The 72,089-nt window shown below is 42.0% G+C and overlaps 1 protein-coding gene, 1 long non-coding RNA gene and 1 pseudogene across 4 annotated transcripts in view; 1 reads left to right on the plus strand and 2 right to left on the minus strand.

Annotated features, from left to right (window-relative positions):
- The window catches only part of LOC146757013 (uncharacterized), a 10,862-nt gene extending 10,553 nt beyond the window's left edge, over nucleotides 1-309 (plus strand). For both annotated transcript variants that reach the window (XR_014936996.1, XR_014936998.1), the window contains exon 2: nucleotides 47-309. This is a non-coding gene — a long non-coding RNA (uncharacterized LOC146757013). The remainder of the gene's footprint in view (nucleotides 1-46) is intronic.
- Nucleotides 310-5,356: 5,047 nt separating this feature from the next.
- On the minus strand, nucleotides 5,357-47,420 carry LOC146757016 (uncharacterized; annotated as a pseudogene). The gene is made up of 28 exons (XR_014936941.1): nucleotides 46,799-47,420; nucleotides 45,736-45,850; nucleotides 45,304-45,477; nucleotides 45,086-45,192; nucleotides 44,523-44,660; nucleotides 43,630-43,778; nucleotides 40,650-40,820; nucleotides 29,175-29,203; nucleotides 29,010-29,073; nucleotides 28,886-28,921; nucleotides 25,984-26,069; nucleotides 23,726-24,734; nucleotides 23,310-23,313; nucleotides 22,746-22,963; nucleotides 21,030-21,213; nucleotides 19,300-19,446; nucleotides 17,759-18,715; nucleotides 17,367-17,519; nucleotides 15,922-16,097; nucleotides 15,660-15,726; nucleotides 14,047-14,181; nucleotides 13,015-13,127; nucleotides 12,466-12,607; nucleotides 11,389-11,682; nucleotides 10,469-10,701; nucleotides 9,835-10,081; nucleotides 7,861-7,906; nucleotides 5,357-6,348 (listed from the first exon to the last, which is right to left on the minus strand). The product of XR_014936941.1 is annotated as an uncharacterized LOC146757016 (transcript).
- Nucleotides 34,273-37,323, minus strand: LOC146757017 (uncharacterized). The gene is made up of 4 exons (XM_085523378.1): nucleotides 36,917-37,323; nucleotides 36,367-36,551; nucleotides 35,442-35,589; nucleotides 34,273-34,556 (listed from the first exon to the last, which is right to left on the minus strand). The coding sequence occupies exons 1-4, from the start codon at nucleotides 36,993-36,995 to the stop codon at nucleotides 34,399-34,401; spliced, it is 570 nt and encodes a 189-aa protein (XP_085379504.1). The 5' UTR covers nucleotides 36,996-37,323; the 3' UTR covers nucleotides 34,273-34,398.
- Nucleotides 47,421-72,089: the final 24,669 nt, after the last annotated feature.

The following is a 72,089-nucleotide window of genomic DNA, read 5'->3' on the forward strand; positions in this document are numbered from 1 at the left end:
TTGCATCAGAGGATTTTAACAATTGGTAACTTGTTTTTTATTACAGTGCTGTCATTGGTGAGATCGATGAAGAGACAGATTCAGCTCTTGACTTAGGGAATATTCGAGCAGAACCCTTAGGTTCAGTTGTGCATTGAAAAGAAGAGAATGCACAAGGACTTTGTAAATCTTTGGTTGTACAGACCTATTTAACAGTGTTCAACAGTTTTTACAAATTGTGCGTAACTTGTCTAGTCACCAGTTGTTTTTTTTTTATTATGAATATGTTGTAGTTTCGCTTGTAAATTAAAGTTTCTACATTTTACTAAGTATGTTTTTGTTGGATTTACTTTCGACATTTCATGCTGTGTAATTTCACTATGAATAATGGGAAACTCGAGCAATATCAGGACAGGGGGCTCTGGTATAGAGTTCAAAGAAGGTAATGCATCTCTATTCACAGGCTGACAAAGATGTAGGTGCTAGAGCATTCTTGGAGAAGCTGAGAAAGGTGATTTCAGACTCTTTCAGAAAAGACTGCTGACAAAAACTGGCAGCACAAAGCCCTATTAGGTTGATAGGCTGTGCATTGTTGAACTCTTCTTCAACAAGGTAGGCAAAGGATGGTCTGCTCACGGGTCTGGTTAGAATTTCAGACTGCAATTCAGTGCTGCCAGGAGGGAGACTACTCAGAAGCAAAGTTCTGTGTGACAGCTTAAACTGTCAGCTGTGAAGTTTGGTTACCTACACATGTAGACATCAGCAAAGTTAAGATTATTTTTTACTTTTGGATTGCATTCAAATTTTCTGTTTCAACAGCAGATTTTATTTCAGTTTTGATGCCATTGGTTTTGGTCTGGATTTGACCAAAGACTGTGCTGGTTACACTGGTGAAGAAATCGGAGAGAGAAGAACTGGTAACAAAGGGGTTCTTTAAATCAAACAGAAGGCCCACTACCCTTCTAAAAACTACAAAGGTGAAATCATAGCCTAATAAAGTTACACTCTACAGTGGATTGTTAGGTCTTAATTAGAGCTTAATTTTGAGAGAAGTTTCATTCTCAGATGTTGGAAGAAGTCTGGGAGAGGAAAAAGGGAACCACAAGCCGTTATTGTTTTGGACAGGGCTGTGCCAGTTGCTGTGTGCCATTTGGCTGGCTGCTAAGATTCCTGTGGTTTCCCACTCTGTACGGATGTAGAAAAGAAAGTGTTTCCTAGGAGATAAGTGGTAATTTCTGCAAAAGAAGTCCTTTCTCTCACTGAAGGAAAGAAAAAAGTACTCAACAAAGAAGAACAATTCTCAGGCTTGAAGGTACTCTCAGTACGGACTGCTGGTCTTAAGACTGACAGATGGTTCCTCAGTACATGGAGAGTCCTACTGAAATACATATAAGGTGTCAGTTCACAGTGTTCTTGAAAAGCGGCTTTTCCTGCCAAGAGCCAAAATCAAGAGTATGATAAATAACAAGAAACTGAGTAAAATTCAATGTGTCCTTGCAAATTAGCAAACTGATTTTACAAAAATGAGCAGGGAAGAGAAAGATGATGTTGAGGACAAAAGGAAGTAACACTGAATTGGAGGTAATCGTCATAATCCACTACGTTTCCTGTGTTGCCTGATGTTGGTCGCTTCCTCCTTTTGTTTATTTAAAAGACATCTTGGAGTTAAGGGACAAATCTTGGCTAACACTGGAAAAGGATGTCTCCAGTGAAAGGACTGAGCTGGCTTATAAAAAGATGTGTTGAATTCATTTGGTGTGCTTGAAGCAAAACAAAAGCCACCTTTGTAGTCAAAGAGCAAGTTCCTTAATTGCAATTCGTGTGCAGAGCCTCCGTGTCCACACGTCTGCAAAATTCTTCAAACATTAGTTGGTCAACCCATAGGTTGAAGGAATGTGATTCTGTTTTGAGGACTTAGTCTGATAAGGGAGGCTTTCTGTCCAGCTCATCCCTTGCTATCAGCTACAGCCTGTTATCCTTAGGCCTTGGACTTGGTGAGTATCAAACATGCTGAGCTAGATCTGGAGACTCATCAGGTAGTGTGATGTATCTAGTACGATTCCATCAGTATACTACCTTCCCAACAAACATACCAGTTCTGTATGTGTGAATAGATGCTTTTCCACCTATTAGCTTCCGATGGGTGAAGCTGTGCTCCACTGAGAATTTTACTCTGCAGGTAAAATGATCCTAAATACCTGGCTGGTGTTCTCAATGCCTTGCTGAGAGGTGATTTAGTTGATTCCATGGCTGACAGTTCATGGCTTGGTATTTTGTCATGTTCCTTTAGGAACTGAATGACCTTGAAGGCACTTCTCAACACAATGAAAGCCTCTCAGAAGAGACTCAAACTCCAAATGGGAGTAATGCCACTGTAACTACATGGTTTATGCTTGCAAGGTTTATTTGGTCTATAGTATTTGTGAACACATCTGCCTCTTTCGCATCCTTCAGGCTGTGGGTTTAAGGAGTGACAGTGACAACCAAAGGAAGTGTGAGCCATGGAGCCAGACATAGCAGCTCTGCCTTCATGTCTGGCAGCACTGTATGCAACTTGGCTAATTTTTAGTAATTGTATTTTCATTCCTACCTTCCAGCTGTGTGTTCTGCTTAGTGATTAGAACCATGAAAGTCCATGAGTTTTCTTTGAGTGGAAGAGGGTTCTTCAGTCTCAATTGCTGTCCAGTCAATGAGGGGAAACTTGTACCAGGTTTAGTTTAACTACATGTGGCAGAACGTAATGAGTCAGGTGTTTGCCTTGAAAATCCCACACTTGCCTCTAATACTCTTTTAAGGATTTATTTATTTATTTATTTATTTACAGTAATTTTTACAGCAATTACAGAAACTGTGACATTTCTTCCAGTAGTAGAATCTTCCCTGAAGAAAATAAAAGCTCTGCTGATGAAGGTAGAAATCAAAGGTGAAAACAATAGCAGTCAGACTCCTGCCAAGAGCCACTTGCCTGCACTGTGATCCTGACCTTATCCAGGCAGTAATATCTTCCTTCCTGGACCTTGCAGCACATTCCAGGAACTCGGGGACTTGTGCTGAACAATGTGTTGCTGCTGTTAGTCTGACATCAGTAACGCTGGCCCTGAATGGGTGCCAAGAAATGTCACTCCACAAGGAACTCCTCCACTTGCACTGTTATATAAACGGTGTTGGTTTCTCCTGGGGACACGAGGGCAGGAGGAGGGCAGTCCCTGTACGATTTTTGTTCTCTGAAACATCAGTAGTGGTTGTTCCCCACACCTCATTGTCATCATTGTGTCATGGTTTTGTAATTTTGTAATTTTGCTATCAGTATTCCACATCATAACATCATGTAAAGTATGGATACTTCTATTGAATGTGCAGTCCACAGAAGAAGACTACATATCCCAGAGAACAACAGGGGTAACGATAAGTCACGGGACCAGGACGCTGTATAATCTCGTTCCCAGGCTGGAGTGCCCTCCTCCTTCTCTCGGACTTCTCGGAGAGTGGGAAGCGTTCCAGCCGTGTCGCATAGAGTTCACAGTAGGCTTCTCTGTTTTCGGGGACTCTCTCTCTCTCTGTTTGTTCGATTTGTTAGCCTCAATTATATTATATTGTGTTATCTTGTATTTCGATATCATATCCGCAGGCACCGAACCCCAAGGGGCCGCACGCACTCCGCCTCACTGCTCCGGTGGCCCAACTCTAACTCGGTCCGGTCCCGGGCTTGGCGCAGCTGCTAGTCCGATGGCAATGGAAATTATAATAATTGATCACAGTCCGTTACAGATTTCTTTGTTCTTTCTCCACACCCACTGCTGCATTTGACTAGTCTTTAAAAAATCTGTCATGGGTTACTTAGATTTACCTATGCCCGTGACAGGGGAAGCCACCCCGTGGGCCCCCCCCGGGGCCCAGAAAGGAGGGGGAAAAAGGGGGATGGGATAAAAACAGCGGCAATCTAAGGAGGAAAAACTTATTTTACTAAATATGATATCGAAATACAAGACTCCTCACAAATTGAGGATTTCCCCTGCAGTTTCCTTAAATGACAGCATTCCCTGTCCCTTCTCTATCACAAGGAACTATCCACTCCCTGCACTGAATCTAGTTTAAAGCGCTGGTAATCAATCCAACCAGCTTGCTCCCCAGCATGCTTTTGCCCCACCTGCTCTGTCACATTCTGTCTGATGTCCACATACCTGGTCTCTCAAAGGCCTGCCCAAGATCACAGTAACCAAAACCTTGATCTGACACCATTACCTGAGCCAGTAATTTACCTGGCCCATTCTCCCCCTTCATTTCTCAGCCCCCAGTCAGCAGTACAGAGAAGACTACTTGTGTTCCTGATCCCTTTAACATCTTCCCAAGGGATGCAAAGTCCCTTTTAATGTTCTGTAATTTCCTTTTTGCAGCCTCCTGGGACCCTACTTGAATGAGACCTTGAGTGGGTAGTAGCCTTCTATTTTATCAGAGGCAGTAGAGTCTTCTTAACATCTGTGACATGTGCCCCCAGATAACAGCAAACTGCTCTGGAGAGGTTATTTTTGGTGGCAAATTCGGGGCCTCAGTGCCTCCCAGCAAGGAGTCCCAATTACCAAGGCTCGTCAGCTGTTTTTGGTGGCACTAGTTTTAATAGGACTCCTTGGTTGGCCCTGCCCTGCATGCTTGTTGTATGCAGTGGAAGCAGGGACAGGTAGCTGGGAAGGGGCCAGGGATGCCGTCTGGACATGCATGGGATCAGGAAGGCTGAGGCACAGATGGAACTGAACTTGGCGAGGGATGTAAAAATAACCAGAAGGGAGCCTACAGGTGCACTGGGCAGAAGTGACAGTGAGGAGGGAGAACTGGCTTTAACCAACATGGAGAAGCGCAAGGTACTCTATGAGTGCTTTGCTGTCTGGATTCTGCTGGAGATATTCTTCCACCTGGCTCCTGGCTTGTACCAGCTGGAGAGAGCACAAAGGGCCACCAGAAGTTATCTCATAAAGGAATGGCCAACCTGCAGAAAAGGCTCCAAAGATCCCCCTCCCAAGCATGGCCAGGTTTACAACAGAGACTTTACCCTCGGCTTCCTGTTAATGAATCACCACCGAAGACCTGAAAGTGGTTCAGCACACCCATTAAAATCACAACCCTCCACACTTGTTTCAAGCATATACCCCTTAATTTCTATGATGACAAACCTTATGACATATAGTAGCTGTTTGCCCCACTGCTTCAAGTACCCAGGAGGAAAAGAACACAAATGCATGCTGGCCACTTGTCTGATCTCAGGGCAGACTGAAAGCACCAGAAGGAGAGATGGAAGTGAGCAGAGGAGGACTGTAGCAAGTCATAGAGGCAAGGAATGAGGTGGAAAGCAAGTCAAGAAGGCCAACAGAATAAAACAAAGATGTACCAGATATGAAAGTTTATTAAATACCAAGTTGGAACATAAATATCTGGAATTAAATATAGCATATTAGTGTCATAAAATACATTCATATAAAAAGGTGCAGTACCAATTGGACAGAAGGTTGAAACATTAATTTTCCTTCTTCCCACTATGAACCGCTTCAGGTTCATCATGTGTTCATCTACCAACTGTGAATGTCTTAAGATGAGTCAAATTCTAATGCAAAATCCAACAAGGATATCAAGTCAGAAATATCAAAAAGGTCACATTAAAGCTTTCTTGGCACTGCTACACACGCACAGTATTTTTAAACCCTAGGTGCGTGAAAGTGACAGCAATGTAAAGTGCATTCTTCTCCAGCTTAATCACTGCTAAAACTTCCACTTAACCAGCAGAAATATTCACAGCATCAGGACGGAAACAGCTGGCAGGAATCCAATCAAAATCTCCTATGCGTTAAAATAACACTGGAGACTCTACCACAAACAGTGGAAGGGTTAAATAGAACCAAAGGAATGCTTCTGGTAAAACCTTTAACAAAAAACATGGAGCAAAATAATGTGTCAAAAACATTTTGACAGTTCCGTCAAGTTCAAGAACCAACCTTACTCAGTCTGACAGTAATTAAAAATAGATATGGTTCTTATCCTGAGTGCAAAATAAACTGACTACCCCTCGGTGACCAACAGGTAAGTGCAGAGTGTCAACCTATTTAATATATTTAAAATTTATATTCAAACCGCAGTAAAGATGTTTCCACACTAAGCTGCAGGATGGGAAGTCACAGACCTCCTATGTAAACAAATGATCTCCAGTACTTTTCCCTTTACATTTTAAATAAAAATATATTTAGATCAGGTAATTTTGGTTTAAAACATCCCGGTACTCCTGTACCGCTCTGCAAAGGGGATCCTGGTCAACATTGAGATTTTTTGAAGATCCATAAGTAGATTTCATTGGAGAAGCTCTAGCAGTTTCAAGCTCAGCGGTGGCTGGAAAGAAAAGAAACAAGATTGACGATGTTACTTTTACAGTAGATTGAGTCAAATCAGTCACTGTAAAAACATTACTGATAACTGATCAGGCTACGCTCTACAGAGATATTTAAAAACTTCCAAGGAAAACACAAATCAAAAAGGACAGGCATAAAGGAAGAAACATTTTTTCACATTCAATGATCAGCCAATACAATTTTTAAAGCTAGTTAAAGAAATTCCAGGTTTTAGAAACACAGAATGGTTTGGGCTGGAAGGGACCTTTTAAGATCACCCAGTTCCAATCTCCCTTCTATAGGCAGGGACAGCTCCCTCTAGACCAGGTTCCTCAGAGCCCCATCCGGACTGGCTCTGAATGCCTGCAAGATGGGGGCTATGCACAACATCTCTAAGCAACCTGTTCCAGAGTCTCACCACCCTTACATTAGGAAGTAAAGAGTTTCTTCCTAATATCTAGTCTAAATCTACCTACTTTCAAGTTTACAGCCATTTCTCCGCATCCTGTTATTACATGCCCATATATATATATGAAAGTTTCAGCCTTAACTTTAACTGCCAGGGATGTCTTAACTTTCCCTGGCTAAACCCTCTTTCGTTCATGGAAACACATCTTCGATGGAAGCAGAAAAGGATTTTCAGTACTTCCATCCATCAGCCTTTTCCAGACAAGATCCCCAGACCAAGCAAATACTACGGCTCCTACTACACATGTAATTATGTTTGAATATGCAAATGGGCACATGGCAATGGGTTTCTGTCTATTCAGGGAAATTGGAAGAGCTGTGAAGCAACAGCTGGATTCTCAAGGGCTCCCTGCTTCAAAATAACTCTAGGAACAGCAGCAGTGACTCTGGCAGAATGCTAATTGTGAAACAGTATGAATTCTTCTCAAAGACCTGGCCTTTTATTATAGAACAGGCTTTACACTGCATATTAAAAGCAATCAGTTCATGCTGTGTTTGCCTATATATTGCTGAATGATTTTTACCTAAAGAAAGGCTATCTTTTCCACTGATTCTTCTTTATCCAAAGACAAGTATGACAACATGTCAGGTACAAAAAAAAGCAATGAAAAAGAGCGAGCAAAAATTAAGAACACCAGAAAATGTATATGGTATATTTGAAGTGCTGAATGCAATGAACGTATGCAGAAAGAGAAGTAGTGACAGAAGTCCATAAAAATCTTATTTCTGGGCTTTTTTTTTTTTTTTTTTACATTTGATGTTTGTGCCTGAGGATGAAAGGTGACTTGAACTTAAGCCAAGTGTATCTGTGCAGGGGAGATGGTTTGCTCTCCATGCTTTTTCTCAAAAGTAGCTGCAGAACATTCTGAAGAGTATATTGGTTAGCAGGAAGTTTTCCATTAAAACTCTCTAAGTTAGAGTTAAAAACAGCCCCACACTGTGCTTCAAACAGCACAAATCTTGACAACTTTTGAAAATAATTACATAGAAGTTACGAACAGTCATCACCTTCCTTAAAAACACTGATATCAGAGTAGCATATTACCTTGCTGAAGTTCCTTATTGATTTTTTCCTCCAAATCCTTCTGTACCTAGAATTATAAATAACACATGCATTATAAATAACACTGCACATTTTATTAAGTAACAGAAACCAGCTTGGATCGCTAGAAAGGAGCATTTGCCCCTCGCTCTCCCAGGAGATGTTTATTTACTGTCATTTACTCTGAATGCAAAGTTTTCATAAGGAGAAATTAGACCTTTTAAAGGGCCACAGTCCAAACACCGTATGCGATCATTTACATTTGAAGATATTTGCGACTCCTGTGTTATTTTCCATCAGGTCTTTAACGCATAGAAGTAATTGTCAAAACAGACAGCATATAGCTTCCAGACTCATGTAATTAGCAAATACAGTTAAGTGCTTGGAGCATGTGGCTTACGTGGAGAGGCTGAGAGCATCAGGACTGTTAAGCCTGGAGAACAGAAGGCTTGTGGTCTCACCTACAGGTGTAATTATCTGACTGTGGGATGCAGCATAAAGAGGACAGAGCAAGAAATTTCTCGGTGGTGCCAAGTAAAAGAACAAGAGGAACAGGCAGAAGTCAAAAGAGTGGAAATTTATAAGACTGCTAAAAATCAGGAGTGCAGACAGGAAATAAAATCAGAAAGGAAACAGAAACTGAGAGACGGAATGGGAAGTAGGTGTTCCCTTTCTTATGCTACCAGTAGGAAAACTGGTTTCATGAATCCATGCACTCACGCTGGTTGCAGCTAGCAGAAGTCACTATTATTTCCTGAACCCACTTTTCAGAGCTGCATTTCTTTCTCTTGTTTGTAATCAGTGCAATTTGTTTCTTCAAACAGTTGCATGGACAAAGTAATTGATACCAGCATTTTGAATAACGGCAGCGTAAAGTATTTTCAGCTTCTTATCCCTGAAGCTTTATCAAAGCTTTTGCAAAATCAAAGCCAAAATCTACACGAGCTTCCTCATCCCAGGAGATGCTCACACTCTACTTCAGATAACCTCCCTTACTTTGAAAAACACCAAATGTGCACTGAGAGCTTTAAATAAAAACAAAAGTGCAAGATGACTACACGAGGCAAACTCCAATTAAAGTTCCTTAGTTTCCAGTTATTATGAACTTTACTGTCAGGAGAAGTTGTAATCTCCTCCATCCAAGAAGGCAGCACTTAGTTTGAATTTAATGGCAATACAGAGGTGTTTTTTTTTGTTGTTGTTTTTTTTTTCCCAATAGAAGGAAACAGATTACTGGAAAAATCTGAGGTATAACTGAAGCAAAGACAAGGCTCAGAGTCAGGTAAACTCTTGTCTTTTTAAGTAGCCTGGTGAACAGGCCAAGTACTAAGCAGCACAACTGGCAAAGTACTTCAAAGCTATTGCAGAAGTTGCAATCATGTATAAATTGCTGCAAAATATTATAAAGCTGTGAAGACTTGAAGAGTAGGTTGTTGTTTTCTCAGGTAATAATACATAGCAGGAAGCACAAAAAGAAATGTTTACTAGGCACAGCATGCATCCCACAGCAGACTGTATAGGAAGAAGCAAAGCAATCATACTCACATCATCCTAGTTTTAAAGGATGTCTTTGTTAGTATTAATGTACTAAAAGAAACTAAAAATGAAGATCAGTAAGGAAAAAAACAACGTGGCTTGACCAGAGATGTCTGATGGGCTGAGCAAAGATGTCAAAGTTATCCATTTCAAGTATGTCATTCACTTATGCACATTCTATACAGTAAAGTTTAATAAATAGCTTAGCTGGGAACTTCCAATGCCACAGCAGCTGCTTATTAAATTTTCTCTAGTTGAAAAAAAAGAAAAAAAAAAACAAAACACACAAAAACCTTACATAAGTACATAGTTATGTGTATATACAGTTAGATAGTTCATCATTTAGATGTCAGTATTTTTGGTGTCTGAGCACTCTAGGAATTCTGTACAATCTTAATGACCTAAAGTCTTCATCACTGAAGAGTATTTCACAATGCTTACCTTATCCATGTACACTTCAACTTTTTTTCTTGCCAATAATGCAATCCCAGCAGCATCTAGGAAGCATTCCTCTTGGCTGGAGCTTCTGTTTAGTGCGGAATTGTTTCTGAGATTTCCCAGTTCAGCTGAATATTTTCCTGGACTTGCAGGAGGACCTCCACTGACAGTGCTGCTCGCAATTAAAGATTTGTTTCTTTGGCGTTCCTCAAAGAGCTTACAATTGGCTTCTGCAAGTCTCTTGGTTGTTCTGAAATATTTAAAAACACACAAAGAATTATCTTTGATAATATTTTTGCAGAGTCACTTCTTCCAGGTCTTTGACTACTATTCAGCTTTTGAAAAGAGAAGGCATTAGAAGTCCAAAATGAGAGGGGCCCAAAGGCCATGTGTTAAAATGCTATCAACTTCAAACATGGGCCAGTGATGCCATAACTAGTGGTGTGACTGCTAGAACACTGAAGTGAAATGATGGTGGTTCCAAAAATAAAGGGGAAAGGTTTTAGAGGGTTACGCTTACATCCATAGTGCTGACAAGACACAGAAAAAGGATTTTAGGAGGAAACAGTACAAGGTTTTTCATGCAAGCTACTGCTACTTCACGTCTTGTTACCACTCCAAAAAAGCACGCACTTACCTTTCCAGCTTATTTGCTAGCCTTATTCTCATTTTCATTTCTTCACGATGCAGCTCTTTGTATTTTCCCAGTTCCGCAAGCATAGATTCGTTTTGAAAAATATTGTCTTTGGTATTTTTTATTTTGTCCAACTCACATTCAACCTCTTTTATTCTGCACTTCAGCTGGTCTCTCAGCGAGGCATGATGATTTTCTCTGATTTGTTCTATCTTGTCTTGTGAGGCTGCCTGGACCTGAAGCAGATAATACAATTTCAACCATTGCAAAGAAAAAGTGAACTGCATCTCCCTATACGGTTGCCCATAACCAATTTAAAGGGCCCAGTTTTACTCAACTGAGTCAACTGGACCTTTTCACTACTATCAGCAATCAAGGCAAAACCCTGGAACCAACACGTTAAATAACTGTTTTCATCCAGACAGATCTGCTCTTAGCAATATTACTTATGGGAGCAGCTACTAAAAGAATGCTATGGTTGAAGGACAGGGCACACAAAAAGGATTCTACAAAGAAATTATGAGAATCCCATCCCCACTCTTTCTGCCCCACGGTAACTTCAGTGACTTCTTCCCTGAGCATTTTATCCTGTACAATGATAAAACATAACCTGTACGTATGGCCAAGCCATCTCTAAGTTATAGCATTCATGTGATGAACAGCAATAACAAGATGACCAGATGGCCATAGCTTCTTCTAAGAACTGCAAAACAGAAGTCTGTCAAGGGACGGCTATTAGCTTGGGGACCTGCAGGCAAATTACACACACAAAAGCACTTTCGCCAAACAATTTTCCATTCTTCCACTTCCCTTCAGGAAATATAGAAGTATGGCACTAACACAAAAAAACAAAGTACGAACAAGAAATGGCAAAAAGAAGTTACATAATAAAAACTATAGACATACACAACAAATTCACTTACCTGCAAAAACAAATTGACTTCTTGAAGTTTTTGATTTATTTCTTGTGCAGCTCGCTCTTCCACTTCTTTCTTGTATCGTTCGATTTGGTTGTAAGTCATCATGTGCACACTGTGGACAGCCTCCAGATGTTGTCTCAGGTTTGCCACCTCTTCTTTCAGCTGGCATCTGGTCTTCTCTAGTTTTTCATGTTTTTTCATGTTTAGAGCCAGCAGTTCTTGCAAATAATGGTTTTGTCCTTGTAGTTGGACGCATTTTTTACACTCTAAATCCAGCTGATGAGAAAGTTCAGTAACCTACAGACAGTAATAAAATGAACTTAGAGGGGTGTAAAATTATTCTCTGAAAATTTATGAAGGGGAAGACCATCAAGTCTGTAACTGTCATCTGCTGACTCAGTACCCGAGTCAAAGGAAAGACAAGATCATCTTTTAAGGGAAGAACAACTTTTAAGTTCTTGCCAATAGGGTTCCTTGACTTACAACCTTCCTCAGTTCTGCAGCAAGTAAAAGATCAACAAGTAGCAAACTAGCAGAATTTCACTTACGGGAGTGTGCTGAAAGGCACTAGGGCCATTCTTTTGTGCACTGCTCTACTGCTCGATGGAAATCAAACCACTCTACCCAGACAGCAGAAAGAATGCCTATCATGCTTCAGGGGTAATGTTCCAGTACAGAGTTAACTAGGCACAGGAAACAAGTACTCCTCCTGCCATTGCTCTTGAAAGCTTTGTAAACAGTGCTTCAAAAAGCAGCTTCCACAGCAGTGGTAAAGGAAGGTATTTTCTCTCTAGGTCAAATCCAGTGTCTGGTTGCAAGAATATGTACAAAATATGAGATGTTTCAGTAGTTTCCAAGGTCAACTGTGAAGCCAATTTTCTCTCCCAGAAATATAACTTTTCCATACCTACTGAAAAGAATATTACAAGTCTCTAGAAATTAACATGACCCAAACAAAACAACAACAACAACAACAAACAAACAAACAAACAACAACAAACAAACAAACAAACAACAACAAACAAACAAACAAACAAACAAAACCACCAAAAAACCCAAAAAGAAACAACAAGAACTTGCCTTTGTTCTTGATTTTTCAACTTCATTCACCATTTCAGAATACCTGTTCTTCATTTCTCCCTGGAAATTAAACTGGGAGTCTCTTTCTTTGGCTTCATGCATCTTTAGTTTTTTCACAGCTTTCTTCAAAAGGCTCTTGAACCTGCACAACAAATCAGTCAAGAAAATAAGCAAAGGAACTAGGTATCTATTTGTCACGCTTGTACAAGAAAAGCATAGCTATGGCTTGCTTCATTTTTAACATGCTCAACAGGCCAAAAGTTAATAAGAAAAACCAGCATTTCAATGCAATAGATCACCTGGAGGGTCCACATTTCACCTCAACAGAGGAAAAAAAGACTTCCCTCCCAGAAGTGCAAGGCAGCCTACATTTGCTCTTCTTATGGCAGCTACAGAAAATCATAGGCTCATGTACCAGAACTGTCTTGCAAGAACTGATGTGAGATCTGAATTTGTTCAGAGTTAAACACACCTACTTTTACATGCAAGTTCCTTAAAGCCTGACTTCTAACCTACATGAGCTCTCTTTCAAGTACTAGTGAACCATACCTGTCACATTCCTTCTGCAGTTCAGTATTTCTTTCCCTTTCTTGGTCAAGACATGCTTCAAGTGGTCGTTTCAATTCTATCGGCTTCTTCACATTCTTTCTTTCATTCTCACACTTTCAAAAAACAAACAAACAAAAATACATGATACACTCAGCACAGGACAGTACACATAGCAACTGCAGATAGCACATATCCATCCCTTTGCCACATTCAGCAGAACACTGAGGCACAGGATTCTTGTAAACATTTAAATCACTTCAGGCTTCACACAAGCGGGCCAAGACCTAGGGATACCAATTAACGCCCCTGCTGAAGCAAATGCTCCTCTGCCCCCTTATTGGGCTTCGTCCCAAAAAGCTGGAAAAAAGATGCTAGAGAACAGCTTCCGCAGTTCCTCTGCTAATAGGTCAGCTTGCACAGGTAGCCACAGCCCTGGAGAACACTGCACACTCTACAGCATTCATTCCAATGACCAGCAGGCTCTTGTGGAAGAGTCTGCTTTTCTGGAATTCACCAGTGTCTTCTCAGTCATTACTTCCATATCTTATTTGTGGGTGTTTACTAATTTAGTTGCTGTTCCTCATGGTGTTTTTTCAGACAAACTACAGGAGAACTGGCAACTAGTTCTGTAGTTTGCATTTGCACCTTATTTATTCTGCAAGGTTTTTAAGCTCCTGTTATTCTGAAAACATGCAGCAGTTCCTCCGTACACTGCACTGAAAATAAGGGGTGATTTAATCCTGCTTGGAAATCAAGGGGTCAGACAATAACCAGAAGGAAATCAAATAAAGAACACAGGAACTGCTGCCTTGCTCCATGTGCTCAACTGGTATCAAACCACACCGTCTTTCTGATAGCACAACTCCGAGATATTCTCTTGGCTTTTATTCAATTCCTTCATGACACCCAAATCACAATAGTACTCAGGGCCTGAGTAGCAGGGATATAAAATCAGAGTATGTAAGAACTCAAGAAAATGTCAGCATTGCTCTGGGTATTGGCTAGGTGTTAGGGACTGTTTTCTGGGCTCACTTCTTCTAAAAGCTCAGCATTTTCCCTACTCAGTTTAGCAATATGGTCTTCAAGGTGGGCTCTCGACTTTCGATCTTCCTCGCACATCATGCATGAGCCTCTGGATGTCATAGCCAACATATTCTGATTTTGTATCTATGGAAACAACAATGACAAAGGGAATGCCAAGATAACCAGAGAGACAACACTGCACATGAACTGCATTATAAACTATTAACTCAAATGGAGGCAGGGCTAAGCTCTCACCACTAAGGATCTATAGTGAATGTTACACTGAGTTTATAAAAGATGGCTTGAGAAGCACCGTCAAGAATAGCACTTAATGCTAGTGGAAAAAGTGAATGCTCTCTATGCGATAAAATGAGGTTACATCATTTGGAGATAAGAAGACACACATACAACATTAACTCACAGTTTTCTTCATAAAATTCTCCAGATTTCATAATGATACAAAAATGACTGCATTTATAATTGTGCCCACCACTTAAAATTCCCTACACTTACTGACTGTGAAATAACTGCAGATCTCCTCAGAGCAAGAAAATGTTTTCAGAACAGCAATGTTACTTATCCTTTTACACAAAGGAGCAAAGATTTGCATCACAGATGCATTTGTGTGTAAACAAGTTTGCTTATTCAGTTCCCTTTGTAAAGGATGAAAGTTGCCTACATGCTTTGAATAGCACATTTTAAGAAAAAGAGAGACATCCCTGACGTACAGAAGGACATAAAAACCTGAGCTTAAAGGCTTATATGACAAACTCATAAAACTTCCTCATGTGTCTTTACAGGATATGTTAAATGTCGGTTCTCCCTATGTGACAATGTATGGGTAAAATACAGAAGTGTTAAAAATGCTAAAAACCTTCTAATTGGTATATCACCAAAAGAAGATGACAGAAAAGGAACCTGGAAAAGAACTCAGACTTTTCTGGTGCAGATAATCAACAGCTTTTCCCTTCCACTAGATGCTTCTTACTCTCCCTATAGCAGCTTAATTTTCCAACAGCAAACTAATTAAAGAATATTCCAAGGTTACACAAGATGCTAAGCCATGCATGCGCACCAGCTACTTCCCAGCTGCCTGCCACTGACTGCACAGCATTACTTCACCTAGTTGTTCTTTCCTTACCTCAGCCCCCTGCGGGGCAGTAAAGTACCAACACATATTCACAAATGGAAAAAGAACCTAATGAGCTCAGATGGAAACTATGACAAAGCTCTGAAGATAAAATAGATTTCTCACATCCAGGTTTCCCCTCCCAGATCTCAACCACACATCTCCCTCCTGCTGACACTGTCCGTCCTATCCATCAAAAGAATCATGCTGATTAACACAAACATTTTCATACTACTGCAAAGACAGAAATGGCAGCAGTGAAAGGTGGAGATTTACAACCTTTACCTTATGGGAAAACTCTCAAAACTGGAGAATAGACCATCAGGATTTTCAGAGTACCCTACAGTCACACCACAGCTCAGATGACTCAGCTCCCCTATGATCCCCAGGAAAACCACATAACTTCCCCACGAAAAATATCTAAATAGGCTCAGAAGCTCACATAAAAAAATAAAAAATAAATAAATAAAAGGGAAGTTTATGACTGGCTTACTGAGGCTTCAGTTCTCTTGTCCTGGTGTTGCGCAGCAGCTTCCACTCTGGCATTTTCCATTTCAAGCCTTAAAGAGAAGCACAGATCTTATTAGACAAATCCATAATAGCGCACACTGCAAAAGAATGGTGTGAAAGAATGCTATTTAAAGCAAGAGCTTCTTTTAAAATCATGTTTTACCCTGATGATGCAACAAGGCAATTCTGATGTTTTCAGAGAATCCCAGAAAGCAAAACCTTGCTTCACTCTGTTATTTTCTTACCGTTGGACATGTTCTTCCAGCTGCTTTATTGTAGAACTGCTTCTGGAAGCTGCTAACAGAAGGTCTTTCATTTTTTGGTTAGAAGCTGATATTTGTCTTTCCTTATTATCTAGGTCAGTCTTCAAATCTTGAATGCAACGCTCATATTGAATACGCTGTTGTTCAGAGTCATGTAACTGTAAAGTAGCAATGAGAATCCTCAGCAGCCCGGTTAGGTTCAGTATAGAGAGCTCAGTGAGCACTGAAGAATTTGGATATTGCATGTATCTACATACACCCCCTACCCAAAGTACTGGAATCGTTTCCAATTCATTCAAGCCTTCATTTCTCTTAGCAAATGAACAATAACAGATGATATTTCATCATCTGTGACACTGGCCTCTCCCATCTGTACAATGGATTTTCTATAACACCATTATGAGCATTGACACTGCCAATCCTACCTTCTCAGTGACTTGTGACATCCTGAAATTACTTGTTTGCTATTCTATCGAAAATATTAACCAAAAAACCTCATCCTTTTCCTAAAGTGATTTCACAGCTCATTAGTACGTTATTATGGTAGATGTTTCAGAAAAAAACCCACAACTCTCACAGAGAGCAAAAAAGAAAAACTCAAATTCAGCTGTCCAGTATTTCTACTTTTTCTCAGAAATCAGACACCAAACTTGGCCAAACCAAAAGCGATAACCTGCTGAGACACCAGGTCATTTTGCAAAGCAGCTTATCAAATACAGATCTTCTCCAGTTAAAGACATAATGACTTCGTGTCGAAGACCACCCAGTCATGGACACCAAGTGCACAGAACAATGCAGTTCATATACTTGTCTTTAAATCTATACCCCTGAATTTATTTCTAGGATAGGAGGACATTTGCTTATACTTTGAACTCTCTGCTCTGATTTGGCACAGGCATGACTGTGATCACAGATGACAAGGGGCAAGTTGAGAAGACTAAGGGGATAAAGACCACCTTATAGTGTTTACAACCAACCTTATAAGACACAGAAAAACAATTTGTAAATTCAGAGCACCTGTGTAATGTTGCTTCAGATAGTTGGTAGTTTGTACACATCCCATCCACAAATAAATTCTTAATTGTGTTTGACACCAAGAGAGGGAAGAAAGTTGGGAAAAGAAAGAACACTGCTACAACACCCTGGAGCCACAAGAAGAACTTTAGCTGTGGGGCTGAAGAACGGCTCCTACTTGCAAAAGAAACTAATTGGCTTTTTGATGATTCTAGTAACACTTACCTTTCACTACAGAGGAGGAGGCCAGCTGGCAAAGATTTCACCAGCTTCATGAATTATGACAGGGTATCACTGCTAACCTCCTTAGCTCTCTCTGGTACTTGCTCTCAGAACATTATTTTTCTCTTCTTCACCAGAAACAGGGAAAAATCACCCTCAGATTTTATGTGTAAGTTACAGCCTCTCTGTACCTTAGCTTTAATCCTGTCCAGTTCCTTCTGCAAGTGCAATTTGTCTTCCTCAAGGTCACTGCGGTAGCATGTAGTAACTACAAGGGAAGCTTCTGACATAGACTGCTTTTTAAGAGCATCAGCAAGCTCCTGCTGCAGCTGTCTGACCAAACCCTAAGGAAACAGATAAACATGAAGAAAAACATGAAACTTGACTTTACTCCTTTAAACTGACTGTATTATACAGTTCAGTCATTTACCGGTCCTCCTTAATTCTAAGAGAAAAAACAATGAACCACAACAAAACAACACAATTTGGTCCTATGTGTAAAACTTACACCTGATGCATTTTAGAAATACAAAATCATTTTATGAATTGAAACATTTTAATTTATTCTAATTGTATAGCTTACCTCTCTTTCTACTTTGTCAGTCTCATATTTAAAGACTTGTTCCTTTAAATCAGTACACTTGGTATTTAATTCCTTGTTTCTCTCTTCCATGAGGTAAACCTGCTTTTCACTGTCAGCTCTGAGTTTGTTGAACATATCATGAAATCTGTCCTGGACATCATTCACAACCTTTTCTTTGATGATCTCCTTGTTCTGCAAATCTTCCAGCTGCTGACGGAGTAAAAGGTTTTCACTTTGGAGCTGGGCCAATCGTTCCTGCATAGATTCATGTTTTATCATAAATTTACTGACTTGATCTTTCTCAAGTTGCCACGCATGCTCATTTTCTTTTGCTTGACACTGGGCTTGATTTAAGTCTTTTTGTGTCATTTCTAAAAGCAGTGTTTTTTCTCGAAGTGTTTGTTCCAACTGGTGAAGCTCGTTTTCTAGACTATTAACTTTGCTTTCCGTTTTACTCAGCTGCTGAGACAAGCTCTTGTTGCTCTCTCGCACCTCAGAGAGCTCACGATGGAGCTTGTCTTGTAAACGAAGCCATTCATCACGTTCTCTCTGAAATGTTCGTTCGGCATCACTTTTCAATGACTGATGATGTTCGAGATCTTGAACCACTGCATTCAAGCGGGAACAGAATGATTCAATCTCTGTTTCCAGTCTGTCTTTGCTTTCTTTTTTCTGTTCAAGCTTGGAAGTTAGCATTGCAGATTCCGTCTTGAGTAAATTCAGCTGTCCATTGTACTGAAATACTGTCTGTGTTAAGGTTTCCTCACTCAGTTTAAGTTCCTTCTGAAGAGAATCATTCTTTTCTTTCAAAGACTCATTTTCCTCTAAGTATTTTCCTTCATCCTCCTGGTGCTTAAGTTTTACTTGATCGAGTTCTAGTCTTAGCATAGCAATCTCTTCTTGCAGTAACTGATTTCTGTGTAGCAGATCCTTTTCTCTGTCATTAGTGTCAGATTTCTGTGTGATAAAGGACAATAATGAATAGTTAGTTGGGAAATAAATTCAGGTTTAACCCATCAGGCAGCTAGGCACCACACTCTCATCACTAAGTGGGATGAGGGAGAGAACAGGAAACAAAACAGAACTCATGGGCTGTGATAAAAATAATTTATTAAGCAAAAAGATGAAGGACATGGAAACAAGAAAGTGATGACAGTATAATAACGAATTCAAAAGCCAAGTAATAGGATCACAAACAGCCTCAGCCAGCTTCTTTCCTAGTTAATCTCCAGATATCTGGACATTTCACGGGTAGAAACCTTAGAAATGATTGTAACAACTATACAGTGAAGAACAGCAGGCAGTTTAAGAGACTGGGAACACAATGTCTTATTTTCCAGTGGCTTCCTACTTCCACATGCAATTCAGGTCTATGTGGGATTGATGATGCTATTCAGAGTTTTTAGACAACAGTAACAAAATTTGGTTATATTGATAAACTGTAGATAATCCACAAAAAGGCACAAAAGGTTATTTTTCTTAAGGTTTTAGAATGAGCACAGTGAAGTATAACCAAATTAATTAGGAATGGAACTGCTTACCTCTGAATTTTTCCCAATAGTTTTTCTTGTCTCTTCTTCCAGCTCCTTCTGTCTCCACAGGTGGTTGCTCAAAATTCCTTCTTGCAGAGCTCTAGCACTCCTTTCATTAGAGAGCTGTCTCTGTGTTTCATCACGCTCTTCTTCAACCTACAGTAATATAGTTGAACTTGTGAATCTTGAACAAAATCAGAATTAGCAATACCTTCCTATTTCATTCTTTTTATTCTTACATTCTATTAATTCTATTAAGAGTCATTTATCATAAAATCATAGAATGACCTGCATATCAATTTTCCATGTTTGCAAACAAACATCTTTAGATTTATCTGAATTGAAAGTTATAAGGATAGTGTGAGTCCTTTGCACAAATCAGCATCATAGAAGTTTTATACTTAATGAATCTCCCTCTATAACACAAGAAAAAAACAAACAAACTAGAACTACTATTCTTGGAAACATACAGAGTTTAAGTAGAAACCCAAGTTATCTTTCTGACAAACTATATATACATACTAAAACCAGAGATGGACACTCATATGCTTACAGTCAAAGATTTAAAAACATCTATTCATCAATATGAGCACTAACACTAAGAACTGCACAAAACAAATGACTAAGATTTCCAAAAGCACAATAACTACACTTACTTTACCCCACTGCAAGGTCTTAAGTCTACATCTCTTCTACTAATATTTAGAAATGCTTCAGAAAATGTGCCAATCCATTTTCAGTTTACCAAAATCTAGCAATACTGCTGGATAAATTGAGTTGTATGAGATTTCCAAAGGCTATTAATGAAGTGAGACACAGAAGAGGACTGACCAGCTGAACAGCAGATCAGGAGGTAAACTAATGCCAATGATGTCCCTGTTAAATCCAGGCAGACTGAAAGAGGTGATGCTAACTACTTACTGCTTCTGCCAGAGCAACGTGGCCACTGAGGATCCTTAATGACCACTTTCACATGTTCTTAATATGTTTGCAAATACAAGTTCTGAAAATTTGAGGCTTACTATTTATGGGGAAAAATACAACACAACAGACTGAATTTCCGAGGTATATTTCAAACTGCGTAGAACCATGACAGGAATGCTGAAAAGTAGGTAAAGGCCAGTGAAAAGACCCTCAAAACTGTATGTAAGAACTGAAGAATTCATGCAGGTTGTGTACAGTGAGAACATCATCATCTCAATTGCATTAAATAAGCCACTAAACTTGTAATAAAAATAAAGGTGAGAGTTTTTCTGGATTCAGTCTTGATTGTAAGCAACTGAGGCAATTTACAGATTATCAGGTAAACAGTAACATTTAGGCCTAAATTTAAATTCATGTAAATATAATTGAAAGAATACTACAAACAGTAACTGTAATTTCCTTCTGAAGAAAAAAAACAATAATAATAAAAAAATTATATATATATATATACACATATAATATATATATAGATATATAGATATAGACATACATATACACACACGCGCACAGAGTTCTGTAGTAATTAGGAAAAATAACTCAAAGAGAAGCTTTGCCTGAAGCACAAACCAAACTATAATTCTGAAAAATGTGAAAAGGTATCATGAACTTGTTTGTTCACGCTGGTTTCATGACAATGGTCCTCAAAATGCACCAAGATAATTACCTAATGTCTCTTTCACCAACAAGTTGAACATACTAGCATAAAATATCAGTTTGAAAGAAACAGAAGAACAGAAGATATATATTTAATATACCTGTTTCTTGAGCTGTTTCAGCGTTATTAACTCTGTTTCTAAATTCCTTACACGAAACTCAAGTTGTTGTTTTTCCTCTGTCTCTCTAGAATATTGATCCTCTTCCCTCTTTAGTTGCTTTCTTGTTTTTTCATATCGCATTTCAGCTCTATGTCTCTTTTCCTCTCCTTGTTTCACAGAAAATCTGGGATTTAAAAGAGAGTATTTGAGGAATTAAAGCACTGACAAAAAAGTAAATATGCCACATCATGAACCAGGAGAAACAACTTAAAACTGTAGAAATGTCACACCTTTTCAAATATAGAAGTTTTTCTGCAATTTTAAACTTTTAACATCACTCTAATTTCATTCCATTAGTGGTGGAAGACACCTTATACATGAGCTGCACAAGACTGACAAATAAGCCCTTAAGTGATGTACAAAATTCATCATGTATTTCCATGTCGACATAGGTAAACATGAACAGTAAACCATGAACTTTTACTAACAAAAATACACTGTTTTTAATAAGTTGATCATCACCTATATAGTACAGATTCATAATGACTGCAAGTAATACCGATAAAACATCACATCACTTATCTAAGACAAATCAAAAACTTTTAAGAAGCCTTCCCTAAGACTATAACAACTGCTTACCATGTGCGGATGAACCTTTTCATTTCTTTTAATAAATTAAAGGATAAGGATAGTGGCTGTAACATCAGTATTGAAGCAGCTTATTCTAAAGGAGAAAGATTTACATGTAGCCTTTAGCTTCCCAAAAAGTACAGCTTTTACTCATGTATAGCTAATACTGTTTTGAGATTTTACATAGAAGAAAAAATTAATTCCTTCTATTTACAGATGTTTGGGAATTCTGAAAAATGTTTAGAATCAAATCCAGGCCAAATCAGGAACGGCTTTGTCTTACTTACAATCCCCTTCCACGTACTGGGAGACTGCTGGCACATCCTGAAGTTTATTTCCCTCAGCTTATTCTCACAGAGTTTCATGCTCTGTGATCAGCCTGGAAAGCCTCTACTGAACTCACACATGTTGACTACGATCTCTTGAAGGCCATAAAAAGAAATGCACACAAGTACTTGGAGGCCAAAAGTTGGACCCAGTGCTCCAGACACAGACCAACTAGATGCTAAGTAGGGATGGACTCCTCCCTTCAGCTTCTTGACTCTGCAACCCAGGATGCTGCTGGCCTTCTCAGCTGCAAGATCATTCTGACTCATGTTGCACTTAATCTCTGCCAAAGCCCCCAGAGGCTTCTCAGCGAATCAGCTCACCAGCCAGAGCATTTCACTGTGTACACAAGGGGTTCCTCCATCCCACGTGCAAGGGCTTTGAATTCGGTCTTGATTAATTTATTAGGCATAGGAGGTAAGATTCTAAAGACACGATTAGAGTCAGTGTTAAGGAAGAAATTCTCTGGGAAGCCTGGTCTGGTGGTTGGTGACCCTGCACATAGCAGGGGGGTTGAAACTAGATGATCATTGTGGTCCTTTTGAACCTGGACCATTCTATGATTCTGTGATTAAGACCTCTATCACCTCCAGCAAAATTAATCTGAACCTCCACTGTGCATTTAGTTCTTTGAAAAATATACTTTTAAAACAGTTTGGGGAGCAGGGGACTACTCAGCATAGCTTTCAATACCGAGGAAAGTGCTTCAATTACAAGATTTAAAACAATCTAATTCTACGGATTATTTTATTAGCTTACCCTTTTACTGGCATTTCAAGTAATTTTGGTCTCTCCTCAGATGAAGAATTCTTTGTTTGTTTTTCTTCTATCATTTTTTCATTCTTCCTTAGAGCAAGCTTTTCTTTTACTGGTTGATGGGTAATATTGCCCACTGGTGTATTTGATTTATCAAGACTTTCCTGTTTCTCCACTGCTTGCATTTTGAAATGTTTCTGCTTCCTTTTTTCCTTCTCAACCTATGAAGAGAAAATTAAGCTTCATATATTTTTCTGATTCTAAAGGAGATCCAAGACCAAATAATCTAAGCTTGACTTTTAAAATAATGTAAAATAAAAAAGATTTTCCCCCAAAATTACTCTACAAAATGTACCAAGTCAACAAATATACTCTGAATTCACTCTTGATTTGAAGTATAACAATCAAACAAAAACAAAAAAGCAAAGCAGCCCTAAGGAAACAAACAATAGAAGCATTACTGATGGATAAGAAATCAGATGGACTACACAACAGTAGTTGTAGAAACACAAAGTATGAGTGGATGTATGATGTCGTACTTCCTTAATGATGAGGAAAAAAGCAAACTGAACTCAAAAGCAGAAACAGCTTCACAGCAATCAGGAATTTTAGTGAGAGGCAATGAAGGCACACCATGCACAAACCACAGCAAATGAAGAGATAAATCAAGACCCTGTTCAGAAGCTATTTTCATTCCTTGATCGACAATCAAAACTGGTGTACTTGTATGAATTTCTTTTTATGGTAATGAGGTGATAACTACTTACACTGGAAATGACTGCCACCTATTGTCAAACTGAAACAATACACTTTGCTTTCTCAAAACCTTCTGATTACATTATGGGGAAAAGCACAGTTCTCCACTGCTTTCCTTATTTATGAGTAACGTTCTTCTCTTAAGACAAAAAAACCAATTTGCACAAAGCACCTTCTTTTAATGATCAATAGCTAACATGAACAGGACCACCGATACTGAGAAAGACTAAAGAATAAGGAAAAGCAGGTGAACTTCTACCTCTTTTTGTAGCTCTACCTTCTCTTTTTCCAAAGCCAGGAATACCATTTGCAGCATTCCTACCTTACTCTTAAATCTTTCCACATCTTGTTTTAGTTCTTCATCCAGATTCCTTTTCAGCAAGCCACAAGGTTGCTGAGTATGCGGGAAAAGATTTTCGATTTCTGTTTCTCCTATTTCCTTGTTTTTGATAAGGCAGTCTCTGGGAACACTGTCACTAAGACAGATGTCCTTGCCAATTTTCTTCTCACTTATAAAGCCAAGTGTACTTTCACCATTTGTGCAAACAGGTCTTATATTAGGAAGATTATTAGAAATGTCATCCCAAATATTTGTTTTTAAACAATGTCTCAGGGAATACTCAGGACTTCCCTCTACATCTCTACTAATCCCATTCTCATTCTCTTCCATTTCCTCTGCTTTTGATAGATGTACTTTTGTATTATCTGTGTAATTAGTGCAGCCTTCTTCATCTGGTATTCTCCAGGTATTTTCCATGCTCGCATTTAAGTTATTGTGATCAGGAAGGACACAGAGACTCAGAATAACTATTTCAGGTTTGGGTTCTTTTAGGTCTACATTAAGTTTCACATCTCCAAATTCACCTTTACTTTCTAACTTATCACTTGATTCTGTCACACAAGACGAAACACAAAGACTCTTCAATTCTTCAATGAGGTCATCTTCTGACACTTCTGCCACAAGGGATGGAGCTTTCTCAGATTCATTAATTTCACCAAACAGCTGCTTCAGCTCTGCTGTAATGTTTGTAAAATTTCTTTTCAACTCCCTTTTCTCTTTTTCAATCCACATTTTTTGTATCTTTCTTCCCACGGCTTTAGACTTAACTGCTTGTCAGCACTGTGGGATTCCTCATTTTCTGCTAGGGCTTCCTGATGAGAAATTTCTGCTTTGTCAGTCTGCTTTTCATGTGCTGTATTTTCTATCAAGTTGGTAGTTTCTAAAACATATTTATCCTTAAGTAAGCAGGTAAAGACAGAAAAATTACCAAGAAAAATGAAATTACCGTTAAGCCATATAATTTACATTGCAAACTCATCCCATCATACAACAACAACAAAACAAAGATACCTTATTTATTTTTTCCTCAAAACAGAAGGATCTAGTTTAGAAACATAAACCAATCAAACAGATCAAAACCAATCAGTAACAACAGAAAACACAACTGCCCAAATTTTCCCATACTCCATTACTTTCTACTGACTGTCCCTTTAAACCCCCTGCTGGTGAGCGTTCATAACAAGCGTGAGTGATCATAACAAGCTTTTTTACTAACCACCACAAGGGACTGGCTACATTACAATCACTTATGCTCCTCAGAGTGAGAATTATTAAATTCTATTCCAAGCTCCCAAGACAAATATTTACAAGGAATACCTGTTCATTCCTGCCCTCAGCCCAAAATCAAGAACTGAGACATCTATCCAAACGGTACCATGCCTCAAGCTCACTGACCAGCTCCTCTCTCCAGCCTTCTCACTATCTCTGACTTCACAGTCCCTGCAAAGTTGCCCTTGGTTTGTGTTCCCTTCTGAACAAGGTCTGCAGCCTTGGCATCCCAAGGAACCACAACTATTGTCCTTCTTACTCTGGTTATAGAGGCCCTTTTCTCCTTCCACATCGTAACTCCACAAAAATCTTTCACAATGGAGAGCATCTCAGTCACCACCTGTCTCAGCCACTTCATTTCCAAGCTCCATTCACTTTGCACATCCGCTACCACCTTCCAATACTTAAGTTCCGCTCTCTACCTGCTGAAATGAATCACATCCCTCTTCCACAGTGCCTTGGATGTATGATGATATTACTTCCTCCACTTCCCTTGAGGTATTACAGAAGACTCCAGACGCTCAATGAAGATCCCTACCCAGTCCTGTATGCTCAATACAAACAGGACGCCTAGCCTATATGACCATAATGACCTTCAAAAAATATTTTCGAACACTTACTAACTTGATCAGATAAGGAGATATTTTGCAGAGGCAGAGAAAGCACTGACAGATCATATTTCAGGTTTTTACTTAATCTTTCTAATACACAGAGGAAAATCTGGCGTGTTTTGTCAAAGAAATAATCACATGATATAAAATTTTGCTCCCAAATGAGTATGTATTTTGCATAGGAAAAAACAAAAAACCCACCACATGACTGCACTGTTTCTCAGAATTGCACGCAAGGAAAAACACAATATTTGGTTTCACATACCTGCCTCCCAAAGTTTTCAGTGGCATCCTTGACCATCTCTTTTTTAGCTGATGACGACACATGAACGGTAGATTCTGAGCGCTCACCTACAGTGAAAAAATTACATCTTTATAACGAACATGACTTATTACAAATTAATTATACCTAGAGTACATCCTGAATCATTGCATTTGTGAGAAAATAGCACAAACTAACACAGCCTCTCAAGCGTATGATTATTTACGATTTGAACATAATATTACAAAACAGTTTGAAGATGCCTCTGTGCGAACTAATCCCTCTCAGGGCATTTTCCCTTTCATTCCTAAGGGAAATTTGATGAAAATCAGTCAGAAATACACCTTTAAGAATCTCAAATGTTTTACATGTAGAACTATATTTATACATACATGACACACTGTATGCTAGACAGCAATCGGCTAGATTCCTCTAGCTACTTTCATTTCTCCTTGTTTTGTGCCACAAAGGGTCTCGTTTAACCCTTTTAGAGTTAGAAATACTTGTACGATAGGAATTATAACACTCTGCAGAAGAAATACAGCTTGCTGAAACCCAAACATAGGAGTTTGAGACAAACTTTCACATATATTTCTTAATACCTGATCTTTGAGCAAATACATGGATTATAGAAAAAAAACAGACACGAGGAAGGATGAACAGAAAATACATGAAATGATGACATAAAATGAGCTATGAAAAGACTGCTTTTCCTATCTAACTTTGCCACGTCCCACACCATCACTGGACTACATTTCACATGACTACATAAAACAGACAAAACAAGAACTCACAGAATCACAGAAACACAAAGGATGGAAAAGACCTCCAAGATCATGGGTAAATTAGGTTGCTAAGTCACTATCCACCATATTTAAAGAGTTGTGGCAGTCAGGTAAAACCCTTAGTGACTGGAGAAAGGGAAACATCACACTTGTTTTTAAAGAGTTTAAGAAAGGAGGTACTTTCCAAGGCACAGACAACCTTCTATTATGGAGTGACTAGAGTGGAGGATAAAGAAATAGCAACTGATGTTAGCTACCTAGAGAGCTCATCTCTCTAAATTGGAGAAATATCATGGGTGGATTCTTTGGTAGACAGGGAAGTGCTGCCAAGTGGTGTATCTGATATGTTAGTGAAAAGAGATCGCATTCAGACAGATACTGACAGCCTACAGAAGCAGGTCTTATGATGTTCAGCAAGGCCAAGCGCAAGATCCTGCACCTGGGTTGGGAAGTCATCAGCTTCAGCACAGGCTGGACAATGAACAGACTGAGAGCAGTCCTGTGGAAAAGGACTTGGGGATAATGCTGGATGAAGAATTACATATAAGCTGAGAATGCATGCTTGCAGTCCAAAAAGCCAATTGCACCCTGGGCCACAAAAAGAGAAGCACTGCATGGCCAACAGGCCAAGAGAGGTGGTGTCCCCTTCTACTCCACTCTTTCAAAACCCTACCAGGAGCACCGAGTTCATCTCCGGGGCCCCCAGCACAAAAAATCTCTGGCTTGAGCAGGTCCAGGGAAGGGTCTCAAAAAACAATTTGAGGACTGGAACACTTTTCCTATGAGGAAAGCTGACAGAGTTGGGGAATATAAGAGTTTGCAGAGACCGTATGATGGCCTTTCAATAATTAATGGGGGCTTACACGAAAGACTTTTAACTATGGCCTGTAGTGACAGAGCAAAGGGTAACAGTTTTAAACTAAAAGATCGTTCAGATTAGATATAAGGAATAAATTCTTGATGAGGGTGATGAGGCACTGCAACAGGTTATCCACAGCTGGGAAGTTTCAATTAGGTGATTTTTAAAGGTCCTTTCCAGCCCAATTCTATAATTCAATGATTCTAACCACCTTTTGTGCATCTTACAGAAACAATATCACTGCAGTAGAGAATCTCCTTTTCTTTATGCAAACACATGTACATTTTTTTTCTAGAAAGAAGTTTAACCTCTATTGTCATCAAAAGAAACAGTACCTTTTTTCCCAAGACATGGATGTCAAACAGCTTGGAGCAATTTCCATTCCATACTTAGAAGTTGCAATAGTTTTCTGAACTCTTATCTAATCATCTACTTCATATGCTTGCTTATATAGGTTTTCACCTGATTTGTAATTTTCAGGGCTCGTTGTAGAAATTCTAAGACCTTAATAGGGAACTGTTTTGTATCTCGCTAACAAATACTTAAATTCACATATATCAGAATTAAGAAACTAAGAACCCATTGAGGTTAGATATACTCTCTCCCATGTATAACAAATGATCTAGCTGCTTCACTTTTATTTATCTTTCCCAACCAAAAGGAATACCTGCCAACATACTTCCACTCACTACCTCCCACCTACACTCTCTTTCCCATGTCCTTCCACTAGCTCTAAACTCAATGGCCAGTTTAAACAAAACATGAGAGGATGGCTTTGGAAGAGCATATGTAATACATGTTTTCATACAACTGCCAGAGAGGCAAAGAAAAAGCCAGGTAAATAATCAATCATGCTAATGAAGCATAAGCCTGTGAATCACCCATTCTGTCCCACCTGCAGCTCCTGGACAGCTCCATCTGCAGACCCTAGCCAGGAATCAGACACAGGACATGACCCCTATTGCTCCTCTGCAGATTGGTATATTTGGCAATGAGAAGGAAATGAGTAAATGTGGACTGCCTGACAAGGGGTGATGATAGCATGTATGCTGGAGGAACCTTACACTGTAGAAGGATGTTTAGAAATGTTGAATGGAGCTGTAGTGGAGAAAACACCCAAAGATAGAGCCATATTTCATTAAATCTGCTGCTGAAATAACATCTTGCTAGCAAAATATTAATTTAATATGAACAATTTATAACTACAATGTATCTGCCCACAAAGGGACATGACAAAAAAAAAACAACTATTTATAAATACCTTCAATATCATCTACACTCAATTTCTCCTGTGGATCTGCAAAACAAATGAATCAAATGCTTAATTAAATATGCTTATCAGAAAGATTTTGAAGCTAAAATCAGAATATAAAAGACATCATTACCTGATTTTTGCTTTTCTGTTTTTGAAGATGTTTCATTCATCTCTAAAACTGCAGAAACCTTTAACTATGAAAGACAAACCAATGAAAAATAAACACCCATACATTCAAAGTAACTACATATTCATTAATGAGCAGGACAAGTAGATTTCAATGAAAAGCATTTACCTGCAAATTACTGGGTTTCTCTGAAAAGCCTGGAGATGAAAAATGAAAGCGTTATTTTATTTAATTGAAGATATCTTTTATTCTTTACAACATTAGTAGGCTCTGTAATTGTTTCTTGCACAAATTACTTCATTGAGAGTGAAATAGCTAATATCCAATTATCTTATCACACAGAACTTGTAGTAGTATATAAGAAATACAGAGTAATTCCCATCATCCAACTTTTATTAAAAAAAAAAAAAAGAATCAAATCACAGAATGACAACAATTCATGTGAAGCATTAAGTCATGTCTATTAAGAGAACAAGATTAAAATATTTTGTTCCTTTTGGAAGCTGAATTCTGCTTTCTGGAAAAATTAATTAGAGCAGATAGCTTTGGCTTCTTAATGACCAATCAAGAAAGAACCCAGCAGAACTATGACTACTTCTATTCTAGCAGTGCATAATGTTGAGGCTACTTTCTCATTAACAGCTTATGGAGAGCAAGGGTACAGACACAGCAACCTCATACAAACATCATTCAATGAGGTAAAAACAATCTGGTTCTCAACTGACCTCTCTGGATCAGTTTGCAAGGAAATAAATGATACAAACATTGCTTGGTTGTAATGCACAACATGTGCATTATTCCAAATCTTTTTCAAGTTTAGTGTCAAATCTTATTTCCTAACTCACACAACCTACTGCCCTGTGCTGCAGTCATCTTATACTTTACGACTCCATTCATGAAACAAGCATACAAAATGCTTCTACGAATTGTTCCAAAAAATAATTTTTAGATTTAAATAAATACTAAAAACAAATCATCAAGACTTGATTTTCGAACACTAGGTGGTCAAATAACATGGAAATACATTAAAAAGACTACCACAGTCACCTCTTCCCCCCTCCCACACTGATTTCAAGCTTAGCAGAATCATATGGAAGCAGACATTAAAGACAATTGGTAAGTTGATTTATGGATTCCAGAAGCTTCCTAAGATTTGGTGTCTGCTTACAAAAATAAAATTGGACTTGCCTTTTAGGCTATGTCATTGAATCCATATTATAAGCCACATTGCCAAAGCACTCTCAAAAAGATAAAAGATTTATTCCAATAGCAAAATTTTCCAGCACACTTATGATCAATCAGGATGGTCATAAAGCAACTGCCATGAGCTGCAGGTGGAAACCCGCAGAAACATAACAAGAATTTGCCCACATATTTTAGTTTTTAAAGAAAAACAGGAAACTAAAAAAAAAATTAAATAAACAAACAAAAAGATTAACCAAATGATATTTTTCTTCTGCTGCTTATCCAGAAATATCCAAATCCTCAGACAGATAAATCTTAAACCAGATACCACTCCCACCACTTTAAGCAACCACTTAAAGCAAAGAAAAACACCCGAACAAACACATATCCAAAAAGTATACATAATGAACGCAAGAACCGCCTGGACTAATCAAGCAGGCCAGCAAGTTCAGTGTTCACTGCTGTTAATTAACATCAGCCAAGCACTTCATTGCTACAGCACATACTCACTGAACAACAGGACTAACAAGGAAAACAAAAGAAAAAGTTCACTTGTCTATAAACACAGACAAATCCAATCTATGAGATAGTTACCCTTGTTGTGCTCCCCTGAAACACTCTGCAAGCGTACTCCATGTTCAACTGCAGGTGGGAGAAACACAGGAGGAGATGCTTTCCTCGAACCTTCAGAACACGGCTGTACAATACAGTACATACGCGTAAGAATTTGTACAAAACAATTTTTTTAAAATAAAATCTAACAAAGGCTTTTGCATTTTAAATAAAAGGGCAAAAAAATCCTCACAATTCATCTAAACTATTCCATAATGTTGATTAAGGCTGGCAAATCACAGAGCCACACAAGAAATTAACACAGGAAATCAAGATGTTGATTGTGAACAAGAAGCTGCAGCTCTGTGTTGATTGAACACTGGCATCAAATTTGCACCTGGCATTCAAATATCAGCCTACATTGCTGGGGCACATGTCCCACAATGTTGAGTGAGTGCATCACTACGTTGCAAAAGCAAGATTTGATTTGCTTAAAGGCCAAAAAGGCAAAGCTGATAGCGATTAAGCTATCTAGAAAGTCTCGTATTTTTAAGAAAGGAGTGGGGAATTAGTTTTTTTCCCAACAACAAAGGCTAGAGGGGAAGTAGCTACAGACCCTGCTCACTCTCATCTTGAGAATTATCAGACAGAAAGGATAAACACAGCCAGCACACTTGGTGTCTGCTGAACATGATTTTCAAAATCGGATTAAGTCTATGTAGAGAAGACAGAGGTTCTATACAGAAAAATCTAAATGTCTGGGTTGCTCAATGTATTGGCATCCATTAAACTCTGACTGGATCAGCAGAATAGATCTGAATAGTAGGAAAAAAAAAAAATCCTCACAAAAATATGCCTGAGAAGTTCATAAGTTTAAAAGCAGCAATAAACTGCTGTATTAAAACTGTGCTAGAAAATCAACTCCAAAGCCTGCAGCCAGGAGGCCAACGTAAGTAGTCTGACATAACTTTGTCCCAGTACTATCTCAACAGAGAACCTACGCTACAGGTATTTCAATGACCCTCAGATACAGGACATCGAGCAGCAGCAACATGGGGTAAATAAGCCTCACCAGGGGCGGGGCTCAACGCAAAGGCAAGCTCTCACGTAGTTCTCATCTGGCTCTCCCACAGACCGGGGAGATGCTCATATCACAGAAAGTACCTCAGAATCCCAGGGAGAATCAGACTCTTCCTTTTTCTCTGTTCCTACTGCTGGCAGAGCACCTACAAAAAAATGGACAAAGAGAGACACTGAGAATTTACTGCACTCCACTTTTATACCCCATCAGTCAAACAAAGGATCTGAAAGATGAGTAACAGTACTACAGCAAAGGACAAACCGAGAAATGAGTTACACTCAACGGTAGCTTTACACCCAGTCACATCACAGTATTCTGTTTTCTCCTCTTCATTTCTTTTCCAGCAAAAGATGCATAAGAATGGTGGCTGACATGACAATGTCCCTCGTGTTGGGACAACGTTAAGGAAGAAACTCCAGCATGCTTCAGTCTCAGCATATGGACACCCTGAGTCATCTTCCCTCTTGCCTACACCTCCATCATCTGGCACTTACTATCACATTCCACTCTACAGGACATACCACAAAAGCACGATTCAAAACAACCTCACACTAAGAGGAAGCTGCCAACACACACGGCTCCTTGCTTAGTGCTATCAAGGGATACCTCACCTGACCATGATTCATAATCCTGCAACTTCTGACCAGGTACATACATAAGGACTGACATTTAGGAATGAAACAGAAGCTCACAGCTCCAATACAGTCCAGAACACTGCAAGCATTTTAAATCTTATCACTTCAAAGTCTAGTATCTTCTGACCACCAAACTCCCATCTAGAGCAGACCACAGTCAGTTCTCTCTTCTAAGCTACTCCATTATGTAAAACAAACTCAGGATTGACTCACACAGAAACGCAAGGAAAATTTACAGGAATGAGCCAGACAGGAGCAATGGCGTCCACTCTGGAAAACCATAACTGCTGATTCCAGCCTGAGTGCTGACTATTCATGCTTTTCCAAAATAAACTCTTTGCACATAAAATGCACTAAGAGAAAAGTGAATGCACCGTGAGTGCTGCTTCCACACCTTCTGAGCAGCAACTGACCAATAGCTACACGAGCTCTGAAAACATCTACAGCAACAAGATATCCTCTGGAGACGGACATACTATCTTCTGCTCTGAGACCCTGGGGTGAGTACCTAAGCACCCACCTCTCTCTGAGGTCATGCTCTCAAGCATACAAACGAGTAGCACAGGAGAGATCTCCTACATTTTACAACTGAACAAGGTGAGGCACTGGAAGAGTCTTCTCCGACTTTGAATCAGGTCAGCTCTTGGCTGAAGCCCTGAAAAACCACAGCTTTTCAATCTGATAGCACCCATTAGAAAGGGAATCAATAGTGTCACACACAAGGCACACTAGACTACCTACTTGTTTTGTGCAGATCAAGGAGAACACAGCAACAAAATTAATAAAGAAACTTGCATCATACATAATCATTAGGAACCCAGCACCACCATTTGTGACCTTTAGGAAAGAACGAAAAGCAACAAAAGCTGCAGACCTTCTCTACCACAGCAGGCTAGGGTTCACAGCTAAATCTTAAACCAGATACACCTCCCAGCACTTTAAGCAACCACCTAAAGCAAAGAAAAACACCCGAACAAACACATATCCAAAAAGTATACATAATGAACGCAAGAACCTCCTGGACTAATCAAGCAGGCCAGCAAGTTCAGTGCTCACTGCTGTTAATTAACATCAGCCAAGCACTTCATTGCTACAGCACATACTCACTGAACAACAGGACTAACAAGGAAAACAAAAGAAAAAGTTCACTTGTCTATAAACACAGACAAATCCAATCTATGAGATAGTTACCCTTGTTGTGCTCCCCTGAAACACTCTGCAAGCGTACTCCATGTTCAACTGCAGGTGGGAGAAACACAGGAGGAGATGCTTTCCTCGAACCTTCAGAACACGGCTGTACAATACAGTACATACGTGTAAGAATTTGTACAAAACAATTTTTTTAAAGTAAAATCTAACAAAGGCTTTTGCATTTTAAATAAAAGGGCAAAAAAATCCTCACAATCCATCTAAACTATTCCATAATGTTGATTAAGGCTGGCAAATCACAGAGCCACACAAGAAATTAACACAGGAAATCAAGATGTTGATTGTGAACAAGAAGCTGCAGCTCTGTGTTGATTGAACACTGGCATCAAATTTGCACCTGGCATTCAAATATCAGCCTACATTGCTGGGGCACATGTCCCACAATGTTGAGTGAGTGCATCACTACGTTGCAAAAGGAAGATTTGATTTGCTTAAAGGCCAAAAAGGCAAAGCTGATAGCGATTAAAGCTATCTAGAAAATCTTGTACTTTTAAGAAAGGAGTAGGGAATTAGTTTTTTTTCCCAACAACAAAGGCTAGAGGGGAAGTAGTTATTCTGTTTCACTACTGTGCTAGAAAATCAACTCAAAAGCCTGCAACCAAAGGGCTGATACAAGAAGCTTAACCTAACTTTGTCCCAGTACTATCTCCACACAGAACCTACACTACAAGTATTTCGTTGACCCTCAGATACAGGACATCGAGCAGCAGCAATATGGGGTAAATAAGCCTCACCAGGGGCAGGGCTCAACGCAAAGGCAAGCTCTCACGTAGTTCTCATCTGGCTCTCCCACAGACCAGGGAGATGCACATTTCACAGAAAGTACCTCAGAATCCCAGGGAGAATCAGACTCTTCCTTTTTCTCTGCTCCTACTGTGGGTTGGGCTTCTACAAAAAAAAAAGGAGAAATACAGACACTGAGAAATATACTGCACTACACTTTTATACCCCATCAGTCAAATAAAGGATCTGAAAGACGAGCAGTAATTCTACAGCAAAGAACAAACCAAACAGTGAGTCCCACTCAAGGGTAACTTTACACCAATTCACATCACAGTATTCTCTTCACTCCTCTTCATCTGTTTTCCAGCAGAAGATGCCCAAGCAGGACAGCTGACATGGCTACGTTCACCATGTTTGGACAATGTTCTGTGCAGCATCTGACCAATAGCTACACATGCTCCGAAGAAGTCTACTGCAACAAGCAGTGCTCTGGAGTCAGACAATGGAAATAGTATCTTCTGCTTTCACACCCTGGGGTCTATGCCAAATTACCCAACTCTCTCTGAGCTGGTCATGCTCTCAAGCCCACAGAGGTTTAGCAAAGGAGAGATCTCCTACATTCTACAACTGAACAAGTTGAGGTACTGGAAGAGTCTTCTCTGAGTTTGAATCAGGTCTGCTTTTGGCTGAAGCCCTGAAAAACCACAGCTTTTCAATCAGATAGTAGCATCGGAAAGGGAAACAATATTGTCACACAGAAGATAGATTAGATTAGCTTCTTGTTTTGTTCAGACGGCATCAAGGAGAACACAGCAACAAAATTAATAAAGAAACTTGCATCATACGTAATCATTAGGAATCCAGCACCACCATTTGTGACCGTTAGGTAAGAACGAAAAAAAACAAAAGCTGCAGACCTTCTCTACCACAGCAGGCTAGGGTTCACAGGTAACAGGAAAGTTTATCATCTTTGAGGATAATCATCATTTTACTTTATTTACTGAACATTAATACTTATAGAGGAGCAATCAGGATCATATTTAAACTCACTTCTCGCATAAGCTGTGTCTTCTGAAACTTTACGGACTTGATGTTTATTACTAGAAACAGAATGTTTCACATCCCCCAAAACTGTTGTTTGCAGCTTCCTTCTAGTATCTTCCTTCTCCTGTTCTTCTTTCCATTTAGGTGACTCCTTCTAAAACAGATTGACCAAAACAGCTGAAAAGCACAGAAATCAATATCTACTTCACCACCCATTAACAACTTGGAAAACGGTTTTCTTGGGTAAGACTTAAATGAAGCAAAGTGCAACATGGTTTCTAAAGCCTACAATTTTTAGTGGGAATCTGCACAATTAAACTGCAGTGCCTCATGTTGTAAACCTCATCTCTGGCTATGCAAAACCTCTGAGAAGCACTTCCTTGTGTCAGTCTAAATGCAGTTTCATTGATATTATTCAGAAAGTCTTCTTTCTGCCTACATATCTCACAATTTCACTAGTTTCCTGCCCTCAATTTCATTCAAAACTTCCTTTTGTTTCTTCATTTCCAGTCATTACCTCATGAATTCTACTAAATGGCTACAACTTCTAATGGATATTATCCATTCCCTCAGTTTTACATAACAGAAAGTGCACAGATTCCAGAAAGAATGAAGTTTCCTGTCTTTCTCCTTCCAAAACTCTCCAATCTCATAATAAAAATATTGAAAATAATGTCTGAGTTTGGCTATGAACAAGATGTTTTCAGTATCAAAATACAATGATTGAATACAGATACGTGATTGAGTATTAACAGGAAAATAGTTTACTGTCGCTTACCTGTATTACCCTTAACAAACTCTTCCAATTGAATCATCCCTGTACACTTACTTTTGTGCTTGAGGGAAATGCTGCCCATAGATTTTCCTCATATCTATTTAGGCCCAGGTTTTCACTTTCTTGTTTTAGTGTTTCATGGAATTTATTATGTACCTCTTTGCACTGCCCTTCTTCCTCTTCCACCAATTCATCTTCCTCAAGGTTGCCTGAATCAGAGACATCTTGTTTCAACAACTCTCCACATTCTCCTCTGCTCAGATTTGCACCTGTTGGTTTTTTTTGTTTGAGGCTTTTCTTCTGTGACTTAGGAATTTCAATTCTAGAACTATCACCACCACCTTAAAGCATGAGAAAGGGAAAGAGGAATATGAATCAAATGGGTTATATAAATAGCAGCAGGCATTTTACCCATTAAAAACACAGGAAAGTAGTCATCTGGGACTGTATGGAAAAGAAGCCAGGTAAGGGCAGGATGGGAGAAGGACACATCAGACACAAAGGCTTAGGAGGGGACTCAGTATGGTCATTTCCATTATCTTACTTATTTTATTCTGACATGACCATCTGTTCTGTTCTTATAACACTACTTTCCTCAATTACTACAGCCAAGTGAAAACAACAACAACAAAAACCGAAATGAAATTACTTAGTAAGTTTACTTTTGTATGTCATTGTATTATGAAGTACTTTCCAAATAACTTACCAGTATTTCTGAACTTTTGGGGAACATTCATTAACGATGTCAAGTTTGGCTTCTGTGGCTTCTGCAAATAAAAACACATTTTAAAAGAATTATTTGATCTGTTTTTGTTTGCTTTTTTGTTTTAAAGCAAATCCTTTACTTACATCAAATCTTGAACAGTAAATACAACCAGGCTGTCCCCTTTTGAAAGGACTCAGATACTTGCTAGATCCTTCAACTTTAATTACACAAACATTCCTCTCCTCTTGTGTACAAGTCAGTGACTATTCAAAACTATCTGTAAATGCGTAACAATTCTAAAAAGGTATTTTAATCCATTGGTAAAATACAACTACACTCGCGATTACTTACTTGTAAGTATGCACAACTCAAGTATCAATTAAAGTTCCTGAAGCTTGAAGAATAAATTAGTTAATATAACTCCACTTAGTGAAATATCTGTAAATTTCAAAATAATGCTAGAAATTTCAATCACTTCCCCTAAAATCAATGTAAGAAAATAGAAAAAATTTTAAAGTACACATGCTTACATCTCCAGCATTACAGAGTGTGCTGAACTAACAAACTAAAGTTCCTAATCACTGCAGAATCCCAGTGCAACAGACTAAATACTCCAGACGCCATTGAAAAAACTGGTAATCCTTTGGAACATTCATAAAAACAGCAGGATAAGCACATGGAGCTTATAAAGAGAAATATCCAAATATTCAAAAAATGAAGATAGTCATGCAGCGTGAGATTATATACAAGCACGGAATGTCATCCCACAGAAGGAAAAAAGAAAGAAAAAATAATTATTTGAGCAACTCAAGTATCGAACACTTGAGGAACCTAGTGAGGAAGGAAAGAGAACCAGGTGATGAACAATTTCACTAGATTTTGATAAATAAATGTTCTTTTTCATTATCGTGTTCTTTTTCATTAATCATCCTATCATGTAAATTAGGGGAAACAATTGTGAAGTTTGAAAGAGAACAGAACAGGTTATTTATTAACTTATCAATTCCTAGGGTTGGCAAATCTCACTCAATGAACAACTAATACAATGTGGTAGTTTATCTTAATATCTACTCTTTTGCCTCAAACCACAAATCTACTGCATGTTCTGCCAAAGCAACAATTTTTAGGAAAAACTTACAGCAGAAGAAAGGTTGGCAGATGAGAGACTCTTCTTAAGGAGGAAAAAAAAAAAAAAAAACGAAAACAAAGAATTGGCTGGAAAAAGAGTTTCCTTCTATCTCATAGGAAATTGCCTTCAAATCACTTATTTTACACAACTATTTTCCCATAAAGGCACCATACCTTGGCTGTAAAATCCAGTTCTTCTTCCTCAGAATTATTCCAGGTGCCATTACTGCCCTCTTTTTCAGAACTTCAAAAACAACGAAAAGTAAGTACTGGTCCTCTCAAATAATTCCTCAAATAAGCATTTGGTATTTTTATAAGACTCACCTTGTTGAGTATCCTTCGAAAAAGCCATCCATTGCTGTTCAAATATAAATCGACATGTTGAGATTAGATTTTGCATACTAAAAATTAACCAATACAGACATTTAACATGAAAACAGCTCATAAGAGTACAGAAGCTGAAGTGGCCAATTCAATAAGAACAGCATGAAGGAAAGTATTTACAAAACAAATGCTTTTTCAAATTATACTGAAAAACAAATCAGACATATCTACAATATCTACCATTTTTTGCTGCCGTACCTTGCTATGGATTATAAATAAAGTATATTTATAAATACAAAGAAAATCAAAAAGCATACTCAGGAGCTATAGGTTATCCCTAGCTAGAAGAATCACCAGCATTTCTCTACAGTGAATCAAAAAATGATATACTTGAGACAAAAGGAGCATTAGCAGGGCATGCTATACTACACCCCCAAGTTTTTATCAGTTCAGTGAAGGTAGTAACTCACACCTAAGACTATAGGATAGGTCAGGTCAAAAGGGATCTCTGGAAGTCTCTCAGCCAACTACTTAAAGCCAGCTCAGCTTTGAGGTCAGGAAAAGTTGGTCAGGGTTTTATTCAGTCTAGTCTTGAACACCTCCAAGAGAAGGTTCACAACTTCTCTATTTTGCCATCCTTATCATGGCAACACTTTTCATCTCCAGCTAGAAACCATCTTGCTTCCATTTATACCTCTTGCCATCTTCGCTTCCTGTCAAGTATCACAGGGAAGCATCTGGCTTTGTCTTCTCATCTGCATTGGACGCTGCAGTTAGGGCCCTTCAAAGCTGCCTCTTCTTCAGGCTGAGTAAGTCCACTTTCTCAGCCCTCTCTCACAGGGCAAATACTCCTTCACAAATATGATGGCTCCCTAGAGAATTAGCTTGCTATTGATCCATCGACCTCTCACGTAGAAGGAACTCAAAATTACAGCCAAGGCACAGTCAAGTGAGTGCTAAACAGGGGCTGACAATCGCTTCTCTCAGTCTCCTGGCTTTGCTACTCTTAGCACAGTGCAAGCTGCAGCCCTTAGCTGCCAGAGCACCCTGCTGCCTCATGCTCAGCTTGCCTTCTGACAGGTCTGTGTCCTTTCTCAGCAGAGCTGCTCCCCTGCCGTGCAGTCCCATCATGTTTTGTAGGAAGGGGCTTTTTCACCCCAAATGGGTCTTGGTATTTGCCCCCGATGGATTTCTTAAGATGCCTGCCAGTCTATTGCCCTGGCTCATTGAAGTCCCTCTGAATGCCAGCTCTGTGCTGAAGCATATCCAACAATCGCTCTTACTTCAGATCATTAGCAACCCTGATGAGAGCGCCCTGCAGTAAATCCTTCAGGTCACCGTTCTAATGAAAACTGCAGTCTAGGAACACAATTTTTGAAGCGCTAACACCTCTTAACAACTAAAACATAATAGAAGGACTTTCTGATTCCCAGCACAGAAGGGAAAACAGACATATCTGATCTCCACATAGAAATCATAATTCCTGAAGTTTCTGAACTGTTAAATATTATAACAAAAAGAAGGGTTACTACTAACAACCTACAAATGAGTGTACAAATTTTGCCTTTCCTAAACACAGTATGCGAGAATATTCCCTGATCTGAACACAGCTTTCTGAGATGCAGTACAGTATAAATGTTCAAAGAAATCTCATGGAGAAAAAAGCTAGAGGCTGAAACTTCCCATCTGAGGGCATCTTAAATGGTTCAAATGCTAACAATCTGATTTTTGATGTTTTCCACTACAGAAAACACAGAATATTCTTAAATGCTAATGGAATCCTGCTGTATGTAAAGCTAAATAACTAACTCAGTACTATGACTCTATCTGCTAACTTTCCACGCAGAACAGAAAATTGCTGCTGTGTGGAACAGTTAAACTCTGGACGAACGACTTCAGTTACATCTTCAATGAGTACCACTAGAAGTAAGGAAAACAGCTCATTAAATTACCTACACTTTTGCTTTCAACATATAAACACTGCCAATGATCCTGCTATCCTTTAGAAGGCGAGACAGGAATTTGATGAGATAGCTTTCAGCTAGACCAAAACCACAGCCATGATGCACTGACACAGAAATGAGATCTAGTCTCCAGGGACCCGTTTCCACTTTAACTGAAGCCTATATCACCATTTCTGAGCAAGAGGAGAACAGATTACAAAACAAACAACCCCAAAACCAACACTATCACAAGTGATAAAAGCAAATGCTGAATTCAGTAATAAGGGACTCATGCAAAACATGCAAAGAAACAAAAGCTGCCCCAAATCCACTCTAACTCATAGATCTTAAATCATCAAGATACAGATCTGCAAGATAATAAGCACCTATGATGAATAAGTATTTGTGTATCACAAGACATGTGTGGTATTTAAAATACTGCTGTGCAGAATGAATACCTTCACTCGATTCTCCTGTTCTCAGAGTCTGCTCAGGGGACCGTTGCATTTCTATATCCATTAAGGGAAAGGCATGGAAAGGACAGACAACAATGACATCAGAATAAATGCGGAATCTCACAAGTTTGGAAAATACAAAAAGCACACACACAAAGCTACAGCACTGGGAGAATGTGCTGTGACTATGACATGCATTTGTGTGCATGTGTACATCTGTGTGTCAAAAGAGAAACTGTGGAACACTACCTTGACATCAAATTCTTTCACAATAAATCTGTTACTTTTCTCTGGAGCAGAAGGTTGTCCTACTTACATGGATTTTATCACATACACATGCAGTGCTGTGGAAAAACAGCTACTATCAGAAACATACACTTAAGAGAAAGTTTAAAAGAATCATAGGATGGCTTGGGTTGAAAAGAACCTCAAGATGATTTCTCATCCCTTCTGGCTTTTCTCTGTTTCCTTAAGAGGGAATACAGGAAAAGTTTTATCTGACCTCAGGAGATAAAAATCACACAGAAGTGATAATTTACTTTTGTAAAGAGTTTTACAATGCTGAGACAATTCCTCTAATCATAGAAACACTAAGGTTGGAAAAGATTATCAAGTCCAATTGCAAATGACTCAGGGAAACGCTGAACAATACACTAGTATGTGCTGCAGTGGCCAAACATACTGTCACTGCAAACATACTAGAAACAGAAATAGCACAACTACTGTTTTCCTCAAAAATAAATTGTTACTTAAAATCTAAGAGATCGGTCATTCAATATGTTCTGGAAGCCAATCTGTACGTGATTAATAAAAGGGTTCATGTTCTGACATCCAAATAATCATGAGCAAACTTGTTGAAAAATGCTGACCTGTTCAACATTCTTCAGAATCTCCTCTTCTAATTAGAAAGTACAAAAGTAGCAGAAAGGATAAGGTCAAAATTTTAGATAGCAGAAAAATAAAACAGAAGAGCAAAAGACAATAAAAGAATTCCAAAGTGGGTATTTCTCTGGTCTCTCTCTCAACATCCCGGCTTCTCTAAAGGACACTTTTAAGACTGTTACTGTGGCATATTAAAAGGACTCTCATGATTCAGGGTGTGGATGCAATCAGAGACTGCAGAATTAATTCCAATATTGTTTCTACTACGCTACTGAACTTTCTCTCTGCTCCCTCCTACTCCTCATGCTGGTGTCATCTTTAAGAGACTGAGCACAGGGAGAATCACAGAATGGTTTGAGTTGGAACAGACCTTTAATATCATCTAAATCCAACTCCCTGCTATAGGCAAGGACACCTCCCTCTAGACCAGGTTGCTCAAAGCCCCATCCACCTTTGGCTTTGAATGCTTGCAGGGAGGGAGCATTTACAACCTCTCTGGGCAACCTGTTCCAGTGTCTCATCCCCCTCACAGTAAAGAATTTCTTCCTGATATCTAGTCTAAATGTACCCTCTACTTGGAAGAAGAAACCCTCAAATCACATATTTTAAATTAACCCAGGCCTGTTAGTCCTTACAATGGGGTACCAGAGCAACTATCTATGTGCATGGAAGGTAGCAACTGAGTGGATTTGGATAAAAAAAAGTATTTCAATGATTAAACCAACTGTATTGAGCCCCACTGAAAAACAAGCAAACAAAACTTCAAAACCAAGCTACGAAGAAACTTTTTCAACCACTCTCTAGTTCAAAGTAACTGCTCCTAAGTCAAAGGCAACATCACTTGGGTCTAAAATCTATACTTCCATCTGGGATAAGTCCAGGAAGAAAAAATATGCCATGTATTCTTTGATCATATTTCTCAGTCTTTATAATAAAAAAGTAATGACTTGTGTTTGAACAGTCTGCTGCCCATCTGACACATGATTCTCACAAAACCCTTAAAAATAAGGAACAAATAAAACCTCGTACGTTGGGGCTTGAAACGTAAACTGCAAGGCAATCTCATTCATACTAAAATAGCAACTTTCTAAGATTCATTTAGGGCAATTTGAGCTTATAAACGCTGCCTGGATTTTACAAATTCATTGAAGGAATGTATTTCTTTTATTTACAAGGCAATGAGAAAATGTAACAGTTTTTCTGGATCACAAAGTCTTTCTCAGTTGTTTTTTTTTTTTTCTTTTTTAAATAAAAGTAATTGAAAAAAACATTATTTGATTATAAATCAAACCATGTCCAAAAAGATACGGTATATACAAACAATGTACTGTTGTTGCTTATGAAGTTATTTTTCCAAGACAATTTTTGTTACGTCTCCACAACACAAACAAAAGCAATTGTAATTGAAGGTGAGAAATTATGTCTCCCAAAAAAGGAGCTTTATGCAGGTGAAACTATTAAAATTAAAACAAAGTGACAGAAATCCAGTGGTAATCAACAAAAGATGCATCTTCTTGCAATTCATCTGCTGCTTCGCTGCTACAGAAGATAAAACTACTATTTGGGATGAAACTACAGCTTTTGCAATTGGATTTTCTGAACAACAATCTAAATGAGCATCTCTAAGAAAAATTGCACACCCATAAAACAAGGCTACTTTAACCTATTTTGTTTCTTCTCTTCCCTCCTCCCCCTTGCTAAAGGGACAATTTAAATAAATGGGCAACTTGATGTGCTGAAAGTGACAACTGTATGAGCAGATGGATGTAGTGCACACAAATCACAACTGTCCCCACAGCCTGTGGAGATGCAGTGTAAACTAGCAGCAAGCAAACACATTCATAACACTTCTTATTACAGTCCACCTGATGCTTCCACTGAAGTCCACACTGAGCACGGTGAATTTAAAAGATGCAAACCAACCTAAGGAAGGGGCCACCACGATTCTGCCCATTAGCTCTACCACAGTTAAGTATCCTACCTCCTCTGCTCGAAGCAGCTGCACCCAACGTAAAGCCAGCAGCTCTTGCCTGGTGAGGAGTCACTGGCACAGGGATGCCTCCTTTAGCACCTGCAGAAGCTTCCCCTGCGTTCTCATGGTCTGCATATTCTGCCAGTGTTTTACTAAGACTATGGAGAGCAAAAAAGGAAATGCATTTGGGAAAAATAATCCCATAGCTACATAAACACTTAATGGGATAATAAGAGCCTTATACTATCCATCCTAAACATAACCATAGCCAAAACAATTTTCATATTCAGTAAGTGTAACATACTCTACTTTTTGCAAACCGTAACATACTCAAATATAATGGACACATCTATTTTATAGATGCACATCCAGATCTATGAAGTTATTTACTTCTGCTCGGTACCCTTTGCAGTCCAGTTTTTACAAATACAACCACTCTTATGAATGAACACCCATGGGTAAAATACTTATGTGTAGGAGGAGTTAAACTGCTTAGTAATTTAACAAAAGAAATAACAGCTAGATCTCCTCTGAAACAAAACAGGTGGTTCCTGGTCAGTGGAACTGAAGACAGTAATAACAAGGGTTCTGTTTTGAGAAGAATTTACAAACATTTCAGTTTTTCAAGTTGAACTTCTGCGTCTGTGGGCTACAGACACATTTTAATAGTGTATAGCAGGCAGACATCAGCTTAGAAACAAACACTTGAAATCTTACAGAGAATTTTGAGCAGAAGCCCTTTTCTCAACTTTCAAATTAACACCAGACACATGAACAGTATATGTGAGAAGATGTCAATGAACACATCTTCAAAATAGCACCGTTAAACTTGGTGCTGTTACCAAAAAGGTTCAAACTCAACACTGATAACTAAAAACCTAGCAATAAATTTAAAAGTTTACCTAGCATTTCCATGAAGAATAGCATAGTCCTCAGCTGTCCATCCATTAACGTCTTTATGGAAAATTTCAGCACCATAGCGAAGAAGTATTTCTACCAACTTAAGCTCCCCACCGGCTGCTGCAGTCATAAGTGGGGTTCTACAGCATCCAAAATACAAGACAAACCATACAATTTAGTCAGACATTGTAATTATTTTAATTCCCATTTGCTCAATCTCAAAGAAAATCACTTTATGAACAGAAAAAAAAGCTTCCATATTAACAACACATGCATACAAACTTGGCATCAATTTGAAAAACTCTCTCTGGCATAACAGCAATGTTGCTGGCACAATAGCAATTTTCCTGCCACAGCGGCTACCAGAAACAATGTTTTCTTGCAGTTCTCAATGCAGAAAACATGCAATAATGCATGCCACCTGCCAAGCTGAGACCTGCTTTCGCCAGTCACTCAACGAGCTCTTTCTCTGTGTCTTTCTACTTCAATGCTCATTCCCATCCCTCCCATCAGTCCAACCTGAAGACAACTAAGGTGACCTGCAGAGTTTAGACCATCTCCTCACCTTTCACACGGATCTCGAGTGTGAACATCAGCTCCTTTTTTAAGAAGGAGCTCTACCATTTCTTTGTGATTTTCAGAGATAGCAAGAGTAAGAGGAGTACATCCGTCCTGAAAGAACAGAAATAATTCAAGTTAAAAATCAAAAGAAACAAACAAAAAATCTACAATAAAAATATCAATGCAACTTTTTGAACTTCTCTATTGAATCTCGAAATGTACCTTATTCTGAGCATTGATACGGGCACTGTGCTCAATTAACATCCCTGCTAGAAATGTGTTAGGAGTTACAGCAGCCAAGTGAAGGGCAGTGTTGCCACCAGCATCTGCCAGGTTCGGATCAGCACCGTGCTCTAGCAGGATCACTGCACATCTTTCTTTCTGGCATTGTACTGCCTGGAAACAACACACACACACACACACACAAAAAAAAAGGTAAAATTTCCAGCAGTCATATTTCACTGTGTCACTACTACTACAACTTCCCATTCCTGGAATATAAAAGCATCTGCCAAGATTAGCTAGCACATGCCAAAGCCACACTGATTACAGCATGCATGCTTCTACACAGACTTACTTAAAGAATCTGGAAAGACATCATTTAATACATAATCAATAATTCCTACTTGCAGCAACATAGTATGTTCTACTTACCTTCATCAGTGGAGATCTGTTATCACTGTCAAAAAGATTTAGCTTACACTTGTTTTCTACTAGAAACGTAACGACATCCTCACGTCCATTTGCACAAGCAAGATGCAGTGGTGTCCTAAAAGTGAAACGTGTAAATTGAAACAGACAGCTAAACAAATATTTTCACTCTGTGGTACATGAACAGGGCAAATTGCATTTCTTTATCCCAATTACCTCCCAAAATAAACAAAATCAAATAAAAACAAGCTTATTCCATTACCAGCGTGCACCAAACCACGTCGCTTAGTACAACATCTACATGTTTCTTGAACACCTCCAGGGACGGTGACTTTACCACCAACCTGGGCAGCCCATTCCAGTGCACAACCACTCTCTGGAGAGGCTTATCCTAGCATCCAACGTGAACCTCCCCTGGTGCAAGCTGAGGCTGTTCCCTCTTGTCCTAACAGCTCCCATCACAGGCAGGCTGATGAGTACCCTCCATAAGACCAGCTTCCTCCAAGGCAGATAAGATGAGGACGAAATAACAGGCAGAACGTCAAATAACTCATCATGCCTTGTCACAGACATGGAACAACTCGAGAGTGACTGTTCCCACTGAGAAATTCCCAAATAAGTATACAAGATCCTTCACCTCCGAATAGAAGCCTGACAATATTGATCTGAGCACTGTATTTATTATTTATTTAGCACAGTGTACCGCAAAGAGCTCGAATGAGTAATTTAACTGTAACAAACACAACTTTGTGCAGGAGCCCCTCCTCACCCAAAAGCAGCCGTTACCAAGCACTGGGGAATATGACAACCTAAAGGAACCACCATCAGCTTCGCAAGCAATAAAGCCTTCATGAAGCCAGCAGCCTTATCGCTGCCCTTTCTCACCAGCCCCCAACAGAGCTCTCAGCTCGGAGGAATGCCGAGCAGCCCTACGAGGGATCCAGGCCGGGAGGGCACATCGGAGCGGCCTCTACCGGCCGTCCCAGCCACGCGCGGCCCCCGTTAACAGCAGCCCTCTGTGCCCAGGTCATGCAGCGGGGATCCCGGCCCGGCCCGCCGCCCTTACCGCTGCGCCTTGTCGCGCTCGTCGATGTCGTGCTTCTTCAGTCCTTGCTGCACCAGGGCCAGGTCTCCGGCGGCGGCCCCTCGGTGCAGCTTGGTCAGCTCCTTCCGGCGGATCTCGTACGCACCGGCGGAGCACGCCGAGGCGGCGCTGCCGGGCGGCGGATCCCGTTTTTTCTTCTTTACGAAGCTGAGTATCTTCTTCATGTCGTCTTAAAACACTGCCGGGCCGAGCCCCGAGCAGGACGCGGAAACACGGCGCACGCTCAGGAAGCCGCGGCCCAACCCACAGGCTGCAGGGCAGCCTCAGGCTCCCAGCCGGAGCCGGGAGCCCCACGTATGCGTTATACGTGCGATATTAAGCGATACTAAGCGATATGAAGCGATATCAAGAGGATACACACCCGCGGAGAGCAGGAGTGTGCGCGTCTGTAGGCTCGGCTGCCTCAGAAAGCGGTTGGCAACGGTGTGTCCTGGGGCCGTTGCCTTTGGAATAGTCACGGGGATAACCGTCTGCAGGGTTATTTCTTGCCCTACTTGTGGGTATTATTTAATAGGGATCTCAAAGCACGCGTTTTTAACCTGTTACTAAACCAGTTGTCAGCTTTCTGTCTTCAGTTTTCCCATCTTCCCCTCCCCCCCTCCACCTTTGTTCATACTGTTTATTAAATCTTTAATATGGGTGATTTTGAATAATATTTTTAATTCATTCCTGTTAAAAACAAATAGTTCCATTTAATTTTTATTTTTCTTCAGAAATTGGTATTTCCTGTCACAGTTCCTCATATTCTCAGTGTGTTCTCTTTGATAATCTGGAGCTTTCTCTAAGAACCATTGAGCAATTGCTATTCCTGTTGCTGTCTGCATGAGGTGATTCCTCTTCTCTTACCCAGTACTAGATCCACGTAGCACAGTAAGATTTTCAAGTAAGGGCTTAAGTGTGGCTTAAGTGTTGCGTAAGCATTGGCATTTGGGTTAGTCTGCTAAAGACTCACCTTTCCTTTGACATAACAATACGGCTGGATAATTTAGCTCACAATCCTTGCAGCTCTGAGGTACAAAATGGTAGTCTGAAGCTCTCTTTTTGCAGTCTTTATTTTTCCCCTATTAAATCACTGTGTGTATTTTGCTTATTGAAGAGTAACAATGGCAGTAAAAGCTTGTGTGCTGCGTGTTGTCTGGTCATAGAATCTTTTAATCATAGAATGGAATGGCCTGGATTGAAAAGGCCCACAATGACCATCTAGTTTCAACCCCCCTGGATATAGCCACATCCAGCCTGGCCTTGAATGTCTCCAGGGATGGGGCATCCTCAACCCCCTTGGGCAACCTGTTTCAGTGAGTTACCACCCTCTGTGTGAAAAACTTCCTCCTAATATCTAACCTAAACCTCCCCTGCCTTAGTTTCAAACCATTCCCCTTGTCCTATCAGTATCCACAGGTGATTTACTACGCCTGATTTGCAGCTGATGTGTTTACAAGCTGGGAAATCTGGCTGGGCAGATAGCATGTTTCTGCATTGCTTGCTCCAGGGCTTTGAAGAGAACTGGGCAGTTGCAGGTAGAGACTATAGCAGCTCCAGCTCTGTCTAGGTTGGAGAGCTGGAGCTGAGGTGGTGCTTTTGATGTTACACTCTTGCTTCCCTATGCAGCCAATGTGTATGCTTAAATACAGTTTTGCTTGTTCCTGGTCCAGTCTGAAGCTCTCACACTGTATCTCATGCACATGGTCTGTTAATCCTCAGCTGGATTAACAGCTAGTTTCTATTGATAATGCTGAAAGAATTCCTTTTGGCTTACTCTAAATGAAAAAGATGCAGCTATGCTTCCCATTTTAACAATGAAAATTAAGAATAGGTTTCAAGATTGAAAAAAAAAATATATCATTTATTTGCTTTCTTTATGACTCCATTTTCAGTTGACATAAATACATGACTTGCAGATTTTCAAATGGAATATATGGAGTTGCAACTAAAAGTTTGATCATGTCTCTCTACCAGACCTCTACAAGTCTCATTTTACCAGAGAGAAATATCCTCCTTCTTACTTGTGTCACCGCTTCTGGCAGTAAATACATTTGTGAGTGACTGTTTTTCAAGGCTGAAGCACAGGAAGAGTAAAATTTCATCAAAACTGTGATCAAAACCTGGAGTTCTCACTGAGAATGGCAATCACTGCCATTAAAGCAGCCTCATGTGGTTGTTTCACAGAAACAAGATCACATATCCCACTAGTTTTGTGGGTTTTTTGGTCTCTTTTTTACATGCTTTAATAATAAAGACTAAAAATTAAGTTTTGTTATTTTGTATATGCAGTGTTTCTTCCTGAAGTTCACACCTTATTGCCACTCTTGCCAGTATCAGTACAGCACAGGGCCTGCAGTCACCTCCCTACCTCCCCAGACCAAATCCATGAATCATTTGCTTCTCATAGGCCTCAGATGAAAATACTATTTTATAACAACTCTAACCACGTTAAGGACAGTGAGACACTTTAATGCAGTGCTGTGCAGTTCTACAAACTTGGCAAATACCTCTAATGCAGGAGGAATGTCTAACGTGCAGCCTGAGGTCTTCGATACCACAACTAAAGCAGATCTAAACCTGAAAATACTTACACCAGCATGTTAGTGTAAACCCTTACCTTCTCTAGTGTTAACTACGGCTTGCCATAGCATCGTGGCAAGTCTCAAAACCACAAACGTGGGGAAATAACGAATGGCAGGATTTTCAGAGTAGCCTATGGTCAGCACAGCTTGGGAATTCAGCTCTCCTAGGCCCTCCAGGAAAATGTCATCATGCATTTTCCTCACAGAATTACTTAACTAGTCTCAGGAGCTTGCAAAACCCACAGAGGTTTTTAACTAGCTTACTGAAGCAAAGGCTTGAAGGTTGTCCTGAGGGGCTTCATTCGTTTTGCTTTGTTGCTGAGCTGTGGTTTCCAGTCTATCACTTCCAGCCTTGAGCCTGAAAGAGAGACAGGCCTTGCTGTGGACATTCACAAGAGCACAACTTCTGAAAGAGCAGTCTTTATGGAGGGAAACTGACAACTTCTACTTTCAAAAACTCACGTTACTTAATTGCATTCCCTTCTATTAGAATTCAAAAAATAGCTTTTTGAAAGGAACATGCACACAATTCTCCCAGCATGGAAAAAGCAACTTCTTGATTGGCAGCCCTCCTAATTACAGGTTAGTAAAACAAGGCAACCAACTTTCATATCACTGAATCTACCCTGCTGAAACGATGCTCAGTGTGCTACAGCAACCTGAGCTCATGCCCCCACTGTAACCTTAAGCTGCTCATAGGAGCAGACACGGAATGCAGCAGCCCCATTCCTTCCCAGTCACTGTCATAGCTGAGTGCACGCTGAAGCATCCTGAGCTACAGAAATGTCCCAGAGAAGGAATCAGCTCTCCACTCTGGGTTGTTACAGCAAAGACCTGAGCACCACTCTCTGGGAACTACGTGGAAACTTAGGACGGACATGGAGAAACCTCAGAGTCCAGAGCTTTGATGTGAGTATATGGCTTGTGTTGTCGTGTAATTTGGTGCCTGTTTACATTAAACATCCCCAATATGGCTGCAGTCTTTCATGTGGCACAAGCTTAGCAAAAGGGCCAATTCACAGTTGGGCATTGAAGGCAGGAGCTTGGGCTCCTCCTAGAATCAGGGATGGGGAGAATTCAGAAATACCCATTGCTCATCCACTGTTAGGTTCATGTCAGCTTCAGTGCAGAAACCTGCAGGGGGAGCAAAGTGTTTCTGTGTATCCACTAGAAGGCTGTTTCTAACACACTGCTTTGCCCCTCCAGCTTGTGAAAAGCACCCAGGCCTGCTAGCAGCATTATGTACCTTGAACAGCTGGCCTAGAGCTTAAGTATTTCAAGGTCTCATTGTTCAGAAGCATAAGGCAGAGGCAGCAGCAGAGGGAGGTGGGTCCAGAGGTGACAAGCCTAGAAGTAAGCAAGCCAAGAAGTAAGCAAGCCAACAGGGGTCCCTGCACATCCTTCAGAGAAAGTACCTCAGAGTACTGGGGAGATTCAGTCTTCCTCTTGCTCTGCTCCTGCTGCGGGCAGGGCACCTATGAAGAATGGACAAAGTGAGACACATTCAGTCTCTTGCAGTGAGTTTTCCTAAGTCTGTTAAGCCCTGTCATCAAAGCTTTGCCATGCTCTCTGTGGGGAAGTGCAGCTGCAAGCTTTGTTAAAAATTGGTGTTATCTAGCTTTACAACGTGAGTTTTCCATTTATCATGTTCTGTGTTTTTTTTCAAGATTGTAATAGGGCCCTCTGTCAAAAGAAGCCCAACTCTATGCAGAGAGATGTGCATAATCAGGCAGAGCTTTCTAAAGAACAGCACCTGTTGCAGAACGGCGGGAGAAAAGCAAACGATCACACCTGTCATTGACATATGATCAGCTAATCTCGTTTATTCCTTGGCTGCGTGTACATTTATAATACGGATAATTAGCTCATACATATTGCAAAAGTGGAGCTCATCATTGGTTCCCAATTACATACCATCCCCAAGTATCTTTGCAGCTTCTTGTTATCATCCTGAAAGCTACTCCCTTGCTGAGTTCCCAGAACCATGGCTAGTTTCTCACCATCCCAGGGCATCCTGTTGTTCTCACTGTCCTTGCAGGTGTTATGGCTGCTTGATTAACTGCACCGTGTTTACGACCCTTCTCAGCTAACTAGCTGTAAAAAACACTCTCTACATTTCCCTCGTTTTCTTTTAGGCTGAAAAGGCTCAGTTTACCGACCGACTAACCATATTTAACAAGCAATTCAGTTCATTTGTTCAATTAGTTCTCATGTAGTTTTATCCTGCTCCGTAGCTGCTGCTCTGTGAACTCCTTATCTTGATCCATGGCTGCTGCTCCATAAAATTCTTCTTGTATTACAACAATTTCAAGATACTGCCTATAGAATAACAACACTACTTATATTAATAACATAACTATGATAACTCAATCAAGGCCTTGATTGACAATACTCTAAAAGTGAAAAAAGAGACAAGTCAAATACAACATAACAACATTACTGTTAAACCCACTAAAAAGAACAAATATGTCTGTACTGCAACCTAAGTTTCTGCAACCTGAAAATAAATCTGTGAGGGTCCCATTGTGTTAATCTGTACCTGATTTGGAAAAGTCTTCAATTTTCATATACTCTGATACATTGATTTTTTAATGACCACTAAAATTTGTGCAATAAATGCTTTTAAGATGCTCATAACCATGCTCTACTGACTGAGTTATCCGGGCTAATAATTGATTAATGATCGCGCAATTTAATGGAATAACATGTCAAATAGAACCAATTTTAGAGGACAAATGTACTAGAGTATCACTAGGGGCATTATTACTTACTGACCCTTGAGAAACAGCAAGCCATGTTGGTGTTGGATGTAACAGGTAGTGCCAGCAGGGCGTCCCCTGCTTCAAGGTGCACATTTCCTCTCTCACCCATCACAGATTCTCTCCTGCATTCAGGGTCTGAAGGATTTCTTCCAGTTGTACACCACATCCGCATGGCCAGTGCATGATATAGAGCCCAAGTGGAACACCTGCTTGGAAAACAGAATAAACTATCAAATTTAGTTCTATTAGCGTGCACTTTCCTCTAAAATGATGCATGGTTATATTTTCAGGTCCCAATTAGTTGGATGTAAGCATGCACAGGGTCACCCTGCCATGGACAGGATGGTGGCTGCTCCTGGGTCACAGCTGAGCCCTGTGCTGTGGGGCTGGGCAGGATGGATCACAGGCCCCATGGTTGCCCTGTGACGCACAGCACTGGGAGGTGGGGGCAACGCTGCCCTCTCAGCCTGTTTTTTTCCATTGGGATGTGTATGTCTGCGTTCGTGTGGCTGTAGCTGGGTGTACCATAGGTACTGGTGTCTCAGTACCTGTGTGGGTCGGTATCTCCCATGTGGAAGAGTGGGGGGGTGTTGATCTGGGGAGATGGAGGGTGTGTGTTGATTTGGTGTAGCTACCTCACGGTTCAAGCTGGGTGCTGTTGTCATTGATTTCATTTTGGGGGTGGGCTGGGGAGCTCAAGGGTTTCTGGTGTTGTAACAGCCTCTGCCTGAGGTCGAGGCAATCTGAGTTAAACTGAATCTCGTAATGCTGTTAAGAGTTGTTGTCCCCAAAATGCAGTTCAATCTAGATCCTGTCCCAGGCACTGAACATGACGAGGACAGCCCCAGGAAGCTGGCACAGAGCTCTGCCCTGCTCCCCATCACAGGGGACTGTGGGGGGCAGCTCTGAGCCATGCTGTCAGGTTGGGGGGGCAGGTCCCCCAAATGCTAAAGCACAAAGTCCCAACTCAGCTGCAGTCCAGTGAGCGTGGCTTCTTGGCCTCTGCTTCTTCAGATCCTTCCCTTGCTGCCCTGCCTCTGCCTGTGGGCAGGCAGCAGGAGGCCCTGGGGCTGCACTTGCCTGTTTTGCCATCTGTTCCATGCCCCAGAGCACGGTGCCTGCAGGCCCCGTGCTGGGGCTGAGGGCTTTGGCCACAGAGGGTGAAGGTTCAGGGCTGGGCTGCAGATGGGCTCCGTCCTTTCGCACTGTGCTGGGTGCTCCTTTAGGGCTCAGGACTTGCACTGCTTTCTTGTGGTCTCTGAGCCTCTGTGCACCTAATTTTGCTTCTCCCTCGGTGCCTTTGGTGGTGTCAAGCATGGAGATAATAACTGCTGTCCAGGGAGGGAGCTCCTTCCTTTGCTGAGAGCTGGGGGACTTCTTCTTCCTGGCTTCTGCCTCTTGCTCCTGGATCTCCTCCTCCCAGCACACAGGAGCCAGCTTCATGCTCTGCTAAGGGCACTGCACTGCCTGGAGCTGAGCTTTGCACACAAGGGCTGGAGTTGACCCAGAAGTCCAAATGTTTGGGCCCCCAAACCAACCACTGTGAGCCCCTCCAGGGAGCTGCAGCTCTCCCGGCACAAAAGACAAGGCTGTAGGTCTGTCCCCAGCCTGGCCAGCTGCGAGAAGCACAAGGATGCGTTGTTCCTCCCCAGCGCCTCCAAAAGCACAGCTGCTTTGGGCTCCCTGCCTGGGCAGTCTGCTCCCAGGGATGCCCTTTCATCCCACACTGGATGGGCTCCAGGTACGATCCCACAGAGCACCTGTCACTTGTCCCCTTGCCTTGCAGCGTGCTCACCCCTGCTTTGCTCCATCCTGCAGGCAGCATCACCCTCCCCAGGGCTCCCACCAGCTGCCCCTCTCTCCCCGTGCTGCTCCCACCCCAACTGTGAGGGATCCCAGCACAGTCCCACTCCCCCCCCAGGCCTTTCCAGCAAAGCGTTGCCCTTCACCTTCCTGCCACCCCGGGCCTTTGTCCCCATTCCCAGTGGAGCAGCTCTGCTCCTTTAGCTGCTCACTGCTCTGCATCCCACCACCACCCTGCACTCTGCTCCCTGCTCTGCAGTGCTGCACTGCCTGCTCCATCAGCCCATCCCACACAGCAGCAGGTGCCTTTTCTTGCTCAGAGCTGTTGTACAGAGCCCAACTCCTGTTGGTGAAGGCTTTTTTTCTCTGCTGGGTGGTGCAGCCCAGCACTGCGCTCTGGGTTTGTCAAGGTGTGTACAAATATTTGATCCCTCGATGTGTTCCTGTAAATAGTGTAACTTATTTCGCTCTCATGATGTACGTTGGTTTGGATTGTTTCCCGATGGATGTGTTTGTTCCTCGCCTCTTTGTCTTCACAAATAAAGCGTTACTGAAAGGAAGAGACAAAGCAGTGCTGACTGTTATGGGGAAGAACAGAGCTGGGAGCCGCCCGTCCTGATGTGCATCCTGTCCTTCTGTGCCGTGGGTGCTGTGAGGAAGTGAGCACATGGGAACAGGGTCCTCAGGGACTGCAGGGATGTCCCCGTGGCTCTGGGATGTACCTGAGCAGCTGCCTGGGCTCAGTGAGCCAGCTCAGGGAGCAAAGTGCATTTTGGGGCACTCCACCCTACAAAAAGGTCCTTGAAAGCATCGCAAGGAGGCGACAAAGCTGGTAAGGGCTACGAGGTTCATCCTGTAGGAGAGGCTGAGGACCCCCGGCTCGTCCGAGCTGCAGGAGATGGGGCTGAGAATCCGTCCCGTTGCTCGTTGTGGCTTCCTAAGCAGGGGAATGGCACAGAGCTGCCCGTAACTGATGAAGGAAGCGGGGGAGGGCTGAGAAACGCGTCTTTGCCGTGGGGGTGGTCCAACGCAGGCACGGGCCCTTCTGGGGGGTGGTGGATGCCCCGAGCCCGTCACTGACCGAGTGGCGTTTGGACAATGCCCCGAATGTGGTGCTTGACTTCAGGGCAGCCCTGAAGCGCTCAGGACCCGCTCGGTCCCTTCCGGCTCCTCCATCGAATTTAATTGCCCCCGCATTTGTCCCATCCTGGGGGCGGCCCGGCTGCTGGAACCCCCGGCAGCGCTGCGGGGACAGCCGCCAGGTGGCAGCGCGGGCTGCGGTGCGGGGACGGCGGGCGGTGGGCGGTGTTGGCACCGGGGCCGTTTGCGGGATGTTGTGAGGTTCCTCCCTCCCTCCCAACTCCTTTCTGCCCCCCCCCCCGCCCCCGAGCCGCGCTGACTGCGCTGCAGTGCCCGCAGAGATGATGATGCTGGCACCGCGTTGTGCCCCACTCCGGGGTGATGGCGTCAGTGGGTCATACCTCGCACAGTGGTTTGAAGGGAGCAGCAGGGAGAACCCGCTGGGCTCCCCCCTCATCCCAGCACCACACGTGCCAGGGGCAGCACCAGGCAGGTGGGTGCCAGGCTGGAGGCTTGGGCACATCCCAGGGCACAGATCCCCACTGCTTTCTTCTCTTGCTGCTGAAAGGAGCCAACCAGGATCAGGGACAGGACCTCAACTCTGACCAGCAGGAAAACTCAGGACAATGGAATGCAGTCTGCCAATCTTTTACCAGTTCAGCTGTGCTTTATGACTCATTATTGCAAAGACTCATTTAGTAAAGTACCACCCTGGGGTATCCAACCAAAAAGAAAAGGTTTTTATTAAATTAAAGGGGTTTTTTTTTGTTTTTTTTTTGTTTTTTGTTTTTTTAAACATACTATAATAACTACTATGCAGTTCAACTGTCAATCATCTCAGAAAGTTCACGAAGGAGATCATCCTCATCCTTCTCCAGGTCCAAGTCAATTTCTGCTACCATTTCCCCTCCTGAGATTTCCAAGATGAACTTTTCAGTGTCATCTTCTACAGCCTTGGTGAGCAGGCTGACCTCCGGCAGGGCTGGAGCAGCAGTCTGGGAAGAAGGAAGACAAAGTCAATGATTGCTCAGGAGATCCTTCCTCTGCAGTGCTTCTCCTTCAGCACTGCTGATCCTGAACCCAACACGGGGGCTAAGGGGCTCCTGAAGGATGTTAACAACCACGGGAAGTCTGCAGAGCACCTCAGGTCTTTTTAACAATGCAGCATTAATGGACAAATTCCTTCACACTACAGAGGAATCACAGGGCTGCAGAGCATTGTGCGCACACTGTCATTCATCCAGCATCCTGCACACAGTGACTACTTTGAAAGGAAACCTGCAGAACATTTCAGTTCTCCACACTTTCTTCAGGAGTTGTATCTCAGTATCAGCCTGACCAGGACAGCACTGACACTTCTTCCCCTCCTTACCAAAGCTGCTTTTTTAGCTGGAGGCTCCTCTTCTTCAGTGCTCGTTTAAATCAGCACAGTGCTAGAGCTGTTACATACCACATTCTATTTGAGCAACAGAAAGTCATTCCTGTTCCCCTACACAACATCCACCCACAGTCTGATTTCATTGAACACGAAGCCATCGTGACCTTTTTGTATCCAGTGCTCCCACGTTAACCTCACAAGTTGTACCTGGTGCCAGCAGGGTTACTGCCTCACTGCCAGATACAATCAGATCAATTCTGAGTTTGAGGAGTGCAAAGCTGTCTGGGAAAGCCATTGAAAGTATCAGGATTGTGAAACATGGCTGCAGCTCTTCACCAAAGGCAGGAAGGTAGGAATGCACTCATGATGGTGGCACATGGTGAGCAGTGAGACATGAGAACATGTGAAGAAATTGTGTCACTGTGTCCATCTTCAGAAGGGACTCACCTCTGCGGGTGCAGAGACAGCTTTGGGAGCAGCCCTGCTCCATCCCACAGTCTTTTCCTCTTCTCTTCCAGGTGCTTTAAAACAAGGAAAAAGAAAATCACTTGGTCAACAGCAAGCATAGAAAGAAACCTGAGTGCCAGCGTTTCCTCCATGTGCTTATTTCCTCACATTCAATAACAAAGAACACGAGAGAGGCGACATCTCGCAGTCCATACAGTATCCAAGCTCTTCCCTCCTTCACATGCTGTCTCTTCACAAAGCCTCTCTCACCTGCCCAATGAATAACTCACCCCCCTGACCTTTCTGACAGAGGTTGGCCCCCATGTTAAGGACTCAATCCATGCTTTTCAAATACATTTACATATTAAAACAAGCAACACGCCAAAGATGAAGATAACCTTGGCGTCAACACACAGAACATGCCACACCAAAAACATGGCAGAAAGAAAGTACAGGAGAAACTGAATTACAAAATCTCACAGCGAATGAATTCTCCAGAATGAAGCAGGCAGACACCACGGATTCAATGGAAAAACACATGGATGGACATCCTGGCACTTCCTGCCTTTGCATTTGGTAAGAAACAGCCCAGGCAATTCTAAGCAAACTCCATTTGCTTGACAGGGGAAGCACTTCAGCAGAGCAGACAGTGAAACACCTCGTTACCTGCTGGCTTTGCGATCTGCTGCATCCGCAGGGCTTTCTCCTGCTTGATTTCTTCCAAGCTTTTAATATGCATTTCTTCCAATCGCTTGATTTTACGCGGTGGCTCTTCCAGTTTCACGTTACCAGGCTCAGGTGGAGGGAAAATTCTCTTCTTCTTGCGCTTATCCTTAGATCTCTTCTCAGTAAGAACCTCTTCTACTTTTTGCTTCTCTTCTTCCAGTCGTCTCTTCTTCCAGATCTCCCCTGCTGGCTTGGCACCCTTCTCTGTCATCATCAAGAAAGGAGAAGCATAAGGATTACAAGAAATTCCAACAAGAGCTCAAGTTTCCAGATTTGTCATAATATTACAGAATATACGTGTTCCCAACAACAACGCTCCTGAGAAAGAATAAGCAGAAAGCCTAGAGAATCTGTGCAGCAAACACCGATGACCATTTACCTCTCCTTGGTGCTCTGTCAACCTCGATCTTCTTCCCCAGCCTTTCTACGAGGCTACGCTTCAGCGGAAGGCCACTGACATCAGCTACAGAGAGAAAACAACAACATTCCTAAGATAATTCCTTTGGAGAAAGATTTTTACAAGTCAACCACAAACTTTGGTTTCTCCAAGTGTATGTTCTCAAATTCACCTTTCAGCTGCTACACTTGTGTGCCACTTGGAGTCATCACAGACCCACGACACACTTTCCTCCCTCCTGCTTCAGCAGTGCCCTCCCATTTACGTGGAGGCAGCCAAACAGCAGCTCACAAGCAGCCCTTACCTACAGAGGATTTCCGTTTTCCAGGTTTATCAGCAGTATTCAGTTGACTCACAGGCACCTCCCCTAAAACAAAGAAAAACAAAGTTCTTATTTGACAGAAACCAACAGAATTACTGTCTTGTGAGCCCATTTCCCACCCAAAACAAATACAACCAAAAGACACCACTTTGACAGCCCTGACACAAAATAATATTGCAACTGTAATGCACTCAGGGTAAGTCCCAATTGTAATTTCTCCATTCCACTTAGGAGCCACCAAATGGAAGCAAAGGTACTCATCATTACCCTGCTTTGCAGGCAGCATCACAGTGCTGACCAGTGTCCGCACATTCTCCTTCTTAGGCACACGAACAATCTGAGATTTGAGCCGATGAGCAGGAGCTCCTGAAGGTCCTTCTGATCCAAGTGTTTTTATTCCAGCATTCAAACTGTCATCTGGGAACACAGAGCAGTAAATGAGACTGAGGGACAGAGGCACACGCTGAGGACCACAGCTCTGCAAACTGCCTCCTGCTCAGAAGCATGCAGAACAAACCCTGTCAGCTCTCCCCACAGCTAAGAGCACCATGGACCTGATGTCTGTCTGCTGCCCTCCTTTCATCCTTCTGGATATTAAAAGTAGGCTTTATCCCTTACTTTATCCCATCCATATGACATTAGATTCCTCTATCAGCAAATGTGGCTTTCACCACTGGTTGAAAAGATGCACATACAGGCACTTAAACTCCATGCTGTGGCCTCGTCTTGCTCTAATGATGTAAACAAAGGAGTTTACCTTCCTAATCTGAAAGGCACATGAAGTTACAAGGTAGGAACAAGATCATGGAAATAGCTGATTCCATTCAGCAACCCTATGTTCTGTTGTGTTTGTACAATAAATTGCTTTGGAGTTAATTGGCAAGTGCTTCTGATTAATCCTGGAATACCTTGTTTTGTATCAGCATCAGATTTTGTAGTGGAAATTATCTGCAATCCAAGATGGTTTTCTTCAGCTGGTTGCTGGACAGGTGTTTTTGTTTCTTCTCCCTCCTTAGAAAGCTGGTCTGTACAAGCAAAGAAAAAATCAGTCTCTTCAGTTATGCGGTAGGAATTCAATCAGATTATCCACTGCACAAAGATGGCAGGCAAGGCTGAAAACCCACACAGATAAATGCTGAGTCTCCACTTGCCCATCCAAATGGCTTCTCTGTGAACAAAGAAATCCCCCCCTACACAACATTCATCTCCCTGACACCCAGTAAAAGCTTAAATGCAGGAGAACAACCTGCAAGGCAAAGGCCACAGGAGCAGAGAGAAGCTGAGCATGCAAGATAAAACTGAGGTATCAGAAGCACACAAAGTTCAGCTCTGAACCTATCTATCAGCTCACAAGTGAACGTTACCTGGCGTTCTTTATGACACTATACCCACCTGTGAGTAATAGAGTTAATCTTTCGTACCTAAAAAAGACAAACTCACTTTGGCTTGGTGGAAAGAAAACCCCATTGAGGTAACGTCCCTTGGTGTGATGGAAGGCACAGTTGGATTTCTGGCAGCCTGCTGGCTGGTTCTCCCAGTAGCAGGAAATCATGCTGCGTTTTTTCTGAAGACAGAAAGGAAGAAGAGCTGATGGTAACGTGGACCTAAGATCTGCAAAGGGAGACTGAGCTCCAGATGGTGCCAGTGAGCAGACTGCCACAAAGCAGCACTCAAACACCACTCTGAAGAGTGCGCAGGCTGGGAGCACCAGGCTCACTGAGCTTTCCTAGCATTCTGTGGGTGAGGACACCAGTTTAGAAGGGGTTAAACTAACACACCTTGCAGAATGCTTGTCTGATTGATGTGGTTCTTTAGTATCTGTTGATAGAACACTGTTGGTATCAACTACAAGAATATTCTGCTATGATATACCAATGCCATTGAGCTCTCTTCCCTCTGCTTCCTCCCCTATTCTTAACCGTAGGAACCATCATCATTTCAAAGCAAATGAACCTAATCTGCAAAAGCACATTCAGCCCACCTAAAGAAATGAGAAGTGGGTTTGGTGATAAACTCTGAGGAGCCAACACTCACACTGATCTCCATGTGCCTGAACCTGCAGACATTCCTGAAGCAGCGGCCCTCCTTCCACAGCGTGCAGATGGTTTCATTGCCCAAAGCAGCTTCACAGTGCCTGAAGGGACAGTTGTCTCCCTGTAACCCAATGGAAACCAAGAGAGGAAAATGAAATAGTACAGCCTGAGAACTGGCCATGCTTTGAGCTCATTTTTAGCGAGTTGCTCTATTGTACAATGCAATTAGTTATGAAGTTTGCTGAAGACCAGTAATACTTCTACTTATTCTACCCATTCCTCTTAACTTCAGAACTGAAAGAAAGAAAAAATGAAGGAAAAAACCCAAGCAGACCTTTTTACAAGTGGAATAGAAGTAGAAATAGCAATCATTTCCTTTAATCGACATGCTGGACGAGCGCACAGAAGCAGTTCTGGTCTCGGGGATCTCTGTGCAGCTCTTCCTGTGCTGCTCAAAGAGCTGGCTCGTGCTTCCTTGGACTGAAAGTCTTCTACAGTCTTGATAAGTGAAATCTTCTTTTGAAAAGGAACCCTAAGCAAAACACCGACAAGCAGAAAAGAATGAGGAATGCCCACCCGTCTTCCCAGCTTTGTTCTCTTCATTCAATCAGTCTTTCTGGAGCAGTTGTTTCAAAACATTGCCCTCCTCAACACTGGTCAAACTCTAGTAACATCACCCTGACTCAGCACAGAGCCCCTGGGCTGCACGGCTGCAAGCCCTCCAATGGAGCCCCTCCTTCAACACCACGAGTGACAGCAGTGAGTAACCCCAGCACATTTGTCTGACCGCTGCAGGTCTTCAAGCTCAACCACCTGGACAACCTCAGCAAATACAGTGATCTTCAAAGCTTTGCAGTTCACTTCTCCTGTAGGCCGAACCAACACTGAATCCGTGAATTAATTATAACAGGTTAGGAAGAATTTTCCTCCTCACTTTGCCTATGTCAAATTCTGTAAGTTGGAATTTCTGGTCTTCAAGGATTCTTCACCTTTGAAGAATCCACAAAAACCATCCTCCGTCTTTATTACCTGTACAGCAAAAGCATGCCAGTGCGTATCAATACACAAATCCACACACATGTGCCTGTATACTGTAACTCAGCACTGCATGGAGCTGCAGCACGATCTGCTCAGCCACAACAAGGGTTTGGGTTGGTTCATTTTTTTTTTTCTCTTCTGATGTAAAAATCAAATATTTTGATATTTTAGATTTGTTTTGTTGTTGTATTTTTTAAGGTACCAAATGCAGTAAAACCTGCAACCAGGCCAGACAGAAGATCAAATTCAAGTGATTCAGAACTCTTTCATTAAAGTGCTGCACATTTCTGAGCTAAGCATTTCCGATAGTCAATAAAGGTTGGAACCTTTTACTCACACAGACACTAGTGAATTTTCGAGGAAATTTTTTTTTTTTTTTTTTTTTTTTTTCAGGGAATTTCCCCAAATCTAAACTAAAGAGAGGAGAAGTCGGGTTCTCAAGTTAGTTGCTGGATTGACTGCATGACAAAGGGAACAAAAACAGCACTTAAGGACAAAGTTCCCTTCCCTCCTCCAATACTGATAGAAATGCTGCCTTTTTACCTTTAGTACCTTCACAACGGATTGGCAGATTCCTACGTTCCTAAAGACCTCAATGCTGCTCAGCACAGACACCGGGCACCAACTGTCACTGGACTCTGCACCGTGGAACACGCACACAGCTCAGCACTTCTGTTTCCTCACAATTGGAAGGGTTCTGGAATCGGGAGCATGAAGCGGACTAGAAATACCTCACATCCCTCTGCTCCTTACGAGCCCTTCCATTTTAAAACAAGATAACCCCAGACACATCTGTTAGCACAGCAGCCCAAATGCTAACCAGAACACACAGTGTGTAACGCTGAAAGTACCAGTTTAATGCCGCACCACAAACCCTATATAGTGGTACAGGTGACCACCCCTATCAGATACCCATGACCTCCATGACTCCAGCCCTGGTGCACGCAGGCACCACCTGCCCAATACCCAACATCTCCCCCCTCTTTATCATCTCCAGCCCCTGTAAAGGTTCCCCCACGTACTCCCTGTTACCCCAAATGTGATTTGCACATTTAAGGCTATTCCGCAAATGAATCAATCATTAAACATATGCGAAAAACAATGAAACTGTCATAATAACATACCAAAGAGATGCAGCTGCAGTGACTACAAACCTGAAAGCACACAACAGCAATCTGCCTAAAAATTGTGAAATGCTGTATGGCAACACTTAGTCAACTTGTAGAGAACAGTGCATTCAAGTTCAAGATAACAGCACAGTACACAATGGAGTTACAACTTCTCCAAGTTCAATGTAACACTATTGTACAGAATCTTTGTGGCAGTCCAGTTCTGTCCAGTGTGCATTATAATGTCACACTCCATAACCAAATAAGAAGACAAAAACATATTGGCTGTGCAGAATCGTTCTGAATGTCCACCACTGGGGGACTATCCAGGAACAAGGTCTCCCCCGCTCACGAACTATCAGTCCGGCATGAAGGCTGGATTCCCAGTTCGGACCTTCAGGCACATTGGGAGCAACGCAGTCTCATGTGCCGTTACCAGCAGCCGCTGCCCAGTGCTGACGTCAAATCACTGGCTGCACTGGAGACATTAACCAAGGAGACATTGACCAAAACCGGTGCTGAGATGTTCGGATCCTCACGGTGCACAGGATGGCTCGTCATTTGGTGCCGGCTTAACCCAACGTGCCGGCAGCCAGCAGGGCCCACTTGGGGTCCCGACACAGACGTGTTTCCTGCCCATGACGAGGAGTGGCATAGGGTCTGGGAGCCATGGCCCTCCGTCGGGTCTGATCAGGACCTGACCTATTGGTGTCCATTCGGTCAGCTGATGGTCTCCCATCCGATTCTCTCACGCAGGAGGAGAGCGTGTGGGCACAGCTCAGGCCCCTCCAGCCCTCCCCCCTCTTTAAGTGCACAAAGACGCCCCTTCAAGGTCTGATGTGCACACTCCACAATAACCTGGCCGGTGCTGCTGCCAGGAATGCTGAAGATATGCTTAATGCCCCAAACTGTGCACTAGTGTCCAAAACATGCACTTCTATATCCTGGGTCATTGTCAGTCTTTAACTCATGAGGTGCACCCATGACAGCGATGGCCATGCACAACGCTTTCATGTAATGCATGGCGGTCTGTCCAGATTGTGCCACAGCCCAGAGAAAACCACTGCATGTGTCAGTTGTGACATGCAAGTGACGGAAACACCCAAACTCTGGGAAGTCTGTGACATCCATCTGCCAAACCTCATTTGGTCTCAAACCTCTGGGGTTCACCCCTGCAGGAAACAGGTTAGCCATAACTCCCGCTCCTCCTTGGCCGATTCAGTTAACTTTCTAAGAGCACCAAGGGCGGGTAGCAGCTTCTGCGGCTCTTCATCCCCTGCACAAGCTCACAGAGCTCCATGCTGGCTTTCTCTAATGCTGACCGACTGACACAGTGAGAAGCTTCATCAGCCAGACCTCTCTGCATTATCCACTTAATAAGCAGGGAGGCTTATTAAGTCCAGAAAAAGGGAAAGGGGGGAATAACGCAGCTGTGGCGTGCAGCTCCCGCTTCTCACACTGCTGCTGCATCACTGCTGATAACTGGAAGGCAGGGAGCACCCCCCATTCTTGGAGGCACATTTGGTCCAAAACAAAAGAATAATTCTGCTCCCTCCCACCCCCACATTGTCATTAAGTTGCCTTAAAGGATTCAAGTCAAAAACAAAAGCATACACCAACAAAACTCAAGAGCTGGCAGAACTCCAAGCTAGACATAGGGACTACCCAAGAAATGGGAGCCCCAAAGAAGCTTCCAGCTGCACCCAACGCTGAGCATGGCCAAGGGAGGAGGAAGGAAGGAGCTTGAGGTTGAAGCCTTCAGAGCATCACTGGATCAGGAGATCAATTGCCAGGCACTGCAGCACACAGATGGACGTCCTTCTGGGCTGTCACAGAACTGCTTTGTCCTCTTGCTGCTGAAAGGAGCCAACCTTTCGGCAGGAGCAGGGAATGGATGCACAGGGCCTCAACTCTGACCAGCAGGAAAACTCAGGACAATGGAATGCAGTCTGCCAATCTTTTACCAGTTCAGCTGTGCTTTAAGACTCATTGTGAAGCCTTTTAAAATATTTATTTTTATATATATATACTACAAGACTACTCAGATATACTATCAATCATCTTAGAAAGTTCAAGATGGAGTTCATCCACGTCCTTCTCCAGCTCCAAGTCATATTGTCCTTCCATTTCCTCTAAGAATTCCGAGATGAACTTTTCGAGGTCATCTTCTTCTACAGCCTTGGTGAGCAGGCTGACCTCCGGCAGGGCTGGAGCAGCAGTCTGGGAAGAAGGAAGACAAAGTCAATGATTGCTCAGGAGATCCTTCCTCTGCAGCACTTCTCCTTCAGCACTGCTGAGCCTTAACCCAACATGGGGCCAAGGGGCTCCTGAAGGACGTTAACAGTAAGCCTGACCAGGACAGCACTGACACTTCCTCCCCTCCTTACCAAAGCTGCTATTTTAGCTTTTTTAGCTGGAGGCTCCTCTTCTTCAGTGCTTCTCTGAGGATTCACAGCTGCCACAGCAGAAGGAGAGATCTCAGCAGCCTTCCGCTTCCTTGCTCTCTTTATGGGGCTGCTGGCTTTGCCATCCCAAGGCTTCTCACACACGTTGCACTTGGCTTCCAGTTCCCCTGCTAAGATTTCTGAGATGAACTTTTCAAAGTCATTTTCTTCTACAGCCTTGGTGAGCAGGCTGACCTCTGGCAGGGCTGGAGCAGCAGTCTGGAAAGAAGGAAGACAAAGTCAATGATTGCTCAGGAGATCCTTCCTCTGCAGCACTTCTCCTTCAGCACTGCTGAGCCTTAACCCAACACGGGGGCCAAGGGGCTCCTGAAGGACCTTATCTGTAAGCCTGACCAGGGCAGCACTCATGCTTCCTCCTCTCCTTACCAAAGCTGCTATTTTAGCTTTTTTAGCTGGAGGCTCCTCTTCTTCAGTGCTTCTCTGACGATTCACAGCTGCCACAGCAGAGGGAGAGATCTCAGCAGCCTTCCTCTTCCTTGCTCGCTTCGTGGGGCTGCTGGCTTTGCCATCCCAAGGCTTCTCACACACGTTGCCCTTGGCTACAGGAAGAAGAGAGAGCTGGTACAATTGTGCCTTGAGAGGAGTCCAGGTTGTCCTGTCATTCCCACAGCTCTTCTCCACAGTTAAATACATCCGGCCAGCAAAATTACATTGCTCTTTCCACAAATCTCAGCAGTATCTTCCACAGTAAGTGCTGCATACCAACAGTCCCACCAAAGGAACAAAGAAACTGCACAGCTACACCATATTATAACCCAGACAAGGGAAACAGCCATACAGCAGGAGAAAGCAATACATGGTCCCTCTAGAGAAAGGAAAAAGCAGGAGCTACAGACAAGAGTGTGCAACCAGACGCTGTGCAAGCCACAACAGACCCACAAAATACATCCAGGGGTTTATCACACAGGTAAGTCTGCAGCTCAGTGCCACTGTCTGTCCCTCGTTCTCAAGCTGAAGTCTGGCTGGAAGGAACACAAGTGAACTAAGAAAATAAGCATTTCCCTTTCTAGCACTAAGCAAAGGCACGCACCCACCATGAGCACTCAGGTCCCTTTACTTCCGAGGACCACCTCACACTCAACACTCATTCATAGTTCTCTGCTCCTGAGGTTGGGCTGATGGTTTCCCTGGCAATGCTGTTGCCCACCGTGCTGAGATTTCACTTAGGCCTTTGCAAGCTGATAAGCTGAACATGAAGGGTGGATTCAGGACTGCTAAGCTCTGCACTTTTACCTTTGACTGTTTCTTTAGCTGCAGCCGGCACAGCAGCCACTTCCTTCTTCAGCTTCTCCGGTTGTCTCAGCTGCAGCTTCTCCTTTATTGCCCCCTCAAGGCTCTTTGCTTGAGCTCTAGAATTTGGTGTACTCTGATCCCAGGGCTAAAAAGAAATAAAGTAAGTGCAAAATAAGAACAAACACCAGGGGAAGTGTATGAAGGAAATCAGATTGGAGATATTGCAAAAACGGCTGCACCTGGAACAGTACATTCCTGTCACTTGGGTCACTGACCCTTTCATAAATGCCTGCATATAACAAGATCCATGCTTTGCTGTGAAAACACTGTTTCAAACGTGTGCAATTAACAAAGCAAGCTCATTTAAATCAGCGCAGTACTGGAGTTGTTACCTACCACATTCTATCTGAGCAACAGAAAGTCATTCCTGTTCCCCTACACAACATCCACCCACAGTCTGATTTCATTGAACACGAAGCCATCGTGGCCTTTTTGTATCCAGTGCCCCCCACGTTAACCTCACATGTTGTACCTGGTGCCAGCAGGGTTACTGCCTCACTGCCAGATACAATCAGATCAATTCTGAGTTTGAGGAGTGCAAAGCTGTCTGGGAAAGCCATTGAAAGTATCAGGATTGTGAAACATGGCTGCAGCTCTTCACCAAAGGCAGGAAGGTAGGAATGCACTCATGATGGTGGCACATGGTGAGCAGTGAGACATGAGAACATGTGAAGAAATTGTGTCACTGTGTCCATCTTCAGAAGGGACTCACCTCTGCGGGTGAAGAGACAGCTTTGGGAGCAGCCCTGCTCCATTCCACAGTCTTTTTCTCTTCTCTTCCAGGTGCTTTAAAACAAGGAAAAAGAAAATCACTTGGTCAACAGCAAGCATAGAAAGAAACCTGAGTGCCAGTGTTTCCTCCATGTGCTTATTTCCTCACATTCAATAACAAAGCACAGAGGCGACATCTCGCAGTCCATACAGTATCCAAGCTCTTCCCTCCTTCACATGCTGTCTCATCACAAAGCCTCTCTCACCTCCCCAATGAATAATTCACCCCCCTGACCTTTCTGACATAGGTTGGCCCCCATGTTGAGGAGTCAATCCCTGCTTTTCAAATACATTTACATATCAAACTAAGCAACACACGCCAAAGATGAAGGCAACCTTGGCATCAACACACAGGACATGCTACACCAAAAACATGGCAGAAAAAAAAATGTACAAGAGAAACTGAATTACAAAACCTCACAGCGAATGAATTTTCCAGAATAAAGCAGACAGACACCACGGATTCAATGGAAAAACACATGGATGGACATCCTGGCACTTCCTGCCTTTGCATGTTGTAAGAAACAGCCCAGGCAATTCTAAGCAAACTCCATTTGCTTGACAGGGGAAGCACTTTGGCAGAGCAGACAGTGAAGCACCTCCTTACCTGCTGGCTTTGCGACCTGCTGCATCCGCAGGGCTCTCTCCTGCTTGATTTCTTCCAAAGTTTTAATATGAATTTCTTCCAATCTCTTGATTTTACGCCGTGGCTCTTCCAGTTTCACGTTACCCGGCCCAGGTGGAGGGATAATTCTCTCGTTCTTGCATTTACCCTCAATTCTCTTCTCAGTAAGAAGCTCTTCTACATTTTGCTTCTCATCCTCCAGTCCTTTGTGTTTCCTTTCAGCCAGGGCTTCCGAGTAGGTTTTAATGTGAACTGCAGGGGAAGGCCTCACCCCGGAGCTGGGATCCTCCACCTTACAGCACCCTTCTGCCTGGGGGGCAGCTGGGGTTTCTCCTCGCTGATTCGCTCTTTCAAGACGGATCTCTTCCAGAGTCTTGACATGGATCTCCCCTGCTGGCTTGGCACCCTTCTCTGTCATCATCAAGAAAGGAGAAGCATAATGATTAAATGAGAGTCCAACGAGAGCTTAAGTTTCCAGATTTGTCATAATATTACAGAATATACGTGTTCCCAACAACAACACTCCTGAGAAAGAATAAGCAGAAAGCCTAGAGAATCTGTGCAGCAAACACCAATGACCATTTACCTCTCCTTGGTGCTCTGTCAATCTTGATCTTCTTCCCCAGCCTTTCTGCGAGGCTGCGCTTCAGCGGAAGGCCACTGACATCAGCTACAGAGAGAAAACAACAACATTCCTAAGATAATTCCTTTGGAGAAAGATTTTTACAAGTCAACCACAAACTTTGGTTTCTCCAAGTGTATGTTCTCAAATTCACCTTTCAGCTGCTACACTTGTGTGCCACTTGGAGTCATCACAGACCCACGACACACTTTCCTCCCTCCTGCTTCAGCAGTGCCCTCCCATTTACGTGGAGGCAGCCAAACAGCAGCTCACAAGCAGCCCTTACCTACAGAGGATTCCTGTTTTCCAGGTTTATCAGCAATATTCAGTTGAATCACAGGCACCTCCCCTAAAACAAAGAAAAACAAAGTGCTTATTTGACAGAAACCAACAGAATTACTGACCTGTGAGCTCATTTCCCACCCAAAACAAAGACACCACTTTGACAGCCCTGACACAAAATAATATTGCAACTGTAATGCACTCAGGGTAAGTCCCAATTGTAATTTATCCATTCCACTTAGGAGCCACCAAATGGAAGCAAAGGTACTCATCATTACCCTGCTTTGCAGACAGCGTCACAGTTCTGACCAGTGTCCGCACATTCTCCTTCTTCGGCACAGGAACAGTTTGAGATTGGAGCTGATGAGCAGGAGCTCCTGAAGGCCCTTCTGATCCAAGTGAACAAACAGACAGTGTTTACAACAGGAAAAAGAAAAGCCACTGCCAACAACAAAAACAAACCTGACAGAACCGTCACAAAGACCAAAGCGCATTTGTTACTCACTACTGTCCAATGTGCAACAACCACTGCACGGCTCTATTCCCCAACACAGTGCCAGCTATCTGAGTATTATCAGAAGGATAACAAAGTAGGGCATATGAACTCACCACTTTGTTGTTTGGTTTTATCCTTTTGTTTCTTCAGTCTGATTTCTTCAAGTGTTTTTATTCCAAAATTCAGACTGTCATCTGGGAACACAGAGCAGTGAATGAGACTGAAGGACAGAGGCACACGCTGAGGACCACAGCTCTGCAAACTGCCTCCTGCTCAGAAGCATGCAGAACAAACCCTGTCGGCTCTCCCCATAGCTAAGAGCACCATGGACCTGATGTCTGTCTGCTGCCCTCCTTTCATCCTTCTGGATATTAAAAGTAGGCTTTATCCCTTACTTTATCCCATCCACACGACATTAGATTCCTCTATCAGCAAATGTGGCTTTCACCACTGGTTGGAAAGATGCACATACAGGCACTTAAACTCCATGCTGTGGCCTCGTCGTGCTCTAATGCTGTAAACAAAGGAGTTTACCTTCCTAATCTGAAAGGCACATGAAGATACGAGGTAGGAACAAGATCATGGAAATAGCTGATTCCATTCAGCAACCCTATGTTCTGTTGTGTTTGTTCAATAAATTGCTTTGGAGTTAATTGGCAAGTGCTTCTGATTAATCCTGGAATACCTTGTTTGGTATCAGCATTAGATTTCCTGATGGAAATGATCCGCGATCCATGATGGTTTTCTTTAGCTGGTTGCTGGACAGGTGTTTTTATTCCTTCTCCCTCCTTAGAAAGCTGGTCTGTACAAGGAAAGAAAAAATCAGTCTCTTCAGTTACGCGGTAGGAATTCAATCAGATTTCCCATATTTATGTAGCTCATACAATGACACTTCAGCCCACAGTTAATATTCTTAAGTACAAATGTAAGTGACTACAGATGGGTTCTTTATTTAAACAGCTACACTTACCTGGTAAACCCATAGAAGCAGCCTATGTGAATAGATTAACTACTAGAGAACCAGGAAATCAACCACACTCACCATCACATTTGTCACCATGTGCAGAATTGATGACAACGGGAGGATGTGTCGGGCTTGGGACAGTCTCTGACTTTTCCACTTCCATCACTTCCAATGACTGTGGAAAGGGATCGGAGTGCACAGAAAGCTTGCTCTGCTGCACTGTTATCTGAGCTGCCCTCGGATCGTCACCTGCAGACTCTGGTGGACTCAGCAGAGTAGCTACAGGAAGAAAAGGATCAATTTAAAACTTTGATCCTAACCTTACAACCACTGCACAAAGATGGCAGGCAAGGCTGAAAACCCACACAGATAAATGCTGAGTCTCCAGTTGCCCATCCAACTGGCTACTGGGCGAACAAAGAAATTCCCCCCTACACAACATTCACCCAGTAAAAGCTTAAATTCAGGAAAACAGCCTACAAGGCAAAGGCCACAGGAGCAGAAAGAAGCTGAGCATGCAAGAAAAAACTGAAATATCAGAAGCACATAAAGTTGAGCTGTGCTCCTATCTATCATCTTCCCAGCTTTCTTCTGTTCATTCAATCAGTCTCTCAGGAGCAGTTGTTTCAAAACATTGCCCTCCTCAACACTGGTCAAACTCTAGTAACATCACCCTGACTCAGCACAGAGCCCCTGGGCTGCACGGCTGCAAGCCCTCCAATGGAGCCCCTCCTTCAACACCACGAGTGACAGCAGTGAGTAACCCCAACACATTTGTCTGACCGCTGCAGGTCTTCAAGCTCACCCACCTGGACAACCTCAGCAAAGACAGCGATCTTCAAAGCCTTGCAGTTCACTTCTCCTGTAGGCTGAACCAACACTGAATCCGTCAATTAAGAATAATGGGGTAGGAAGAATTTTCCTCCTCACTTTGCCAATGTCAAATTCTGTAAGTTGGAATTTCTGGTCTTCAAGGTTTCTTCACCTACGAAGAAAACACTAAAACCTTCCCCTGTCTTTGTTACTTGTACAGCAAAAGCATGCCAGTGCGTATCGATACACAAATCCACACACATGTGCCTGAATACTGTAACTCAGCACTGCATGGAGCTGCAGCACGTTCTGCTCAGCCACAACAAGGGTTTGGGTCGGTTTTTTTTCTTTTCTGATGTAAAAATCAAATATTTTGATATTTTAGGTTTGTTTTGTTGGTTGCTTTTTTTTTTTAAGGTATCAAATGCAGTAAAACCTACAACCAGGACAGACAGAAGATCAAATTCAAGTGATTCGGAACTCTATCATTAAAGTGCTGCACTTTTCTGTGCTAAGCATTTCCTACAGTCAGTAAGGAAAGGCTGGAACCTTTTACTCACACAGACACTAGTGAATTTTCCAAAAAATAATTATTTTTTTTCAGGGAATTTCCCAAATCTAAACTAAAGAGAGGAGAAGTCGGGTTCTCAAGTTAGTTGCTGGACTGACTGCATGACAAAGGGAACAAAAACAGCAGTTAAGGATAAAGTTTCCTTCCCTCCTACAATACTGATAGAAATGCTGCCTTTTTACCTTTAGTACCTTCACAACAGATTCCTCTCTGGCAGATTCCTACGATCCTAAAGACCTCAATGCTGCTCAGCACAGACACCGGGCACCAAATGACTCTGGACTCTGCACCGTGGAACACGCACACAGCTCAGCACTTCTGTTCTCACAATTGGAAGGGTTCTAGAATCTAGAACCGCCTCATCAGATACTTGTGACCTCCCTGACTCCAGCCCTGGTGCACGCAGGCACCACCTGCCCAATACCCAACATCTCCCCCCTCTTTATCATCTCCAGCCCCTGTAAAGGTTCCCCCGCGTACTCCCTGTTACTCCAAAGGTGATTCGCACATTTAAGGCTATTCCGCAAATGATTCAAACATTAAACATATGTGAAAAACAATTAAGCTGTCATAATAACATACCAAAGTGATGCAGCTATAGTGCCTACAATCCTGAAAGCACACAACAGCAATCTGCCTAACAATTGTGAAATGCTGTATGGCAACACTTAGTCAACTTGTAGAGAACAGT

The sequence above is a fragment of the Coturnix japonica genome, chromosome 24, assembly GCF_054131305.1.
Source record: "Coturnix japonica strain WE chromosome 24, WE-NBRP24, whole genome shotgun sequence".
NCBI lineage: Eukaryota > Metazoa > Chordata > Aves > Galliformes > Phasianidae > Coturnix > Coturnix japonica.

Excerpts from the sequence above, each read along its gene's own strand:
- LOC146757017 (XM_085523378.1), bottom strand. The coding sequence starts at position 36,995 with ATGTGTTTTTATTTGCAGAAGCCACAGAAGCCAAACTTGACATCGTTA. Across the intron at positions 36,552-36,916 it reads CCAAAAGTTCAGAAATACTG|GTGGTGGTGATAGTTCTAGA; the intron begins GTAAGTTATTTG and ends TCATGCTTTAAG. Across the intron at positions 34,557-35,441 it reads AGACACAGCTTATGCGAGAA|AAGCCCAACCCACAGTAGGA; the intron begins GTGAGTTTAAAT and ends TTTTTTTTGTAG.